Source organism: Nuphar pumila, chromosome 2, assembly GCF_984573655.1.
Source record: "Nuphar pumila chromosome 2, dmNupPumi1.hap1.1, whole genome shotgun sequence".
In the NCBI taxonomy this organism is placed as follows: Eukaryota; Viridiplantae; Streptophyta; class Magnoliopsida; order Nymphaeales; family Nymphaeaceae; genus Nuphar; species Nuphar pumila.
In genome coordinates this window covers 106,663,770-106,724,717 of record NC_143250.1, presented here as the reverse complement: position 1 = coordinate 106,724,717, position 60,948 = coordinate 106,663,770, and the positions used below count along the sequence as shown (strand labels likewise).

The 60,948-nt window shown below is 36.4% G+C and overlaps 2 protein-coding genes across 4 annotated transcripts; one reads left to right on the top strand and one right to left on the bottom strand.

Moving 5' to 3' along the window:
- Positions 1-681: 681 nt before the first annotated feature.
- Positions 682-11,845, bottom strand: LOC149846592 (transmembrane 9 superfamily member 3-like). 3 transcript variants are annotated; one of them, XM_089996437.1, is made up of 7 exons: positions 11,615-11,845; positions 11,178-11,218; positions 10,488-11,073; positions 10,254-10,391; positions 10,008-10,164; positions 9,438-9,922; positions 682-1,304 (listed from the first exon to the last, which is right to left on the bottom strand). In XM_089996437.1, the coding sequence occupies exons 1-7, from the start codon at positions 11,776-11,778 to the stop codon at positions 1,085-1,087; spliced, it is 1,791 nt and encodes a 596-aa protein (XP_089852563.1). In that variant the 5' UTR covers positions 11,779-11,845; the 3' UTR covers positions 682-1,084. The 3 variants fall into 3 exon arrangements, with proteins under 3 accessions (XP_089852563.1, XP_089852564.1, XP_089852565.1); XM_089996438.1 differs by having other exon boundaries at positions 1,194-1,278; XM_089996439.1 differs by lacking the exon at positions 682-1,304 and adding an exon at positions 2,576-2,694.
- A 10,396-nt stretch (positions 11,846-22,241) lies between these two features.
- LOC149846591 (fasciclin-like arabinogalactan protein 21) lies at positions 22,242-23,420 on the top strand. The gene has a single exon (XM_089991725.1). The coding sequence runs from the start codon at positions 22,242-22,244 to the stop codon at positions 23,418-23,420; it is 1,179 nt and encodes a 392-aa protein (XP_089847851.1).
- Positions 23,421-60,948: the final 37,528 nt, after the last annotated feature.

The window sequence follows — 60,948 nt, the reverse complement described above, 5'->3', positions numbered from 1 at the left end:
GTCAAAGACGAACACAACCTCTCTCTCTCTCTCTCTCTCTCTCTCTCTCTCTCTCTCTCTCTCTCATTTCAATCTTTCGGATCACCGTGCATGTACAACGAACGAGCACTTCAGATACATTTCGTGGGACGAGCGCAAGAAAATAAATTCCTAGTTCTGCGATTTTCTCAGGGAGATCAAATTACAGGCCAGTCCCAACCGTTGGAATCACAAGAGGATGCAAAGACAAGACTTGGCTCATTGTTAACAAAGGGCCGCAACGGCCACATTCGTTTAGAAAAATCAGCGACTTGACATCATCGACAACTTAAAAAGGTATTGAATCATTCCACGAGGCGATTGGCCAAAAAAAAAAAGCTGAAAGAGTTTATCAGTTTTACCCGTTCAACCGAATTGAAAAACATGCCCAATCGTGGGTTTCTTTGGTGGTAAAAATTGGCTTTTCTGATCATATGATGATCCTAGTTAGCTTGACGATAAAGAATGGCTTTTCTGATCATATGATGATCCTAGTTCGGCTTGACGATAAAGAATGGCTTTTCTCACCTCATAGTCATGGTCATTCACCGCAACTTATACGGTCATTATTCTGAAGGACTTCCAGGAAAAAATAGCCCATTATCATACATTAAGTTACATTTGGATCACACTACGCCATCCTCAATCATGTTAGCATAGATCTTTTTGAGGGCCATATGGCAAGCCATCTTGGTTTCAATTCTTGAGAAATGTAGTCCAGAAAAGGCAACAATGAGAATGAAAGTTGGTTTCCAGAAAATACAGGTACATGTAATGGTACAATCTACTCCTATACCTTTGATGTTCTCTCAAACACCGACTTGGGGATAATAAAAGATACCCAACCATCCCCAGAAAAACAACGATTGGTATGAGCCCAAAGTAAATTTCAAAGTAACCTTCTCTTTTCTGGAAAACATGTCTTCAACTTAGACCTTGTTTTTTTGAGTTAAAAGTTATTCCCGCCTATTACCTAATTTAACAAAACATATTGACACTATTTCTCTACATCGAAGCTTGAAAGAAGGGGAAGCAAAGTATCTGACTTAGCTTTGAAGCACCTTCATTACTCACACTTAATTGACCGGTATATGTGGCGAACAAAGAGTAACGATGCACGGAAGCCAACAGTTCCCAGCATGAGGAAGAATCCATAGCAGATGCAAGCCATATAACCGAAGAAGAAGGATGTTTGCATGAAACCAGACATGTCAGACCGTGCATAATAGTAATACAAGCAGTATCCATAGACAAATATTCCTGTAGATCCTCCACAGAGAACAGACCTACATCAAGCCCAGCAGAAATATCACCTAACACCAATAGTTGTTGCACCAACACACAAGTATATTCTTTCAAAACCCAAATCATCAGTTAAACTAACAAGCAAAAAAATACTTCTAACACTGCAGGCTTCTAGACTCACAAGTATACCCTCACTAGCCACAGATATGAACTGGAGAACCATGGTTCTATGGTAAACTTTTATTGCAATTCAATTCACCCATAAGTTTGGCAGAAAGTAAAATTACCAACAGAATTAGTAATGCTTATGAAAATGCAGTGCCAATTTAAATACAAAATTACCACAGATTTGCAAGAACATCCATGTATCAATACACACAAGTGACTTGTAACATAAAAAAGCAAATGGAACATAAGACACCCATCTACTGGGACAAGGCAAAACGTATCTACAATATCCACTAAATTCACAATTGATGAGAAAAACCGAAGATTATTGCAGCAAAGGAACAAAAGCCATAAGATAAGTGTTAATTGATTTTATTCAATTATATGATTTCCAAAATAAAAAACATAATCACAGAAGACATTGCTTTTATTTATGAATTGCACCACTTTGTGTTATCTCAACCAAAGGAAAAAGAGGAATGAAAAAATAACCGTTAGATCTCATCCAACAAGGATGGAATTTGGTAGCTAATTTTAATTTTTCAGAAAGTAATTGCTACCAAAGGTATTTGATACAAAAAAAATCTAACAGTTCAGCCTATAGGAGTGATGAATGAGATCTATGATACCTGGACACTCCATTTTGCCCTCCGTACACGTGTGTCCCATGTCAACAAGAGTCTACACCTGGACACGCCATTTTACCCTCCATACATAAAAGTTTGTATTCAATTTATAATTTATAATTATATTTTCAGTTTATAACTTTATATTTTCAGTATATAATATATACTTTAGATATAGCATATATATTTAGATTATATTAAGTTTATTTTGAATTTATGTGATACTGTGTCCCCGTACCCACATTTTTGGAATTGTCGTGTCGTACCCTGTGACCCAGCTGCGAGATAGATTAGCCACATTAAAATTTTGATGAAGTCATCAACTTGAGAAGATAATTAAAAAATACCATCACATCTTCAAGGATATTGTCTTGGCATGTACACCAAAAAAAGACAACAATTAATCCACCAGCCAGACCAGATTACAATAAAATGGGCATTTGAAAATTTTCCTTTCTATATTTGAATAACCAGTACTAGACATCTACATAAGAGCTAATAAACATTAATTTACAATTTCAGTGCTTGTTAGATTTCAGAAATATTTTTATAAAAGGATATTGAATTCTTGATTGGATAGAGTTAAAAATATCAAAAAAACACAAAATTTCCTCCGAGAGCAAATGCCAATATGCACCTACATGTTAAGCAGACACATTTCTCCAAGAATATTTAGAATCAACATTGTAAGATTTGAATCAGATCAGAAATCGGATAAGATCTTATTCTTATCACACACACTCGCAAAGTGCAGAGGAATAAATATAATGAAAAACATGTAAACAATATACAAAACGCATTTCTTATGACTTTTAAAGCAAAATTTAAATGAAAATATTACAAAGGTTTAGCTCCCCTAATGAAGAGGTCAATGTGGGGGAGTGAGACCCAACAACAAGTAGCAGTCTGTTCATGATTGATCTCATGGGAGAGTGTTTCAACTCAAGTAAACATGATAAATGGTATGGCATTGGCCAGCAGTTGTTATCTATGCAAGACTGCTCATGTGTCCGCTTTCCACTTGTTTTGGAAGGTCCCATTTCCAGAAACTTAGTAGAGTTGGCTCTTGGGGCGGCGGAGTCGAAACGTGATAAATTATCATAGCACCATGTGTAAGGGGCAAAGGAAAAAAAATGTTATATATTTGGAAGTGGTAGCAAACTTTAGCATGGCGGTATACTTGGTTAGAAAGAAGAAGAAAAGGAAAGTTTGGTATTTCACTCAGGAATACAATTTGCCATTTGGACCTGTGCACAAGAAACATGGAAGGGACATAATTTGGATTTGATCGGTCACAGCTGTATGGGCCAGCTGGGCTCATAATTTTGTTTTACCATCTTTTTTTAAGGGAATAACTTCTTACTTGAAATCGTTTTGGCTGTGTTTTTGTTGCTTTACAAAATTTTTCTTTCTTCTCATTAAAAAAACGGCTTATAATAATAACTAGTCCAAAGATAATTTACTTCAATGCCAAAAAGTATTATGAAGTTCAGAGAATAAAAATTAAAGCCAAATGATGTTGTTACATGAATATATCTTCTAATTTGTTCACAAGTTTTGTCCACCATTACCTGAAATACCTTGGTTCGGCCCTTATGTGTAGCCTATGCATTTGATCCCATAATGCGTCTGTAAACACCCCAAATTTTCCACTTTTGCTCACAATCCCCTTCTTTTACCACTGGGACCCACTCTCTGAAGTCTTTAGAAGACTGGTTGTCAGCTGAACCAGGGCTATTCGGAGCCCAAATTTAGCACCAAATTTCAATATTTCATCTTGCAATCAAGATTCAATCTCTATTTTGGCTCATATTCAATCATCAATTTTTACCTTCGGACAGAAATGTTTAAATCTTTATCTATGCCAGGGGTCCGGGACTTCAAATCCCTTATCCAGGGTTTGCCTTTTGCAATCATTTCATAACATTCCATATCATTTTATGTCATTTCATGGCATTGCATGGCATTTTCGAGATCCAGCACTCTAGTTTTTTCAAAATCTTTCAATCCAGATTCGAGTTTAAAAACCCTATTTTGAAATTAATTTCAAAAACCTGGGTTTTCAGATCAATATTTGCCTTTTGTCAACCCACAGGATCTTATATTTCACAATATTTTCCTTAGAAAGCGATATAGATTCGTTTTAAATTCAATTTTTAATTGATCTCAATTCTCAGATGAAACTCATTTAGGTGGTGTTGCTTCTGGATTCCTTCATTTCTCAAATTTCAGAGTTCTAGTCAGATTAAGACTGTCTTTTCACCTTTTTAAGCCTTTTTCAAAATCCATTTTTTTTAACTAAAAGTAGTCTTACCCCTAGTCCTTTCAAAATCTTTCATTTTAGCCAAAATTTTAGAGTTTTAGTTGAACTAAGACTCTGTCCCAGAGTTTTAGTCGGATTAGGACTCAGTCTCAATTTCATCATTTATTCTTGTTTTTCACTTGTTTTCAAAAACCTTCTCATCTGACTTTGAAAAAGACAAAAATCTTAGAGTTTCAGTCAGACTAGGACTCTATCACACAACTTCAGTCGGACTAAGATTCTGTCTTTCATCTCTATTTTCACTTATTTTCAACAAAATCTGTCAAAATCTTTCATTTTGGTCAAAATTTTAGAGTTTCAGTCGAATCAAAGACTCTATCTTTCATTGTTATTTTCACCTGTTTTCGAGAAAATCCTTCAAAATCTTTCAAAAGAAGTCAAAATTTTAGAGTTTTAGTTGGATCAGGACTCTGTTCCAGAGTCCTAGTTGGATTAGGACTCTAACCCTGACTTCATTTTTTAGAGAATCTTTCAAAAACCTCTTCATTTATCTTTCAAAATGTCTAATTTCAAAATTTCAGGACTTCATTGGAAAGTTTCAAATTTTTAGGACTCTACCCCAGAGTTTCAATCGGTCCAGAACTCTAATCTGATTTTATCCTTACTTTTATCTCACTTGTTTTTCGAAAACAGATTTAGTTCTAAGAGTTTCAAAATTCTGGGACTCTATCCTAGAGTCCCAGTTGATTAGGACTCTGACCCTGGTCTCGTATTTTATTCATTTTCACTAATCTCTGAGAAGATCTTTCAAAATCTCTTTGTTTGTCTTTCAAAAACTCAAATTTAAGAGTTTCAAAATTTCAGTACTATGTTCCAGAGTTTCAGTTAGTTTAGGACTCTGTTTTTTTTTAACTTCTGATTCTCATCTGGTGCTTTCAACTCCGTCTCAAAACCCTTTTCAGTCTTTATTTTAACTTTTTCAAAACCCTTGTGTGGGGCCCACACAGTTGACGCCACATCTAGAAGAGTTTTAATTCATTTAGGACTCTAGTTGATTTAGAACTTCGATTTTATTTTCAAACTTTTTTTAAAAAACTTTTCTTCTTAAAACCCTTTATTTCAAAACTTGATTTTCAAACCAGTTTTCAACTTTCTCCAAGCAGAGCCTACCCTGCAGGGGTGCAAAACCCTAATTTTCAATTTCATTTCATTTTACATCTTTGATATTTCAAAAATACAAAAAAAAAATTATTAGTTAGGTGTCCTTTTGAAGTTTCTGAAAAAAATCATTTTTAACCCCTTTATTTTCAAAGTTTCAATATCATTTTCTGAAGAAAAAAAACAAGTGGGGCCCACATTAGGTGGCACCACATTCGAAAGTGTTTTGGTTAGTTTAGGATTAACTAGTGTCCTAATTAGGTTAGAATCAAAATCGATTTTAAAACCTCACTTTCATTTTAAATTTTGTTTTTATTTAAAGCTTTAAAAAACAAATGTGGGCCCACAATAGATGGCGCCACATTTGGATTTGTTTTAATTCAATTAGGCTAATTAGAGTCTAATTAGAAAGGTTGAAAAGTCAAAACTCAACTGAAAAACCATCCCCCTTAATTAACTCAATTAAGAAAGTTTTAAACTAATTGAAACTCCTCCTTAATTAATGTTTTGAAAACTATAAATAGGGGACTCTAGGGGAGTCAACCTATGCTTTTTATCTCTTCTCTCTCCCAAATTCGTGGCTCTCTCCTCCAAGCTCCAGCCTTCTCCGTTGAAGCTCCAAGGTAAGGTATTCTCCCCTTTTCTTAATTTTTGTTTATTTTTCATTAAAATCACCATTGTCGCCTCTTTTAGCATGCCTTTCTTTTTTTTATTTAAAAAAAAATCATGTGAAGACCTCAAGATGATGATAAGCTGATGTTTGATGGTCCCTTATACGTTTGTTATCCATTAATAATATTTATTTATTTTTATTATGTTAAACGCCCGAAAAAGATTGAGATTCGACCGTTCAATGGTTGAATCCATCTTTTAATAGCTACATTAAATCCCAACCGTGCTTTCCCTTATTTTTTTTTATTCATCATGTTCAAGCATCAAAAATTGATTTGTTGCATTATTTATATTTTCTTATGGTTTTTGCATGCTTAAATTAGGTTTATTCACGTGCTTTAATGATAATACGCATTTTTTATTCCGGGCACACGGGAACCATGTTATTTTATGTTTGATTTTCTGTCAAAAAAATACAATTTTTTTAGGGTAGAACCGTGCATGTGTCAGTGATTTCTTATAAAAATCGAATTATTTTGGTTTTTGTAACTCTGTCAAAAAATTTAGAAACCAAACCTTGTTTCTTAAACCGTAAAAACGCTACGTAGATTCGAAAATGACTTGCTGAGACGATATCTCTCTCGTCGGAGATCCGATCGACGATCCGTATGTTACAGTGTGTTCATTGTCCTGTCTAGTATTCTTTGTAAAAAATTTAGATTTGTATATATCTGTTTGTTATTTTTCCTCCGTTATAAATCAGAATCGGTTTTACAGAGCCCGTTATACATTATCTCAACCCTAAATTGACTTGTGTGGATCGTTCGATCGATGATCCGTAAAAAGGAGTATCTTCATTTGTGTGTTTGCTGTCATCTGCTAAAATTTTATAATTTTTTAACACAGTTTGATATATTTCCCTGTACCCGAAACCGGATGTGTTTATTTCAACTTGTTACATATAAGCCGTAATCAAACATATATTGTCGGAACGATATCTTCCTAACCGGAGATGATTTTTCTGATCTGTAAAAAGAGAAATTTTTGTTTATCTGTCTAGTATCTCTCTGTAATTTTTATAAATTTCTATGGTGGTTTGATACCCAATTCGGGTCTGACACTGTGACAAGTACGTGCCCGCGGGCAAAATTGCGTATTTTAGGGTTTTATTTATTTTTCATATCAAAATAATGTCAAAATTTCTATTTTTCAATCCTATTTTAATTTTAGGGTTATTAGAAGTGTCCATGTCGATTTTTGTTAATTTTTAAATTTATTTGATATATTATTTAGTTAAATCATGAAAACAGGATGCCCGTAGAGTCCTGATTCAACTGAAATACGGGCAAAATTTGATATTTTTGTGATATTTTGATTTTTTTTATAAAAAGTTTTATATTTTTAGGGTTTAATCATGTTTATAATCATGCTATGGTGCTTCATACCCGATTTGGTGTTGATTTGAATTTGTTTGATCCTTAAATCAAAAGTTTAAAAAAAAAAATCTGAATACCCTAATTTCAAGGCCATAGTCTTGTTTTTAAGGGCATTTTTGTCATTTTTCTCAAAAATTCGAATTTCAAAGTTGTTTATTTTTATTATTTATTGATATTTATATCATCTTTTATTATGTTTATCTCAGGGAAACATGGAAAAAGGCTTATATCCGAACAAATCTAGCAATTTTCATATATTACTGGATAAATCCCGAAAAATCGACATTTGTCCACTAATGAGTTTGTTAGTTTTGCAGGGACATTCAAGAGTGCATTTTGTTTTATTTATTTTTCTTTTTCTTTTTTTATATAAATTATAATTGTAAACAATTTAGAATAAGAATTTATTTTTCCTGCTTAGAAAATGACTCCATTGCATATAGTTTATTTTTTATATATAAATGTCAATGTGTGATGGATGGTGATTCATACATATTTCAAATCCACTATGGTCTACACGAATGGCACGTGCACTAGCTTCTAAGGATTTGATAAACTCGGTGGGTTTTGTATTTGTGGTCATAGTCAAAATACGAACAAAAATCTGATTTATCATCTTTTTCTAAGCCACAACAAGCATACACTCTTAGGTTGTCTCCAAAAATTATTGCATATTTCAAAGTTTTTTCAAATATTTTTCCCCTTTTTAGAATCAAATGAACTATATTTCATACGTATTCGGAGTCATAGTCAAGGATATGTAAAGAATTTATTTCATCTAAGTTCTATAAGGCACAAAAATTCTTTTATCAATGATTTTCCTCAAAAATTCTTCAGAAAATATTTTCTCAAATTGCATTAATGCATAATCTAGGTCAGATTGCATCATGAATAGTTTTTCACAGGGCCACACGCCCATCCTTTTGATCAATTTAAGAGTTTAAAACTCAGAAAAATCGATTTTCTCAAAAATCATTCAAGTTTTCTTCAGAAATCGATTTTTCTCAAAACATCATAATTTCTTCATAAATCGATTTTCCTTTTCTTCAGAAATGTTTTCCAATGTGATTCACGATTTTTAAAGTGTTCCCTTTTCTAAGAATTCGCAAACATTTAAAACATACATCATGTTTTCAATCTGTATTTTTTCAAAATTTCATAGCACATGCCTGATTCTTTATGCATTTAGGAATAGAATATCGATTTAGACAAAGTTGAGCAAAGCAAAGCACATGATTGATCCTTAGTTCGATTACTCCTGGTTACAGCGCTAAGAACGGTTGAACCTCGTACCGACAGGCAGAGTACTATTCCTCGAAATTTTCTCGCATTTTAAAATAGAGGCGAATTATCTTAAAAAACTTTTTCAAAGGTCAGTTTGACTTGTAAAAGTAAAATTTTGCAATGATAACAGCGTCACAATTGGACTCAGATAAACCAAATAACAGGTCTAAAGTGTACATTACTAATTCAAGCACAAACATTGACAGAACCGATCGTTAAAATAATTGACCATAGATTGCAGAGGAAAACTAAATTTTCACTGTATTCTCTATAGGTCTAAGACATTAGGAAAAACTAGATTAAAAGAAAATTAACAATATTTAAAGATAAAGAACCATTCTTAGTGCAGATAGAATGAACCTGAACATAAACTACATGAAGTTAGATTCTATGAAGGTCATATTCAAATACTATGTGATGTTGCAACAAGAAATTAATAACAGAAAAGGAAAACCACACCTCAAAAGAACACAAGGAAAAAAAAAAAGAAACGGAGATGCGTGAGTATACTAACAAAAAACTAGAATAGAAACATAAACAGAAGAAATAAGAAAAATCAACAAAGGTATGGATGTTAAATAGATCAGAAGTAAATGCACATGACAAAATCCAATTATGTTCACTCACCTCCACCACCATTCATGATCTTCAGCAGCAAGCTGAAAATATGTCAGTGCCACAGTAATGAATGCAGTGACAATGATGAGAATGATGAAGACAATGAATAGAATGCTATAGATTGTGTAGATTCTATGACCCCATACACTCGCAAAGATGTAGTAAAGTTCAATATAGATAGCACTGAAGGGCAAGAATCCAGCCATGGCCATCTGGGGAACAGTTCCTCTGTACCAAGGCAATGATGGAATTTCCCTGGGATACTTTGTGGTCCGAACTGGAGCTTGGAACTCGGCTTTACTGTTCTTACCAGCTATTCCACCCAAAACAAGCAAAGGCGATGTAACTAGCATCCATATGAGAAGAATAACCAGGATGGTGCCAAATGGCAATGCTGCAGTAGCGCTATACACTATAGCAACAGTGTTCAGGAAACAAAACGTAAGGAACAGAGGCCCACAGAAAAGCCATCCAGTCAACAACAAATTCCTCACCTGTAAAACCAGATTGTGTGTCAAACAGAGTGCTCTCAGTACAACATCTAGGAAAGCATGCTTCCTGGAGGACAAAAACACATACCCAGTTTGTTCCCTCAAGCTGACGATAGAAAGAAGTTGCAGTGTAACCAGCAATACCAGATGTAAACGCATATATAAGAACCAGTGCAGTGAATAGAGCTCCTCTGTTATATGGATAGAAGACCCCAACTAATGCAAGGATGAAAATGAAGATTGTTCTGGAATTGCATAGATGAGAATCAATTTTTCATACAATTGCAAAAAGATTCGTGAACGTTGCAAATCCGAGTGGAAATATGACACTTACAGAGTCAGCAGCTGTGCCCCGGACCCAAGAACAGCAGCAAATAAGGACTTGTATTTTGGGTACCTAAAAACATCACCATGAATATACTTCCATCCAGTCTCCTCTTGGTCCTCGGCCGACTCCTCATCATGAGAGTACCTAGATAAACCACGAGTAGAGCAATCATCAAACAAGAGTCCCAACAATTTGAGTAACAGGTGAGAAAACAAACAGTACAGCAAGAATCAAGTTTACTTGACAAAATCATTCTTTAGCACCCGCATCAGAATTGTAGCAAGAAATCCAGTGAGAAGAAGAACAGTAACACAGGAATTTATGATCGAGAACCAATGGATCTCCAAGTGATGAGGCAACGAGGAAGACTTCGAGTATCTCTCCATCCTCCTCTCAAAAGGCATCGTTGTCTCCGCCCACGTTGCTGAATATGTGAACTCCACCTCGACCTCCTTATCCTCGGTGATATCGACCGCGGTCTCTGGGGCAGCCTGGATGCTGATCTCAATGACCCGATCATTGTTGTACAATATCTGAAACCGGACTTCCTTGAAGAGCAAGTATTTGACCTGGCTAGGATCGTTCTTGCTGTCCTTCTCAACCTTCCCAATGAATCCCCAGACAGGCAGATCGTCATAGTACATCTGGAAATAGTAATCCGTGATAACAGCCTGCCTGAACGTCGCAACATCTTCCTTGGATAATTTTTTCTTGCACACAGGTTCCGACGCCTTATCGACCGCGAAATCGAGCCTGTATGGCGCAACCACCAAACGATCGCCATTCAAAACCTCCCCCAGAGCTTCCCTCTTCTCGGTCACGTGACCTACATTAGCGTCACCACGATAATTGAAACCAGGAACAAAAGAAACAAAGGGGAAACCCGAAACGGGAGAAACCCAGCGCCAGTACACAGAAGACACTACTAACCTGGCGAACAATACGGCAGATCGAAATACCGATACGTCTCGCTGCGATCAGAAACAAAACCACACAGCTTAGCACACAATCGACATAGACGACATCAGAAACAAAGACGCAACTTCAGAAGCGATCAAAGTTTCAGATCGATCCAAAACAAACCAATACAGCGCGAAAGCTTCACGCATTACTGATTTTTTACGTAAAATCCACAATCAATGCCCAATCTTCCCTAACCGTTTCCTCATAACACTGCATTCGCACAAGCATTGAAGAAGACGAGAAGGAGATCTGAAACGATAGAAACTGAACACGGTAGCGCCATTCCGACGCATCGACAAAACAGAAAAACCGCAGAAATCCTCAGATCTGGATCGATTTCGCAAGGGAAAGAAAGGAAACCACTCGAAAACCCTTGAAATCCACAAAATTTCAAGAAAACGCACCTAGGGTTGTGAAACGGGCCGACTTTGTTGGCGTAGAGAGGGACGGCGTCTCCGCGCTTGTATCTGTGATCCGACGCGTCCGATCGGACTCTCCAGCCGGAACTCAAGAGAAGAAGGCCGAGAAAGAGGGCGACGACCGGCAGATCCACCGTCCTCACCGCCATTTTCAGAGAGAGAGAGAGAAAGAGAACCTCGCTTAAAGAGGGTGAGTTGGAGTCAATGGGGAAGAGTGTGTTCTTGGTTTGTTGTTGTTTTTTAATTTAATGGAGCCTCCGCCCAACTCCTCTTGCGCCCACTTGCAGAACTTTGCCTACAGTTGACATTGGATCTTGACTCCCAGCCAAAATTCTGGTTTTGCTGATCATGAAAGGACGATTGACACGACTGCTCGTGAGTCATCGGTTCGGAATGAGAATCCAGGGGGGTCCAAAATGGATCGGATCTAGACTGGAACACGGTTAATCCATATCCAAATTGAAATATAGTTGACCGGGAGGGATCGGTATTCAACCTTTTGGAGATCCACCATAATCCGGTTCGGGTTTCTCCTAAAGAGAAGATGGGTCACAAACCTGACCTATATACAATTTAAAGAGGTTTAAACCATTGTTGCCTGTATCGGTATCGGCCCAGAATCGTTTGGGGCCAGTACCCGATTGTCAAGTGAATCGTTCTGAATCGTCTAACAAATAATAAAAAATATTTGTGTCAATCAGACCTTGACAAGTGTTAAAACCATTAAAATAATATAAAAATATCAATTTGAGCATTTATTTTAATTTATTAAAAATAGGCATCGTATCAATTTTCTGCCGAAACGTATAGGCTGATATGCACCGGATAACATTGGTTTAACTATGTACTTATAATTAAGAATATATATGAAATATTGGGTATGGTCGGGTCGGGTTGGATGTCTTACAAAATCGTAGCTCAAACACGACTTGAATATCTTTCGAGTTTTTGAGGTAGGGTCGACATGAATGATATTTGGTTTTGTACTGTCACAGGCTTAGAAGCGAAGGCCCCCGCAACGTAGCTTTGGGTAATCGCAAACATTGAAAACAGGCCTTTTAAGCGCACAATCAACTTATAACATGCACGCATGAGCGAAAGCAAGAGTACGGTCATACACAATCACAAAGAGAGCAAAGAGGCTAGAATACAAAAAGTTTTTTTATAAATACTTAAAGCAAAGTACATCAAGAGGAGGAGAGAGAGTCCAAATACATGGGGTTATTAAGTCGTAAGGCCTTTTAGGTCGCTCCCCCGCCTAAGTTGGCGTTGTCCTCAATGCCAATTGTTTATGATAGTTCTCTACAAGTTGTTGATGCTGAAACATGTTGGTGGCCTTCTCCCAGGTGGTTTCACATTCTGTCAATCTCTTCCACTGTACTAAGTACTTTTTGACTTCCCCAAGGTAGTTGTTGGAATGGTTGATGATGACTTCAGGTTCTTTTCTTAGGGTGCTGACCGTTAAGGGTGCACGTTTCAGAATAAAAACACGTTGAGGGTCTCCTTCATCTTCATGGAACGACTTCAAGTTGTATATGTAGAATATCGGATGTACTTTAAAGTTTGTTGGTAAGTCCAGTCGGTACGCCAAGTTTTTCACGCGCTTGATAATGGTGAAGGGGTTGCAAATAAGGCTTCGGTGGTGGCGCCGAAAGATAGTTGTATGATCTGGAAAGAGCTTCACCAACACCTTGTCCCTAATATGAAATTCTGCTAGTCGACGTTTCTCATCTACCCATTTCTTCATGCGCTTGGTCGCCTTGTTCAAATACGCCTTTGCTAACTTTGTCTGATCTTGTTAGTAGCCTGATCTTAGGTCCAACTTAGAGAAGACCTTCGCCTTTCTGAGCTGATCAAATAAGTCTGCGATCAAGGAAAGTGGATACTTATTCTTCACAGTCATTTTGTTTAGGGCCTTTTAGTCAACACACAGACGCTTCAACTCATTGTGTTTTGCCTGAAACAGCACGAACGCTCCAAAGGAAGCTTTGGATGGTTGGATGATTCTTCCTTCGAGCATGTCATTCAATTACTTGCATAATTCATGCAGCTTAGGAATTGCCATACAATAGGGAGTCATTGCGGGTGGTCATGAACCTGATACTGGCTTCATTTGATGGTTTACCTCACACCTCAGATGCAGATTCTTCATCAGTTCAGTGGGCATAACATCACCAAACTCTTTCAATACTGACACTAAAGCCTCTGGGACATCAGTGGCTTCTTATGCCTCACCTGTAGTGTGAATTGTGATAAAAAAAGTCACATCACCGTTTTTCATGCCTCTCTTCAACTAGAGCGCAGACACCAGGTGCTCGTAAGGCTGTATCGATATCGCAGTAACCATGCAGGACTGATTCTCACTCTCAAAGTTGACAGCGTTAAGGTGAGGCATCAACACTGTCTTGTTGCTTCTCAAGAATTCCATCATGAGGATGACTTTGAAATCATCTATAGGTGTGACTGATAACGTGATCCTTCCTGGCCAGTTATGGATTCACACTGACACATCATGAATAACACCGTAGATGGCTCTGGCTTCTGAGCTAACCACTTTCATGTGGCTCTCCTTATTTTTCTACTGCAGTCTCAATTGTTCTGATGCTTCACACGAGATAAAATTATGCATGGCACCTGTGTCTACCAATGCCTTGGTGAGTCTTCTGTTCAGTAGAAGTTCTATGTACATCAGTTCTTTGTATACGATCGATTTTATAGTAGTTGTCACCTTTATTGCATTCATCATCTGCATTTCACCAACCGTTGGTACCTTTGCAGGTTGATGAGCTTTCTCACCCTGAACGGCATTCGCAGCTCGATGTGCGCGGTTATCTCCATTCTTGTTGTGACATGTATCGGCACAGTGATCACCGTGGTAGATACGACAATCACGACGATGATAGTTGTCGCCCTGAAAGTTATTACTGTCCTTATTATTATTTTGGCCATCCTGTCGGCCTTGATTTTGCTGGTTCCCATGACCAGCATTCTACGTATGATCGTTCCTTCGATTGTTCATTCGATTGTTATGGTCATTTCTCTATTGTCTGCTTTGAAATGTCATGTTGTTCCTATCAAGTTCGACAAGCTTCTATGCAACCATTAATGCTTCAGCTAGCATTGAAGGATCATGCCGAATGAGTTCTGTGTTTGCCCATCCTTGCAACCTGTTATTAAAATATAACAATCGATCTTGATCATCCATTCCCTCGACTTCCAGCATTATCAAAGAGAATGCCTTGACATAGTCATGCACTAACCCTATTTGTTTCAATGTCAACAACCTTTTGCGGGTCATTTTCTCTTGACTTTTAGGCAAAAAGTATGTTCGTAATTTCCTTTTGAGGTCCTCCCACCAGACTATAGCAACCAACCCACATCGAACATCACCCAAGCGACGTCTCCACCAAAGAGTCGCTTTATCCGCAAAGTACATTATTATGGTCTGCAACCTATTTGCGTCTTCCTCTATTCTTGTAGCTTCCAAAAACGGATCCATCTTGTAGATAAAGTTCTTGAGATCCTTTAAGTCTCTCGTGCCCTTATACTTTGCAGGCTCAAGTAGCCTGTAACGTGGCCTATCCACATGCACCGCAGCACCACCAGTTGGGGTAGTCCTCAATTGCCGCTTCAACTAATCATTCTTCCATCAGACAACATCTAATTCTGCAGCCATGATGTTGAACCAACCCAACAGATCATCAAATTTGGTGGCAAGGTCCTCCACCGAATAACTAAATCTAGTGGCAAGACTTTCCACAGAGTCTTTCACCCCCTCAACCATCGTCTTGATCGTTGTGTTGAGATCCTTAAAAGTAACACAAGTCCCATTGACCAACTTCTCCATATTGGTCATTGTTCTAGTCAACTTGGCAACATCATACGAGATGACTGACACCCGATCATTGGCTATAAAGTCTTCTTTAGGAGGAACCATACTCCCTGAAGGAGTCATGACATTCTGTTTCGACGTCATTATCAATCCCAATATCGATAAGGCTCTAGTACCAACTTGTCATAGGCTTAGAAGCGAAGGCCCCGCAACGTAATTTTGGGTAATCCCAAACACTGAAAGCACGCCTTTTAAATGCACAAGCAACTCACAACACACGTGTATGAGCGAAAGCAAGAGTACTCTCATGCACAATCACAAAGAGAGTAAAGAGGCAAGGACTCAAAAAGCTTCTTTATAGACACTTGAAAGCAAAGTACATCAAGAGGAGGAGAGAGAGTTCAAAAATACGGGGTTCTTAAGCTATAAGGCCTTTTGGGGCACTCGAGAGTGCCACAAAAGTATATACATTATAAACAAAAAGGTGAAAAACATGGCGATCTAGAACAGGTACAATGGTAGTTTTAAATAAGCATATTCGAAGAGACACATTAGTTTCATGCCCAATGCCCAAATCCAACCCGATGGCTGCAAGAAGGTGATGTATATGGACTGGATCTATATTATATTCAAATCCATAAGTAGTCAGATATGGGTTAGGAGTTGGATGCTAAAAGTGGAACAAAAAAAAAAGGCAGGTACGAGTAGGATTAGGGAATAAGTGAATAGTGAGTTCAACATGGAAAGGTGGAATGCAATTGATTTCGAACTCAGAAACCAAGTTACAAATCCAGAACCCGTTTTGGATCCATTATCCGATAGTGAGAGCTCTCTTTCTCTCGTTTGGGTCGCATCACATTTCTTGGACTGGAAGATGATTGTCCAAATCTAATTTCGATTAGTCGGTTTCAATAGTCAAATATGAATCTGATTAAAAATTAGATTCAGATTCAGTATTAATTTTTCGTTAAAATATGAATATGATTAAGTGTAAATGTTGGGTATTGGATCAGTCGAATTTAGATTTAGTTTTATCTTTTTTCCAGCAGACTCCAATTACAATTAGGTCAGATCCGATTAAGTTGGATTCAGTCATACCTAGATCCAACCCGTTGACATCCCTAGCCTTTGGAGAGGAGTCATCAGTGTAATATCATGCTTTGTGGCTCCCTTAATACATGGATGTGAGATAACCATCAACAACAAAGCAAGAAGTTGGTTGCTTAGATGTTGCTAATATCCATTTTACTATAAACAATACTCCATATCCATTAATCTGCATTCAACGGTATTCAAGGTAGCTAGGGCTGGTAAATGAGTTAAATGAATCAATCATAAGGCATTCAAACACAACTCATTTTGGGGATTGAACGAGCCAAGCTCAAGCCCATGATGATATAGCTAAGTTTGCCAAGTTCCAGACGGCTTGTTTATAAAATACAATATTCTAAAGCTGAAAATAATAGGATTTGAACTCTAGTCCTACTGAGCCAAGCTAAAGCTAACTCGATTATAGGAAAATACATTGAAACTATGTCACAACAAGGCAGAGACTGACAGCGACCCACCAACCAATTTTCCCATAAATGGTCAATGCTCACCCTAAAAATCTAGACATGTAAAGACCTTGTATTATGGTCAAGAAAGGATGCCATCATGTTGTATCCTCTACATCATCTTAACCACTTGATCACCAAACTTTGTTGCCAACATGGTGACCAATTCAAGGATCCAAATCACCCTATATTGAATCTGGATTTGGTTTGACACCAAAGGGTCCAAAAGTTGTTCAAAATTACGCAAAGACTGCCTTCCATATTGGTCAGTCAATATACACTAATTTTACTTATTATATATTTTATACATGTATTTTGCATATATTTTATATTTTATCAAGCTTAAAAAACACTTAAAACATAATTAAAAAAATGCACCAACTCATGATCGGATCACAAAGCTCGGCTCGTAACAGGCTAAGGCTCGGATCGGCTCGAGCCTGAGCAGAGGTGTATCCTCGACTAGTCAGCGTAAACAACCCAAGCTCGACTCATTTGGCTCATTTATCAGCCCTAGTGATAGCTCATGAGACCGTTGGTGAAGCTCACCACTATAGAGGAGCCAATATTATAGTACTATGCTTTGTCGGCCAAACTTTATCAACATATAGATACAATATAACTATTAACAGGGAAGGAAGACGTTGTCACTTTAGCTATTGATGTATTGTTGTTGTCCTAGACCGAGCATTTGGAATGAGGCAAGTGCAATGTTGGACTCTATTTAGTAGAGAATGCATCGGATGTGGTAACGCAGGATATGTGTTGAGCTATCGATGAAGTGCAGTGGTAGCATGGCATGTGATGGGTAATGTTATCGTCATTAAGGCGATGGTGTTTGGTGGCACAGACGTGGAGTGTTATTTGGTTAAGCAATATGTCAGTGTATCAGATGATGTTGCCTTTGGAGATTTAGTTAAGTACCTCTCAACTTTGATGTGTTTGTCACACGTAGCATTTGGTGCACACAGGGATGTATGTGGGTTAGGGCTAATTCTCCTAGGGATCACTTAAGTAGTTTCAATCGAGTATGGTAACTCGGGGTTAGGTGAGTGAATGCCTAGACATCTGTGAGCAATTTGGATAGTGTTGCTTGCTATGACGTATCAGCTATCAACTGGCTGCAAGGCTGAGGGTCTTGGGAATAACCTTCTCCCGTCTGTTGACATATATGGAAGGCCTTCCTGCTGACGTTGTTCGAAGGTCGCATCCCAGGCCAAGAGGTGTGACATTATTGTTGGATATCGGTTGTGTTCAGATAGGCGTGAGCGTCGCCCCTTTCTGAAACTTGGATGACGACCCCATTGTTCCTTTATTGACACATGATGACTATGCGCTTAAGAGAATATGCGTAGAGCCAGTGGCTTGGGCCAGGCAGTTATACATGGAGTGATGTGTTTGATCAACTTCCACTAAGGTAGCTATGCATGAGGTCATTTGCAGTGCCAATAAAATGATTCAGTTGTGCAAGGGATTTGGTCGTTAGGCTGGTGAGACTAAGCAGTTTGGCACCACATGGTCTCATAAAAAAATTTATGCCCATGACAATGGTATCAGAGCAGAAAGATTCATGATAACCATGCCTTTGGATCAGTGTAACACTGTATGAGGGCTGTGTTCATTGGATGAGTCCAAGAAGATGGTTTGTTTCATGTATGTGTATTTGTGCAGTTGAAGTGTGGTTAACCAAACATAGGAGCAAGTTGTTGTCAATGTAGTATGGGTCATCTTGCCAACGTTCAACAGAAGCACATGATTGTTGCTCTAAGGTCTAAAGGAACAAGGGTAAGCCATAATTCCTACCAGTTTTAGGTGGAGTGTGGCGTTTGCCTTGTGCATGCAGAGAGTGCACGTTGGATTTGGCTAGAAGGATTTGCACCTTTGAGTATGGAAGACACTGAACTTGGAGGTTCTCTCCCAAGCATCTGAGGACACTAAAGTTGTGGGTTAGTAGAGTACTCACCTTTTGAGCAAAGATGCTCTTTTTATTGGTTCCTTGTGATTGGTTGTTCCTTTTTATATTGTATGTGTGAAAGAAATTATTGTTCTTGACTCGTCAGTTTGGTTCTTGCAAGAACATGTTTGCTGATTACATAAGTGAGTTGCAACATTGGGCCCAAAGTTGCTTTTGTTTGGATGAGTGACCAAGAAACCCGCTTTGAATAACCACTATAGGGTGATATGTGAGTAGTTATCCCCCATTTAAGGACTAGTTTGGATTATTGAAAATTGCAAAGTTTAATGTCTTAAGGAAATAGATATCCCTACGACATGAACAAGTGATTACTGTTTTCTACGAGGATTATGAAGGGCTTGAAATTGGCCTTGTTATAGCCGAAGGTGCCCCAGCCATGAGCACAAAGACGACAAAATTATTGTGCAGGCGAGAATGACCCACTTGGGTATTAGACTACACTGGCGTCCCATAAGCAAAGAATGCTCGATTGTTGAGGGAATGAATGATTGTTGTCTAAGTGACTTAAGACATGTTGAAGAATGAGACTCGCCTTGTTGAAGGTTGCAACAACGACGGGTTAAAACTAGAATGTGTTAAGAAGAATGAAAAAGATAAGCCAAAGAAAAGTGAAAAAAGAAACTAACAACTTTAAGTGAAGATTGTTCTTACCTGTACCACCTTTGTCGAGGACGACAATGACTTGGGTGGGGGAGAATGTTCCTGACCGAGCCTTTAGAATAGGGCAAGTGCAATGTTGATCTTTACTGAGTGAAAAAATGCATATGATGCAGTAACATGCGATATGAGTTGAGCTATTGGTGACATGTAGTGGTAGCATGGCATGTGATGGGCAACAATATTGCCATTGAGGCGATGGTGTGTAGTGACACAGGCGTGGAGCATTGTTTAGTTAAGTAGTATCTAGTGGATGCCTTTGGAGATTTGGTTAAGTACTTCTTAACTTGGATAAGTTTTTCATGTATAGCATTTGGTGCGTACAGGGTTGCTTGTTGGTTAGGGCTAATTCCCTTAGGGATCACCTTAGATGGTTTCAACAAAGTATGATGACTCGGGGATAGGTGAGTGAATGCCTAGGTGTCAATGAGCAATTTGGGTAGCGTCGTTTGCTATGATGTATCAACTATCAACTGGCCACAAGGCTAAGCAATCTTGAGAATAACCTTCCTCGTCCGTTGACATATCTGCAAGGTCTTCCTGGTGATACTGTCAGGAGGTCAAATCGCGGCCTGAGAGGTGCGACATTGTTGTTGAATATCAGTTGCATTCAAAGAGGCATAAGCATCACCCCCTTATGAAACTTGAATGATGACCAAGGCTGACTTACATCTTTAAGATTTGAGATCACTGCCTAGGGCCTCGTATTTTGGAGGGTTCTTCAAATTTTGGAGTCCACATAGGATGGACACATGGCACATGCTGAGGGCCTAAAACATTTGGAGCCTAAATAGGGTGAATAGGAATTATTAAATTCTAATTTATTAATTATCCAAAACCTGTAATTTATATAATTTTAATAAGTTAATTATCTAAACCTAGTAATAAATTTTCTCAATCCTCAAAATTTCAAACCGTTAAAGTAATAGTAATGTTTTTTTACCTAAATCATTAAATTTTTATAGCTAATTAAACTCATTAAATATTCTAACCTAACAAAAATCTGTAACCTAAAGGGCCTAAATTAAATCATCTCTCTCTTTCTCAAAATGATCAATATCCCCAAATAATTATTCAAAATCTAATTCAAGCATCTTTCTCTCTCTCAACGATCAACATCTCTAACTTGAATCTTCTCCGTAAATTTTTTTATTTTATATTCATTGATATTATAGTATCATAGTAATTACTAATTAGTATATATATTTTTTATATTTTCAATATGATCACTCACATAACCTTCAATTGAATTATAATAATTTTGTCCTAAATACTCATCCAATAATCTTCTTACAATATATTCTTCTCTGGTTTTAGTTTTAGATGATTAATATTTAATAGTGTACAAAATTTGTGCTCATCACTTCATGTATATGGACCATAACATATATTTTTTTAAATTTGTTGCTCATATTAAAAATAAAAATTTTAATCTTATGTGCTCCATGTTTAGCTTTACTCGATCGCTCTGTGTATGGTGTGCCTAATAACTATGTATAATTATTTTTATTATGCAAAAAAAAAAAATCTAGGTCAAGGCCCCTACCGTAATGATATAAACGCACCACATCGGGTCCATCATCTCTTATTGGGGGCATGTTTGGTTCTGGTCTAAGTCCTGTTTTAAGGAGTTATGAAAAACATGACGAACCTGTTATGTATTGCAAGTTTCACATTTAAATAAATCGTTGTATGTGCTAACCAATTCCAGGATCCCAATCACAAAGCTCATATTGAAACTGGATCTGATTCTGATATAATCATATCCGAATCCATACCACGATTGGCAATCTTCCAGTAAAGGGCCCCAACCTGCCCAAAATCAGGCAAAGACTAACCATAAGTTAGTTTTTGAAAAATTTCCCGGTCAGATTTGCCTGATCACCTGAATTTGGTTTTCACGCGGTTGGATCCAGCCACATCTAATAAGAAAAGTAGTTACATATCCACTTGGACGTAGCATTAGAACCAGGGGCCGATCCTCGTCTAATATGATCCGTGGATAGTACTGCACAGCTCCAATAAGGCTCACAGAAAAAGGCTATGCAACACTAATGACAAGCTCCCATGCAAGAGGATCTGGATCCAGATCATATTAGGAGTCAATCAATGTGAAATTGCACCCAGATCCACCGTGACCGGGGCTGTTATCGCTGGTTTGCAGATTGTCACCTTACTTTCAAAGAATCAGATTAAGTTGGACCCCCCGATCCAGATCTGACATATTTTTTTTGGAATAGGATCTTAAATAAGAGTCTAAAGTGCAATGAGACCATAGTCGGCTTATTAAGTTGGACTTTATAAGATCCGAATTTGGATCTGGATTAGTTGTTTGGATTCAGCCAGCCCATCAAACCAAAAAAGAAAGAAAGAAAGAAAGAGCCAAATAAGAAATCAAGAATCAGAGAGGGAAAAACAAAATAAAAGAAAAAACTAACAAATCTATTACAACAAACTCTAGCCGCCCGCCTTCAACACTATTTAAGCTTCCAGCCTTCAACCCTTCGACCACACTCTCTCTCTCTCTCTCTCGTTGTGCAAGAAAAATTCAGATTCTTGGTTGCTTCTGATAGCGCTACAGCCATCCCCAAGATGGCGTCGTTCCACCGCGCCTTCATCTTCATTCTCCTCTTCTTCCCGTTGCTCTTCACACCGTCCCTTTGTTACCGCCACCACCACCATCACGCCTCAACACCGCTTCCCAGTCCCCACCAGCAACTCGCCTCCATCCTCGTTTCCCTCGGCTACCAGCAGCTCGCCTCATTCGTTCCTTCCCTCTCCAATTCACTCTTCTCCGGCTGGAACCTCCCAGCCACCGTCTTCGCCCCCGCCGCCGACTCCATCAACGCCTCCTCCATCGTCCTCAAGGAGCACATCGTCCCCGGCATCTTCACCCTCAGCCTCCTCTCCAAGCTCAAATCGGGCACCGTCCTCGAGACCATGAGCCCAGGCCGATGCCTCGCCGTCACGATCCAGGACAACGCCACCACCATTCTGGTGAACTCCGTCCCCATCGTCAAACCCGACTTGTACAACGACGGCCTCCTGGTTGTCCATGGGATCCAATCCCCAATCGCTCCGCTCTCTCACTCTGCTTGCAGCATGCCTCCTGCCGCCTTCAACCCCAACACCACTACCACCACCCTGACCGGAAGACGCCACAACCACCCTTCCCCCACTACGGACGCGCCGGTAACCGTCGACCCCTACCTCCACCCGTCGGCGGCGTCCGTCATGAGTCTGATGCTGCGCGACGCGATGCTCCGACTCAGAGAGAGCGGCTACAGCATCGTGGCTCTCGCCATGCATATCAAGCACGCGGAGCTCGTGAGGCTCCACAACATGACGGTCTTCGCCCTCAACGACTCGGCCATCGTCTCGGGTGGCCACGCCTACGTCAACAACGTCCGGTTCCACGTTGTGCCCAACCAGTTCCTCACCCACGACTCTCTCGCGAGCCTGCCCCTGGGCTCGGTCTTGCCGACACTGGTGAAGGGGGAGAGTCTCGTCGTGACTAGCCCTGGCGTGGGCGTCAGGATCAACTACGAGCCCATTCGATCGCCGGACGTGGTCTACAACCTCAACATCGTGGTGCACGGCATCTTCCTTCCCTTCCCCCACCTATTCCAAGCGCCCTCCCTCGATAACAATCGGCTCGGCGATGCGGTCGTCCAGGCATCCGAGCATGGTCCGCACACTCATGAGCCACCACGAGGGAGTCCGATCTTCGCTCCGAGCCCGGTCAAGGAGCTACATGATGACAATCTTTGACGCGAAAGAGGGAGCCCCACTCTTCTTTCTAGTCTTTCTTTCTTTCTTTTTCTTTGTCCTTGCTTTTTTGGTGTTGGTTTTCTTGTTTACTTGACGACTGTAAGTTTGGGTGTGGGGTTTGAAGCCGTGTATACATGAGTGCTTAATTTGATTCTGATCTCTCTCTCTCAAAAAAAAAAATTAAAATAAAAAATAAAATAAAACCCCCTCTTTTTTTTTCATGAAAATTGTGATATCCGTAGAAGTTCGCATTAAAAAAAAAGAATCTAGGAAGAAACAAGAATACCTGTAGCAGAGTTATCGAAAAAATACAGAAAATGAAAAACATTTAAAAATCCATAAATTTCTGATAAGGGCTACCCATAAAATAGAAAATCAACATAAATAATCAATGCTTTCAAAAAATACCATGAAGTTCAGTGCTAGGAAATTCTTGAAATAAATAAAAAAAAAACAAATGAAGGAGGATCAATTCTTTTGAAATCTAACAACCATACACGTCAAAATTGTCCAAGGAGCAGACCAAAATAAACCCAAACCAAAAAAGGAAACCTGAAAAGAATACTGTGATCACAAATATCCTGAACAAGCACTACAAGATCAGCCTTCCTAGGCTTATAAAATGAAAATAAACTGAAGCCCTAATTAAGAAAAATAAATAAATTATGTAAAGAATATCTAACAAAATCCATCAAATTTATAAAAGAAAACTTAAAGAAAAAATAGATAAATGCAATCAATTTCCATCAAAATTTTGCTAAATGATTCATCAAAAAAATATAATATCAGACTACAAGAACACCTAAGTCTCTAACTCGTCCTCCACTTATAACCATGAACCGAAGCTCGTAACTGCATGCAATTAACTCGTAACTGCGTTGGGCAACAGGCCGACAAGGGCAGGTCAAAGCTCGACCCATCAATTAATGTGCCGGTTTAGCCCAGTTCAAGCTGACCTATTGGAAAAACCTTGGCTCACGGCCGGCCCATAGGCTGGGCTGCACATATATATATATATATACATATATATAATCACTGGAATATGAGAACTTAAAATATAAAAACTACTGTGTGAACAACAATTTTCATGATTTTTTGGTTCTTTTCTCTTGAATCTAACCGTATGGATGTGATCTAAATGCTTGGTTTTATAAGGACTAACTCCTGAGTCATCTGATTATGAGGCGTAATTAAGATTTTTTTTAAGGTTTTAAAATCAACCGCGCATAATCTTCATAAATCTTCAAGTGCTCAAGAATCACATTTTTTTCATCAAAAATACAAGATCCAACAGCTGATTATTAGAAAATTCATCATGCTGAACACATCTACGTGGTTGGATTTTCAAAAAAAATGTTGAAAATGCTGGAAAATGCCGAGTTCACACGACAATTCTTGATATATATATTATTTATTTATTTATATACACATGTAACAACTCACACATATATATTCGGGGCGGCCCATGGCCCGCGAGCTGTGTTGCACTTGCGATGTCCTTCAGCAAATCGCTACGAGGTGTCCTTCAACAAATCGCTACTCGATTTGCTGCTCGCTATGCGATTTGCGGTGTCCTTCAGCAAATTGCTACATGATTTTGAGGTGTTCGTCAACAAATGTTGTTATGGTATGTATTCAATTTCTAAAAATTGTGGAGCCCGAATAGGCAACTGCATCATGCAAGATTATCGTGTTGTGGGCTGTTTCCTGTTTTCTCTAGATAGAGATATCGTCTATCTCGAGCAATTGCTATTGTTGTTGTTGTTGCTAGTTTTCTATATATCGTGTAACCAATATTGGGTAAGGTGAATAGAGATAGAGTCACTGCTTTTTCTCGTAGATGTAGGCTGCACAGTCGAACCACGTTAACATGTGTTGTTCATGTGTATGGTTACATTTTCTAACATGGTATCAAAGCATGATACGTTGAAGTGATTGGCAATCTAGTAGTATTCGTATTGAGCGGAGGATCAGTGGCCGACAATGCTGTCAATACCATTGGAGGTTCCGCTGCAAAGAATAGTGGGAGTTCCTCCAATCAAGTTATCGATAATAAGGTTGGTTACTCTGAGCCGAATCATCTTCTTAAAATCACTAATACTCAATTTTACAAAATGGGTCAGGAAATGGACATGTAACCCCTCCCTGGAAATCAATTGTTAGGGTGTATAAACTACGATTCCATGTAGAATATTTGACATCATCCAATTTTGATAAACCATATCTAAGAACAACTATGTCACAAGAAAGATTATGTTGATTAGCTATGCTATCTATTAAAAGAGATATAATGACAAAGCTTGACTATAAAGGTTTAATCAATACATTTGCATCATTAAAAGAAAAAAAATGATGAATTCGGATAATATTTTTAAACTATTTTATATTTTTTGGTGTAGTATGATGAATATATATATATATGAACCCAATTAGTAAATATGGAGGATATTAAGAATTTAAGAAAAAAAGGTGCAACCCCTTTAATAAATAATAGAATTTTTATGTATAATGAAAAAAATTTAAGTTCTCATTTGGAGGCTTCACCTTGGGCCTCAACTTCACTTGGGTCGTCCCTTACAATGACCCCTTTGTTCCTTTATTAACGCACGATGGCTATGCACTTAAAAAAACAGGAGTAGAGCTAGTGGCTTGGTCCAAACAATTATGCTTGAAGTGATGTGTTTGATCAACTTTTGTTTAGGCAGTTGTGCACGGAGGTGGTGCACAATGCCAATGAAAGGATTCGACATGTGAAAATGAGTTTGTGCAAGGCCTTTGGCCATTATGCTGGCCAAACTAGGCTGCCTGTAAAAAAACAATGACGCACAAACATTCCAACAAGTGCCATTAAGGCGTCGTGAGTATCTTTTCATGTCATCATGATATCGTTGAAGAATGTATGTGTGAACACCCCTAATTTTTCAAAAAAAAAATCCAAAAATTTTCTTTTTGCCTCTGGCTCCCAACTTCTGAAGAATTTGGGTCAATTTCTGATCAAATTTCAGTCATTTTTTGGATTCACTGGTTGAAGATCCGAAATCCAAATCAAATTTCACATCAGACCCAATTTCGGATGCAAATATGATATCCAAATCCAATTCTGAGCCCTGTTATCCGATTTTTAGTTCAAAATTATAAAAATACAAAAAAAGTTTCTGAATGGCCTAGACAGTTCATCCGGTATCCATTTGGATCCACTGCTCTGTATTTCTCGATTCGAGATCCAAAACTCGAATATTTTCTCAAAATCTGGATCCAGATCCGTTTTCTGAAAAAAATTCCGAAGTTTAACGGTGTATTCTGAGAAAACCCTTCTTTTGTAAAAATTTTAAATCTTACAAAATGTTTCAAAAAACCCTTTATCTTTCCCACAGTTTTAGAAAATCTTATTTCAAAAACACAAAAAAATACAGAAAACACAAAGAAAAGAACAAAAAAATAGAAAAAGAAAAAGAAATTAAAAAAAATGGCTTAAAACCCTCCTTTTGAAAATACTTTCGTAGTTAAAAACCTCTTTTTGAGAAAACTTTTTGAAAAGAACCACTATTGTGAAAAAAATTCAGAAAATTGGGTACCCAATTTGTAAGACTCCCCAACGGTCTCTCGTTATAAAAGAGACCGCAGGGGAGTCGATGAAAGCATTGCCTTCACCCCAGCACCCTTCTCCTTCTTTCTGATATGTCTTCTACCTCTCCATCTCGACGATCGCCTTCACCCCGCCATCACTTCTTCACCCCAACACCCTTTTCCTTCTTTCTGATCCGTTTCCACCCCTCCATTGGCACATTCTCGATTTCTCCTCCTCTTGATCCGCCATTCACCTCCCCATTTACTCAGATCGCCTTCACCCCTCCATCTCGACGCTTCTTCCCCTCGAGCTATCCTTCCTCTCAGTCTCCTTCCTCTTCTGCAAACCGATCTCCTCTCTGTGGTTCTTTTCTCCATCAACTGAAGGAAGTCGATCGTGCAAACATAAGGCTACGGTAAGTAACCATTTCTCTTTCCTCTTTTCTGTAAAATTTCTTCATCTACACCTCTTTGTTATAATTTGGCATCAGTTATATCTCTGCTTCTTTCACGTTTGCCTTTTACTGTTTACCAAGAAGCATCATCCGTAGTGTCAATTTGCCTCTAGCAATATCGACCTACACATTGCGACATTGATGGAATCTTTGTATTCTTATATTTGGTTTTTGTTTTTTTTCTTTTTTTTTCTAAAATTTTCCCAATTTTCATATATTGTGAATATTTTCTTTGATACTATTTATATTTCTTTGTCGCATCTGTACATTTTCATTTTCTGTTTTAGCTTCATCATTATATCATTCTGATTTCTGTTCCTTTTATTTTGTTTCCTCTTTTGCATCAAATTTTCTGTTATATCGTGATAATCAGTTTATATTTTGAATGCTTTTGATGCTCCTCAATGCTCTCCTCACTCACTGTATTCCATCGCATGACATTGGTCCCCAACATGAATACCTATATGAGAGGGGAATGTTGGAATCAGTGTGTTGTTGCTCAGATTTACACAGGCACAATGATGTGTTGTTGTGCGCTGTTCATTTAGGCAAGGAAACCGTGGTGTGCTCTTACCAAGTCACGCAGAAGCCTTCTTAAGCTGAAATCGGCAGATCCGAATTCAGCACCATATGCATAATCAAATTTCCATCCATATTTATTGATTAATTGTGATTAGCACCATTCGCTCACTTGATTCTCTCTGTTTCACATCACTTGGTTTCTTTTTCTTGCATTGTCATTGCAATTTCATTATGCTCATACATCATCCTTTTGCTCTCAATCATCATGTGCGCATCCTGCATAATGGACCAATACATTCATGTCATATTGTCATGTGGCTCATCTGTATCTCAAATTCTCGCATAGTATTCACAAATCCCCTTGCATTACTACTCATCGGATTTTATCGACATTAGTAGTTTCACCTTTTAAACTTGCAAAACTCCATTTCCTGCTAACCTTTCTAACTTTGGATGCAAGATTGAAAGTTTTGTAGTGTTAATTCAAGATTTCAAATGCAAACATACTATATCATAGGTCTGTTTGTGGACTGTAGTCGGTTGCAAATAATTGCCAATTTTCTGAAAGATAAGAAGTACTTGTTGTAAATTGCTTCGCAAAATGCACTTTGTGGGTACTTATTGTAAATCATTCTTCAAAATATATGTTGTTAGCAAATTCGATTATAAATCATTGGTTTACCGTGCAAGCCTTGGCATCATTAGGTTTTGTTTTGATCAACTTCGTACCTCAGTCTGTACGACCTCTGTTGTTGTGTCTTGTTTCCTCCCTTGTTGGCTTCTGCGAAATTCAACATTTACATCTTGTTTGATGGGAACTATTTATGTAATTTACTTCCTGTGTTGACTCATTACAAAATTCTGTTCCAGTTACTGCAAAATTTACTATGAGTTATTATGAAAATGTCAGAGATATTTTATCTACTTGCTAATATGTAATGAGGATTTTTGAACACGGAGTGGAGTTGTGCTTTTGATATCAGTTTTCAGGAATGTACTTGTTGAAAATTTGGAAGATGCATTTGGTGCCTTTGTGACATTGACAAAGGCATTCACCTCATGTATTGCACAACCCCACCTGCTTCACACTGGCCACCAATACCTACCCTTCTCACCGCACCACTGTATATGCACGCCACCACTATCTCACTAACACTTCACTGTCTTCACAATACATGCCAACACTCACTTCACATTCATCCATTGTAGTTGTAACTTACTGCAAAACTGTCATTCCTGCACTTCATTATACCTGTCATGCATACACTAGAACAATACATGTGCATTGTGCATTTACAGGTCAGTATCTGTATTTCAAATTTACGCGGTTCAATTCAAGTCTCTAGTGCCCTGCACTATTGCAACCTGCGATGTAACCATGATACTGCTCGTGGTTTGCAAAATTCCTGTGAGTGCTGGTTCTCCATAACCGTGTACCATGTTATTGCGGTTAATTATTGCTGACAAGTGTGAATATGAAGAAAATCTTGGGGTTGTCCCAATAAATCAATAATGACTTGCAAGGAAGATTGATAGGCTGCAAACATGATCGAATTGGAAGCTTCACTGTCGATAGTAATTCTCTTTTTCTTCGAGTGCTCTTGCAGGTCAATGATAGAGTTATGGTTTTCCTACATCTCATATATACACTTCCATATATACTTCATCATGAACATCTTACACCTTCAATTCAATAACTATACCCGCTAGCAAATGCAGTCCCATTACAGTCGGTTACCATCATCCACCCTTACCAGCACCACACCTGTTGCACTGCTAACAACATCTTCACTTCTAGTATCCACCCACTTCATCAGCACCATACTGATTGCCACAGCTCCAACACCACTATCATTAGCTGCTACAAACCAGTCCCCTACGCCTATCATCTATTGCATACATACTCACCAATATTGCTATCTCCACACAACAGCTACTTGCTGCATGCAGCATCCCCTGCACTCTTTAATTTCTAACCTCATACTTACCCTGCTGCACCCATTTACTTATCATATCCAACTTCTACCTCATTTGTGGCATTAGGTAACACAATAATTTCACATCCAGCCACGCTACCGGCATGCTGTTATCTCTCACAACAACATCATTGCCCCCATATAACACTTCCAGCTCCATGCATTCACTGTTACATAACTCACATCACTTGCACTTCTATGCTCCCAACATTACCTTGCTTCCTACACTCCTATATCTAGCATTTTCATATTGTACATATCTATAAGTGCATTTTTCTTTCAGTATAAGGTATTGCTTCTGTGAACACCCCAAATTTTTCAAAGTTTTTTTAAAAATGACCCTTTTGCCCCTAACCCCATTTTCTGAGAAAATCAAAGCAATTTCAAAGCTCATTCTTCAGATTTCCTGAATTAAATTCCATATTGATATATTCAAAGTTAGTTTCGGATCCGAATCCAGGACCTTAAATCCATATTTCCTCAAAAACCGGATCCAAACCCATTTCTGAAGAAATTCTCTCAAAATAGCTTTAAAATTCTCAAAAAAATTCTCTTTTGTAAATATTTTACAAAAACATCAAAAAAATTAGTTTCAATCTTTGATTTCTTGTAAAGCTTTAGGATTTTATTCTAAAAATAAAAAAATAGAAAAATAACATAAAAACCAAAAAAATCGAGAAAAGTTACAAAGAAAACAGATGATTCTCAAGCTTTTTGAGACATTTTTACCAAGAACCTCATTCCTTAACCAGTTTTTAGAAAATTCTTAAAAGGGAAACCACCTTTTTGAAATTTTGGGAAAAATTTTAACGAACTCTTCCCGCGCCTCTTTCCTTCTCTCTCTATCGTCGATCTCAAAACCGACTCCCCCATTCTTCACCCCACATCCGCAACGAACCTCCGCTAGAAACATCCATTAGCCCTTTAAGAAGAGGCTCCCAGCGACTCTCAAAGGGTCGAGAATCAATACCCACCATTGTTGATCACCCAGTTTCTTTTGATATCCATTATCTACATCTTTTCACCCCAATCATCGATCTTCTCGGCAAAAATCCACTGCAACCCATCTTCACGCATCGGGTCTTCAATCGACATCTCTTCTCATCAAGCATCCATCAGTTGTCCTTCCTGGAGGCATCCATTGCAATCGACCTTCACCAAATTTCCTCCTTCGGAGCTGTTGTCGACATACATTAAACTCCTCATCAAGCAACATCTGCAAGTGGAATCAAAAGGATCAACCGAGCATTCGTTAATCCTCTCCATCGATCATCTATACCCAAAGGAGGATGGCTATCTCTACGAAGCTACATGCAAGTAACCCTGTTATCCTTTCTTTTGATTCTCTATTTCATATGATATCCTTTTCTTTTACGCCAGGTTTCTGGTCTTCATCATCGCTTTATTCTGATCATTCGTATTTGTTACCTTAAATCATTTTCATTATTCCGTTTTAATCTCCCTTTTACGCATCATAGACGGTGTCAGATTGCTTACAGCAACTCTGGTCCATCTCATGCAATAGCAACGGGACCTCATGAATCCCCACACTCATTTTCGTGATTCTTTTCACTCTACACATGAGTAAGGTCTTGTTTATGTTGTTCCCTGATCGATTTCTGATTCACCCTTTTTAATTTCCCTTCGTCGTTTCCTGTTTGCAATATTTTACAGTCCATTATCTGCTATGTATTTCAGCGATGTATGTTTGAAAATAATGAAAATCGCTTTGGCATCATACCTAAGACTGCACTTTCATAAGGGATGATTTGGGATCCTGCTGGGTCACTCAGCAACCCAATTGCCTAGGAATGACATTTCCCATTTAGTGGCTGGTTTCATTCTAGAAAATCTTCGCCAGCATTTCATTTCTGGTTCATTTCATAATGTCAACTACGTTTTATTTGAACACCTGATTTAATTTTCTGTATATATTTTGGTTTATCGATTTGTATCTCTATTGTTGAGCTTACGATAAATTCTCCATGATGATTTTGTTGTTTGATTAGTATAACCAAATTCTGGTCATAACTCTGCAAGCATATTTCTGTTGTTTTCCTCTTTCTTCCTCTTTTGATAATTCTAATGCTGTGTTCTTTTTTTTTATCTCCCTTTTTGTATATCACAATCAGTTCTACATCTACCTCAGTGGTCCATTTGTAACAGAAATTGCAGTTATGAAACACCTTTTAACATCTCTATTGGTTTTGAGGCCAGAAAGAGAATGTGTTCTGGAGCCATCCAAGTCGATGGGATTTATTGAAATATTTCCTGTTGTTGGAGTTGGCTGAACCATTGGCGGTCTAAAAAAAATCTGTTGGTTAATAATTTACGTTGTTCTGAATTGCCTTTCCTTAAAACTTGATGTATTAAGTTTTAAAATAGAAGTTTCTTCTCTTAGGGGGTAGGTGTGCTTCCTATTGATGAAAACTGGAACTTTCTATCATGATACCAGCCTGAGTATTAGGAACAGGTTTGTTTCATTCTATACAAATTCTGTTCCTCTGTTCCTATGCCAAATTTTGGGTTTAGGTCCCGAATCTTTATCTGAGCAAACACATGCTCATGACTGCCCTGTTGCATCTGCAAAATCCCCAAGTAATCCATGTGCTGATTTGTCTGCGTTCTTGAAGGTCTGAAGTTTGGTAACTATGGCTGTGTTCCAATAGATTTCTAAGAGTCGTGAAGGACCCATATATAAGGTCTGTTGTAGGCCTTCCAGCCAATACTGCCATGGCCCAATGGTAGTGATGGTTAAAGTGTTGAAATCCTAAACATTGGGACCACAGAGGATGATCTTGTCGATCAAGTAAATGTCCTGAAACTGCAAGGCTTCAGGAGATCGTTGGAATGATGTTTCTGGATAACCCCTTCCAATCTATCATTGGTCTTTCAACTATGAGCCTGGAGGTCTTTTCATTTTTGGAGCCTCTTGGATCAACAGAAATCAAGGATTCGCATCACCCGAGCCGATACCCTCCAAGACTAGCAAGATGGAAGATGTTTAGATAGGAATTTAGTTAGAGTTCTCATAAAAAATAGAGCAGGAAAATCGCGAGTTCTGTGTGATCTTCATACTGAATAAATGAGTATATTTCATATATCCTTCCCTTCAACTCCTGGATGGTTGTTTTTGATTAAATGCATGCCTCCAGCTTGGATAGCCTGTTCAGCAATATTGGACTCACCCAATGAACCCCAGGTTTGTATACCTATGTCTGTCATTTGATTGTTTATCTCATTTATTAACCCATTTGTTATATTTCATCCTCTTATCTATTATGTGTTCATTGCATTATCAATAATGATGTTTCCTGCAAAATCATTAGCCTTGGTAGTTTATGTTGCAAATGTGGACCATAAGCTTCATTTAGTTTAAAAACTAAAAAAAAAATGGCACCAAGATCTAATGTATCTTTTTTTGTTTACATTACTACCATTCTTGTTCTCTTTCACCATGGTTTTGATTAGCATTAGTCTCTATAGTGGTTTTCAAAAGGTATTGTCACCATTGGTTTCCTACCACCCCAACAAGCAACTATATGCTGTAAATCATGACCATAAAGGTGCAGAAACACCGCCATTGGTACTTAACAGTATTGCTTCACCTGAAACATATGTTTACTTTGTTTGTCCTCATTTCCAAGAAAATATTCAGCTCATCTTCTTCATCTCCACCTATAGGTTACATGGCTATCCACGTTCACCATGCTTCATCTCTCATATACAATACCACCTGCATTTACACAGTCTATTGCATCTTGCATTATATCCATTTTTTATTTATTTTATATATCACCTGCAATTCTCCCCAACATTTACCCGCCCAAACTATTTCCTACAACCTTCAGCATTCACTTTTCTGTGATCCTTCACTAACTCCCTGCACACTATCCCATCTACATTGAATACCCCATGGTGTGCACACCCATTATATGCATATTCCATCCACAAATTTTAGCACATCACCCCTGCACTTCATTATACTCAGCATATTTAGCATATGCAGTCACATCCCACTACATCCTACTTCACTATGTAACAGTCACACTTTAAAAAAAAAAAAAGTATCTTTACAGCTCCATCTCCCTTATGGCTGCAACCACATCATTGCTATACCAACCTATCCAATATGTCGCCTAAGTCCATGCCACTTGCTATATCGTCTCAACATGCCACTTCCTCATTCTCATCATCCATTTGCTGTTACATATGCACCATTACCCTCTGCATTACCTCACAACCTTTAGACTTCCAGCTCAGATGGTTACCATTCACCTTAAATGTCATTATAGCCCATTTCCAGTTATCTCATTTTCCAAAGTTCGACATGTCATAACACATGCAGGGGATATCATAATTATATGTTTTGGGTCTTGATTGGTAATGTAACCTTATATTATTTCTAGATAGTAGGTTCATGGGCATTGTAATCTCCTCCTCATTTATAAATGTCTTCCATAAACATGATTAACACTTGTACTTCTTTTATCATCTTTGTCAAATGCTAACCCTATTTTTCAGGAAATATGTGGATAAAGTTATCATTTGAAGTTGTAAAATTAATTTCACATGTTGTAATAGCTAGATTTGAATGAGAATATTTACATTTCCAGTTCTAGATTAGAATAAATGAGCATTGTAAATATCATTGAATTACTTATTTTTCATGCATTTTCCATTTATTTTCCAAATTCTCACAAATGGGAACACGAATGGCACGCGCACCATTTCGTAAGAGATAATAAATACTAAGTTGATGATCAACATCAATGGCCATAGTCAGGGTGTGGACAAAACTTAGCATTTTTATCTTTTACAAAATAACACTAGATCTGCACTGGATCCATTTTCAAAATCCATCATATTTTCATAAAATATTTTCTTCTTTTATCAGAATTTAACTTAAGATTAACTCAAAACATATACCAATGGCCATAGTCAGGGTATATTGAGGGTTAATTTCATTTTAAATTCTATAAAAGCACAAAAAAAAGTATTTCATTCTCCATTTGAATTTAGATATGATTACTATATAATACATTCAATGACCATAGTCAGGAGTGTATTATATCACTAATCTTATTTAAATTCATTTGAAGAATGAAATATTATTTTTCAAATCCAATTTCAAACTTATTCAAATTCATTCATCATATATGATAGAATTGCATCATATTTTCAAAATTTCCTTTTCAAAAATTCCAAATGATTCTTCTTCTTCATTTCCCAAATCAAATCTTATTCAAATCTAATTCTATCTTATTTCAAGATTCAAAAATTCAATTTCAAAGTCCAATTTGACTTTGAAAATCCAAAATCATTTTATATTCAAACTTCAAATTTCCAACTCAATTCAAAAATCAATTTCAAAGTTCAATTAAACTTTGAAGCTTCTGATTCATCTTCTGATTCAAAATCAATTTTTTTTTTCAAGTTTTAAATCAAAGTTGAGATTGACTCTAAACCTTCCTAAGTTCAATCTGGGTTTTCAAAACCCAGATCCATCTTTAAAAGTCCTATTTGGACTTTTAAAAACCCAAATCCAAAGTTAAATCATAGTCTCAACTTGGATCCAGATTTCCAAATATAAACTTCATTCCACTTTGGATCTCCAATCACAGATCCAAATTCCATTTAGGATCCAGACCCTCTTTCCACTTTGGATCTCCAATTACAGATCCAAATTTCATTTAGGATCCAGACCTTCATTCCACTTTGGATCTCCAATTACAGATCCAAATTCTATTTAGGATCCAGACCCTCTTTCCACTTTGGATCTCCAATTACAGATCCAAATTCCATTTATGATCCAGACCCTCTTTCCACTTTGGATCTCCAATTACAGATCCAAATTCCATTTAGGATCCAGACCCTCTTTCCACTTTGGATCTCCAATTACAGATCCAAATTCCATTTAGGATCCAGACCCCATTCTACTCTGGATCTCAGACTTCAGATCCAATTCCCTTTAAGATCCAAATCCATTCTAAGATCCAGAACCCAATTCTACTTTGGATCTTAGACTTCAGGTCCAAATCTATTCTAGGATCCAGAATCCAATTATACTTTGGATCTCAGACTTCGGATCCAAAATCCATTGTAGGAACCAAAACCCAAATCCACCTTTGGATCTCAGATTACAGATCCAATTCTATTCTAGGATCCAGAACTCAATCCCCCTTTGGATCTCAGACTTCAGATTCAAATCTATTCTAGGATCCAGAACCCAATTCTACTTTGGATCTCAGATTTCAGATCCAATTCCATTTTAGGATCCAAAAATCCAACTTCATCTTGGATTTCAAATTGAAGATCCGAAATCCATTTAGGATCCAGAATCCAACTTTACTTTGGATCTCCGACTTCAGATCCCAATTCCATCTTGGATTCCAAATCTTGAATCCGATTCCATTCAAAATTCCAAATCCAAATTCCACTTTAATTCCAATTCTTAAAGCCAATTCCATTTCATTCCAGATTTCAAACCAAATTCTCATTTCAAATCCTAAATTCAAAATTCAACTTTGAACTCTATTCAGAATCTAGATATTGGATTCGGATTTCATCTTGAAAATCCAACTTTTAAATCAATTCCATTTCTCAATTTTGTTCAAATTTCTCAATTCTATCTTTCCTTCTGATTCAATTTCATTTTTATTTCTATTCTAATTCAAAATCCATTTATGACTTTGAAAATTCCTTTTTCTCAAAACTTCAAAATCATTTTCCAAAATCCAGATTTATTTTCCCAAGCTCATGATTATTCTAAAGACTTAGAACTTTAATCTTAAGTTCTAAGTTAGAAATCGTTTCTTCACTTTATCAGATTCACTTGGAAATTCTTCAAAACATTTTCAAAAGAGCATACATCTTTGCATTTGCACAAGCATGATTCTTTGTGCATTTAGACTTAGAATAAATTCTTAGACAGTTTCTTAGCAAAGCAAAAAACATAAATTCGACCCTTGGTTCGATTACCCCTGGTAAAGGCGCCAGGAACGGTCGAACCTCGTACCGACGAGCGGATCCCGTCTCCCAATTTTCCCGCAAATATTTCAAAAACGGAGGTGAGTTATTTCAAAAATTTTCTAAATTAAGGTCAAGTGAGACCCGCAAAAGAGTTCCTCTCCTTCTTTTCTCTTCTCTTCTTTTTCTCTTCTCTCTTTCTTTCTATCTTTTATCTTTTTCCCTTCAAAAAGGAGGAAAATAAGAGGTTAGAAAGGAAAAAAGAAGGAAGAGAGAAAATATTACAAGAGGAAAAATTTTGCGATGATCACAACTTCATTTCTGCATTTTTGCATATAGATAAATACCCTTCATTGTAATGTGATATTGCCTCATTATCTATAAATGCATTCTCTCATTAACATTGTGCATTGAATTTTCATAATTACAAGGCATATGTACGGACATTTCATCATCTTGCATCTCAAATACAATGTGATATTTCCTTTCTATATGCATCTTTTACCTTGTGCTAACTTGAATTTTGCAGGAATTATATAGAAAAGGTTGTTTCCATTCTTAGTTTAGGGATTTTAATTTCAATTCAATTTAAAGTTGTAATAATTAGATATTAATGAAAATTTTATATTTCCAGTATTAAAATAGAATGTATGAGCATGTAAATATCATGAATTATTTGTTTAATCTCATTCTTGCTTTTTATTTCAAAAATTCACGAATGGTGAAACACGAATGACACATGCACCTTTATAATAAGAGGTAATTAATCCTAAGTAAATGATTCACATTTATGACCATAGTCAAAATGTGAACAATACTTAGGATTTTTATCTTTTATGGAATAACATTTGACCCTCACTTAGGTGTCTTTTGAAAATTATCATATTTTCTGAAATTTTCTTCCTTTATCAGAATTTGATATGTGGATTAACTTAAAATATATTCATGGCCATAGTCAGGATATATTGAGGGTTAATTTCATTTTAAATCCTATAAAGGCACCAAAAAATCTATTTCATTCTTTATCGAAATTCAAATATAGATTATATTATAATACATCTGTGACCATAGTCATGAATGTATTATAGTTTTGATCTTATTTCAATTCTTTTAAAGAATAAAATATGTTTTTTAATTACAATTTTCAAATTCTTTCAAACCATTCATCATTTAGGATAGAATTGCATTTCTTTTCAAATCATTTTTCAAACTATTTTTCAATTTCCAAGTGATTTTTGAGATAAATTTTCAAATGTATTTTCCATTTCTAAAATCATTTTCAACTTTTATTCACAAATTCAAATTCATCTTTTATTCTCAAATCTTATTTCAAAATTTTTATTCCAATTATGAATTCGACTTCAATTCCCAAGCTCAATTATAATTCTATTTCAAAGTCTAAATTCAATTTCAAATTCCAAATTCCAAATTCCAAATTCCAAATTTGTTTTCAATTTCAAATTCCAAATTTGTTTTCAATTTCAAATCTTTCTTCTTTAATTCAAAATTCTAATATATTTCAATCTCTGATTATTTCAAACTTGGAATTTCAAAATCTCCTTTTTCAAATCCCAAATTTCAAATTTAAATCCAAAATTCAACTTTTCCAAATCAAGTTTAACTTTTTGAACCATTTCTTTAAAGATGTTTTCAAACTTATTTCAAAATCACTTGGAAAATCCTAAAATTTCTGAAGCACTTTCTCAAAAAGCATACATCTTTGCATTCTCATTGCACAAGTATGATTCTTTGTGCATTTTTAGGATTTCAGAATAAGCATTTAGACAAATTTAGGCAAAGCAAAAAGCTTTTATTCGATCCTTGGTTCAATTACCCCTGGTAAAGGCGCAAGAAATGGTTGAACCTTGTACCGACGAGCGAATGCCGTCTCTCCACCATTTTTTCCCCACAAATTTTCAAAAATGGAGGCGAGTAATTTCAAAATCTTTTCAAATAAAGGTCAAGTGAGACCTTGCAAAAGGGTGCCATTCATGTTTCATCGTGAGTGCCATTAAATCGTTGTTTTGTTATTGTAGGTGGATCTTGTCCTTTCGATGGTTGGAAACTTAAGGATATTTGTAAGATGCTTGGACCTGTTGACAAGAATGCTTGTTTACAGATGCGAGGAAGGGCCTCTACCCCATTCGATATCCTCCATTCACTCAGTATATGCAATGTATCACAAATCGCGATTGTAGTAACATACTATCGATTTGTGAGATATTGTTTTGTTTGTTAATATCGATTTGTAAATAACAACTCGATACATAGTATAAGCAAATAAGACACATATACGACAAATCATTTCTTTTATTGGCATGGTAAATAACAATTTGATGCATAATATAAGCAAATAACAAATCGCTGTTGCTTTTATAATGTGATTCATTTAATCATTTCTTTGACTTGCTTAAGCTTATCGATATCTATTGTTATTTGCATCTTGAATAAATCATAATAAACGTACGCGTTGTCTAATGTAAATTGATATCTTGCTTATAACAGTGGTGAGATAATCATTTGGTTGTAATGAAGATGATCTATCCTAATCCTTTGAAAGTTATGGAGAAGCGAACATCTGTACTAATGACGCACCTGAAGAAGTGAACATGTGCACTAATGGTGCACATGATAAGAACGGTACAGGCATTGGATTCACCCTTGACTTGAATATTCCAGCAGAAGAAATGCAAATCGATAATGAGGTAGATGATCGTGACAGTACACTTGATAAAGGTACAAGCACCGAGAATGTACATGATAGTACACCTGACTCTATTCCCGTAGAAGGAATGCGGTTTAATAATGAGAATGCTGCATATAAATTTTATAATGATTATGCCTTAAAATTTGGCTTCAGTGTTAGAAGGTATTCTTGGTCAAAAAATGCACAGGGTGTTATGGTGAGAAAGACATATGTTTGTTCTAAGGAAGGTTGAAAGAAGTCTAGTGAAAATTTAACAAAAAGCAAGCCAGAATCAAGATGTGGATGTCCAGCGAGAATGGTGTTAAGAAGACTTTCGAATAAGAAATATGTAATTCATACTTTAATCAGTGATCATAACCATGATTTATCTGCTTCATTTATGACTCCTATGTTAAGGTCACAACGTAAAGTAACTGAAGCGCATGCTGCAATTGCTGAAATAGTTGATAGCACCAGTATTGCACCAAGGAAGATATACAATTTGTGCTTGCACATACATGGTGGTTGCGAGAATGTGCCATTCACACCTATGGATCTAAGAAACCACTTAAGAAAGAAGATGACGAATTACATAAAGAATGAAGAAATATATTCTCTGGTTGATTACTTACAGAAGAAATCAAGCATTGACCCTGGTTTCTTTAGTGCAATTTAACTGCATGAAGATGAATATGTTGTGAATATATTTTGGGTAGATTCAAAGTCAAGAGTAGATTATGAATACTTCAATGATGCGCTTATTTTTGATACGACAATGAAGATTAATACTGAACAATGGCCATTTGCACAGTTTGTCAGAGTGAACCATCACTCACAGAGTTGTATATTAGGCGGCGCTTTTTTGTATGACAAGACCAAGGAAAGCGTTGAGTGGTTGTTAAGAGAATTTACACAGGCAATGAATGGAAAGCAACCTGAAGCTGTACTTACAGATGGTGGTCACGCAATTATGGCTGCAGTGTCTCATGTGTGGCTAGATGCACATCATCGCCTATGTTTTTGACATATCTTTCAAAATGCAGCAAAGAACATATGACACATATTTAATCAAAAGACAGGGTTTGGCAAAAAGTTTACAAGGTGTGTACTTGAGAGTGTAGACAAGGTCACCTTTATGTCAGATTGGGAGGAAATGATTTAGATGTACGAGCTTGAAGATTGTCTATGGTTACAGTATTTATATGCAGAAAAAGAGAAGTGGGCATTGGCATATGAAAGACAATACTTTTGTGCAGGTATGATAGGCACACAAAGAGCTGAATCTATGCATGCCACATTGAAGAAAACCTTGTATTCATGTTTAACAATATTTTGCTTCATGGAATAATATGAATTATTTGTAGATGGTCTTAGACAGAATGAGCTTAAACAAGATATGAAATGCTTCAATACACGCTCTGTAACTTTGGACATGAAAATATTGATGTGACCTGCAAATCTATATACACTAACTGTATTTGAATGGATTAAGAAGGAGGTTATGTAGGTCATGAATTGCAACATAGAAGGATGCATGCAAACCGAGAATATACACAAATACCATATTTTATGGGAGAGCGAAGAGCATTAGAAAATGCAAGAAACACATGTCACGTACAATGTTGACAACAAAACAGTTAAATGTACGTGCAAAAGGTATTAATTCAAAGGTATTTTATGTTGTCATGCATTAAAGGCACTTAATCAAGAGAAGATACAAGAAATACCTGAGTCATATTTAATGTAAAGATGGAGGAGACAAGCAAAGATTAAACTGCTGGATACAGATAATGTCAGTCAATCTGGTGTTGATGAGAAGTGCCACATAACCTCCCGTTACAAACAACTGTGTAGGTCATTTATGCATGTTGCAGATTTGACATCGAAAAATGAAGAAGCCTATGTATGTATGAGAATAGCGTCAATGGAGTTACTTGAAAATGTGCAATTAATTCACCATCAGTTCATTGCAGCTCATGAAGACGAGTCCAAGAAAACTGGAGTGAACAACAAAGGTAAAAATCATGCTTTCCCTGACACTCATGAGAAGTTACATCGAAGCATAAACATCATCTTCAATAAATCAAGAGAACGTTGTAGATTATGATAAAAAAATTCACCTAGCGAAGGGTTTCAAAAGAAAACCTGCCTCTGATCGCAGTCGTCGAAGGATAAAGGGTGCACTAGAATTTGTTGGCAAGAAAAAGTCTAAGAAACAACCAACCTCTAAGCAAAAGCAACTAAGCCCTTCACATGAATAGGTACATAAGACGTTATATTGCTTGACATATAAATTACATTATGTGCAACTTATCAATATCTAACTTGTGTAATTTTCAACATGCAATAATACCCTACAGATGTAATTTCCAACATTGTAACCTTCAATCTTCTCGACCAGTTTTTCTGGAATGATGGCTTTAATTTTACAAGTCTTTTGGTATGTAATCAATGTTGGGAGGATGCTTGCATTTGTTGTGAAACTTAATGTAGTGTCTTATATTGTTCTGTTTCATGACAGGCTTAGATCAATTCGAAAGTGAGTTATGGAACACAAGAATCATGTGTGAATTCTGTTTAAGTCTTACTATAAAGTTAGTTGTCATGCCTCTTTTCATGACCCAATTTCCACATTGTCGGATTTGTTAAGAGTTTAACAAAACAGGAGGTGAATATGCTTATACATTGGAATCGCGTGTGAACTCTGTTTAATAATGTATCTTTCACTTGTATAAATTATTGTAATATGTATCATTCACATATATAAATCGTTGTCTCATCTAGCGTATAGAGCTACAATTTTGATACTGTAAGTAAATCATCGTTGCTCAGTACATATACAAATCGTTATACATATACTGTATCGTCCATTTCATTCACAAAGACATATCGTTGTTGCGGTAACTTCATAAATACAAATCTATTTCATTCATAACGACTAACAAAGACATATCATTGTCGCGGTAACTTTATAACTATAAATCGCTGTGATTTACAATCACAATCATTTACGAAAAAACCTAGTCTTTTTTACCTGACCACAATGGTTTGGCTTTGATAAAACACATGACCATCATCATAAAAAAACAATAGATATCATCACCAGTAGGTAATTAACTGGACGTCTAATTGTATTTATGAAGTAACTACGACAATGATATGTCTTTGTTTGTCTATGTGAACGATATCGATATGTAATATAGTGATTTACTCATAACGTTTTGCAACTGTTACTTAAATCGATTTATATTTTACTAAGTGTAAACATCATGTCGATTGTTGTACATGTGCGTAAAGCCCTGCAAAATGTAAAACCCTAATATAGATCTATATATAAAACCCTACCCTACCCGACCCGTTGTCTAGGTCTAAAACCCTAATCTACTTAACCTCTCTTCCTCTTTCTTTTCTGCAGTAGCACAATTTCTTCTTCTTCTTTTCTCCTCCGCCTTCTTCTTCTTCTTCTTCCTTGTATTTTTCTTTCTTCTTTGTTATTTTGTGTTCCTTTCTACCTGTGCTTGATAGATGGGGTTTGATGCAGATAACATAGTTGTTTCACGCTGTGAGGAAAGATTTGTATAATCTTCGATGATGATTATGGTGGTTATCTACATGATAGACAGGCGGTGATGCAAATGTCCATCTATTTGATCTATTCCTACTGTCGGACCCTCCATTATTTGCAAACCATACTTCACAGTTAAAAAAATATCTGCCTAAACTTCGATATACTTCATGACAAATACGTAAAAGTGATTTATCATGTATCCCCTAAGCTCCTTTAAGGGGACGGTGCCTCAACTTAAGTTGTGAAGCTTATTGTCAAGAGCGCACCAATGCTAGAGTCTCTAAGAATCGGCCTCAGTCCGAGGAAAATGGTACAATGTGCTGCCATTACAAATGAGCTTGTTTTCTTGGAGTGGATGTATCCTCAGCTGCACATAGAATCGCTTTGCAACATTGAAGGACACAACGATGAACGATACATATGTTCTGGTTATCTCTTCTGTAAAAAATGAGTCTCTAAAAGATAGATATGCGTTCAACAAAAATGTCCTCCCATAGATATTATAACTAAATACTAATTATTTTTGCTATATGAATATGGTTGCAAATCATGTAAATCATATGGATTTGTAGGTACAAAGTTACAGTGAGAATGATATGTCTTTGTTTGTATTTGGGAACAAAATTGATTTGTATTTAAGAATTTAACTTGTTTTGTATCATTGAAGTAAAACCCAAAATTCGTAAAACCCTCAACCCCAATCACCCGTAAAAGCAATTAGGAAATACTGTTGACATAGACATAGCCCGTAAAAGCAAATCATGATTGCACGTAGTCTTCATACATCATTATGTAAATCGCGATGGTACATATCGTTCACTTAGACAAAGCTCATTGTCTAAAAGACAAACGTCATTGTATAAATCACATTGGTATAATGATTTACATAAAGATGTCTATGTTGGCCACAACTGGATGAAAATTACACTGTGCATGAGTACAAATCATGGTAAAAGTGCACTGTCAATGCTTGTGTAAATCGTGATCACCATTTATGAATGTTTGTGCAAATCATTTCAGCCTTATATAAATGCTTGTTTGATTTTTATTTATGAAGGCCGATCATTACAACGATTTGTTCAGTGACATTTGTGTGCTACACTTATTAAAATAGATTTATACACTTAATAGAAAGTCACCTTAAAGAAAACAACTCCTTTCCACTTTACACAACGCTAATCGCTTTTACGATTTTCAATTATGAAGAGCGAACATAACACCTATTTGCTTTTACTATATAACAGAACTTATTGGCATATTTAGTAAAACTAAAATTTTATTTATTTCAACCTAGTAATATTTACATAATTTGTATACATAGTCTTGCAAAATTTTTTATACAAAATTTGATTGTACAGTCTACAAAATCTGTTAGAAGTCAATATACCTCTTATTACTTCTGTGGTGGTGGGGGGGGAGGGGGTCGCGTCGTTAGTTGCCTTCTAGCTATTCTTGGTGGATGAGTTTTTTCTTCTTCTGCAATTAGAAACTTCATCAATTTTTCACATAGTTCTGTGCGGAATCCAGGCATGTCATCCTGCAACAAAAATGTAATGTGAAACCAATATATACATTGAGTCCCCAATAATAGAGGGTAATAAAGATCACACAACGTCGAAATCAGGTTCTCGTCCATTGCATATTACTTCAATATACTTTATTACAAATATGCCATAATTGATGCCATTATTTTGTAAAGGAGCATCGTGTGCTGAGCGAAAGATCCACTCCCCAATGTCGACACCCAAAATGTCTTTGACGAATCCCACCTGTGGCTAATGCAAAAGAAAGTAAATTCTTGGCCACTGTACATGATACGATACCCTTATAGATGAAAAATTACGGAATGCAAAATGTCATAATGTACACCACTATGTAAGTCCAATGAATTGTAGTACCATAATTGTTGATGATGTATGAAATACACATCATTCTTATTCAATATTCATGCATTTTTACATGTTTTTAATGGTTTAGAAACCATGGATGAATGTATTTAGATGCAAAGAGGTCTTGGTTTGAATTTTGCTCGAATTGAAGTTAAAATGAGAAAAATATAACATTTTTAGGGTTTCAAATCGATTTTCAATGCAGAGCGAATCCAGATCCAACCCAGAAGCTCAATTTCGAATCTTGGACTAGATCCAAACCTTATTTTTACCCAAACCCACGCATTTAAAAGTGTTTTCAAGAATATTTTCTGAAAACCACCTCTTTCAAACTCGTTTTGATAGTTAGATGCAAATAACAAATAGTTTAGGTGTTTAATTAAAATTAACTTTAGAATTAGGTAGTTTTTAAAAATAGTAATAGATTAGAATATAAACAGTCTGATTTTTAGGGCTGAACTATTTTTGGAGGTCTGGAAAAATGTCACCCCTTGAGACTATTTCTCTCTCCCCCTTCCATCTTCTCACCTCTCCACCTTTTTCTTTTTCTTTTTCTTTTCTTCTTATTTCCCTTCTCCCTCCTCCTTTTCTTTCCTCCATTTTTGTATTGTGTTATTCTTTAATGGTTGTTGTATTTTCTGTAGGTACTGCATACTGGAAAGGAGCTTGGCCTTGTGGTGTGCGGTCTACATCAACTTGGCCGGTCGTGCTCTTCCCCCTTGCGGCTTCCCTCTTCTTCTTCGTCAACCCTCTATACCAATCGGTTCCCGGATGGGTGCAACAGTGAAGGACTGGACAACAGCCATTGAAGGATGTGCTGGGTGTGTTCTATAGACTCCACTAACCGCTCTATCTCACCCCCTCACTCATCGGATCTACTTGAGGTAGATCTTCCCTTCCTCCATTCTTTTAGCATAGATCGAGTCTCCTTTGTCATATCAAGTCATTCACATTTTATTATTTTCATTTTCTGATTTGTTTTGATAGTAAATCACTGTCTCAATTCTGTATTTTTTGTATTTGTAAGGTCGAGTCTGGTCTTAAATCAAATGTCAACCCAGTTTAATTCTCGTTTTTAGCTAATAGTGAAAATCTGGTGGAACAAGTATAATTTTTTTTTATGTCTAGCCGATTTTGTTGATGAATGTTTTGATATTCTGTAAATTCTTTTTAGAGTTGATCCCGACTTGTATTGTGGTGTTTTATCAGTAGTTAGGTCTGGTCTTAATATGAGATTAGCGTAGATTAAATCACGATTTGCACAATTCACAAAACAACTAAGAAAGTCTAATTTGCACAAAAATCGACTATTGTAAGAGTACCTACAAGCACTACTAAATCACGATTTAACCTAATACATAATTAAACCTATACCACTACAACCTAATTACTCACTAATTAACAATTAAAATACTACAAAATTGCAGTTAACACAGAAAGTACAAAGACCTATGCTAGTTACACGAAACACAAACACAAAAATTGGATAGAATCACTCTACCCGATTTCAGTCATTGGCATGTACCTAAAAATGAAATTGAATCTAATCAAGAGGCAGCCCACTTAAAGAATTAAAATAAGTTTCTACATGCTCATAAATCTACACTAATCATGCACATTAACTATATTAAAAAGCCTAAAACAAATTGACTTCAAACTGCTAACATAATCCTAGCCGATTTTGGTGCAATTAGGCAATTCAACCACACAGATTTTGAAACGTAATTTCACACAAAGCTAACACAAAATAGTACCTAAACTCAACTTAGGTGCTGACTGATGCACCACAAATTACGCTAAGGCTGGAACAAAATAAAACACATACCAACAAGAACACAAAAAATAAATCACACGCATAGGTTTTTACACTATAAGAAAAGAAGGGAGGAAGACACACCTAATTCCGGACGTTCGACGAATGGAGGGGTAGATGGGGAGCAGATTAAGCCTGGAATTCACGTCCTAGTGCCTTTATTGATGCTGTATCTACGTTTCCTTTGTTGCAAGATGCTAGAATACGCAGGGTGAAGATGCTCAGAAGGTGGAATGCGAGCCGATGTGCAATCGGATGGGAAGAGAACCGGAGGGATAGGGCCGATTTACCTTGGAGGGGCAGACAACACCCCAACCAAGATAGGCGCACTCCACAAGCTGCTATACCTGCAACGCATAGCAAAGAAGCATCAGCAAACACCAAGGATGAGAAGAAGTGGAAGAAGGAGATGCAAAATGGGGAGGAAAGAGGGGCGATAACAAGGAAGATGCAAGAAAATTCATGCAAAACCCAAGAGGAGAGGAAGATGGAGCATGGTGGCTGATGAGGGAGACGTGAAGGAGTGAGAATTAGACACAAGAGGCACAAATCCCTAGGCAAAACCAAATTGCCTAGGCTTGTGCATTGTTTTTATAGTTAAATCCTCATTTTTTGGAATTTTCAGAAAGAGGATTAAAATAAAAAGTATTGCTGGGCACCCTTTTTGAATTGGGTACGTTTTGGCCCAGATTCGAGGCACAAATGGCCATTTTGGATTTGAAATGTCCCGGTTTGCCCCGAGGTCCGACCCGCTTCACTAAAAATGCAATATCTCTCTCGTTTTAAATCCGAATCGAACGAAATTCAAACCGTAGCTCAATGACATCTACATGCATCTAAGTGTAGATTCTAAACCTATAAATAATGCATTTATGCAATAAAAATATATTATGATTATGAGTAATATATGCATCATCAAATACTACCTGAACCCTAAACCCTAAACCCCACTACCCAAACCCTAAACCCTAAACCCTACTACCTAAACGCTAAAACCTAAACCATAAACCCCACTACCTAAACCCTAAACCCTAAACCTTAAATCCTAAAACCTAAACCCTAACCATAAACCCTAAATCCTAAACCCTAAACCACTTATGAATGTTTATGCATGAGTACAAAATGATGTAAAAGTGCACGATCAATGTTTATGCAAATCGTTTCATCCGTTTATGAATGTTTGTGCAAATCTTTTCAGACTTATATAAATGCATGTTCGATTTAAATTTATGAAGGCTAATCATTACAATGATTTGTTCAGTGACATTTATGTGCTACACATATAGAATGTCACATTACATAAAATAGCTCGTTTCCACTGTACACAATGTTAATGGCTTATAGGATTTTCATTTACGAAGGGAGAACATTACAAGACTTTGTTCACTGTACACAACGGTAATCACTTTACGATTTTCATTTACGGAGGGTGAGCATTACAACGATTTCTTAACATTATACAATGATATTCGCTTTTACGATTTTCATTAATGAATGGCGAACATTACACGGATTTGTTCACCATACACATCGCTAATCCCTTTTGCAATTTTCATTTACAAAGGGAGAACATTACAACAATTTGTTCACACATTTCAGAAGTTGTGTGACATGCCATTCATATACAAAGGAAATGACTTTTCACAGACCGCCAGTTTTAACAAAAAAACTGTCAATTTTCATATAGCGTGGCCAAAAAAATTGCATTGCGTATTAATTAAATTAAAAAATGTCATTTCATCGACCTTTTACAAAACTAATCAACAAGATAGTACGTATCAGTTAAATCGCAATAGCATATCTCGTGTGGATTTGTTTTTCAACCTCTTTTTCATCCTTTATATGTCATTTTATAAATCATGATAGGAAAATCGTTAACTTAGACAAAGCTCATCAAAACATATCACGATAGGACAAATCGTTGCAGCGAAATCGATTTGCAACTATGACTTAAATCAATATCAAGTTATAAATTATGATAGGATATATCATTCACATAGACAAAGCTCGTCACCCTAAACCCTAAACCAAAATCCCTAAACCAAAAACCCATAAACCTAAAATACAAAGCTCGTTAATCACAATATTATATATCGATGTCGTTCACAAAGACAAACAAAAATATATCATTGTCGCGGTAGCTTCTTAAATCCTAAAACCCTAAACCCTAAACCCTAAACCCTAAACCCTAAACCCTTCACCCTAAACGCTAAAACCTACACCCTAACCCAAAACCCTAATCCTAAAAACCTTAAACCCTAAACCCTAAACCCTAAACCCTAAACCCTAAACCCTAATCCCCAAAATCCTAAACCCCATAACCTAAACCCTAAACTTCGCACGATCAATATTTGTGCAAATCGTTTCAACCGTTAATGAATGTTTGTGAAAATATTTTGAGACTTATATAAATGCTTGTTCGATTTAAATTTACGAAGGACGATCATTACAACGATTTGGTCAGTGACATTTGTATGCTACACTTATAGAATGTCACGTTACAGAAAACAACTCGTTTCCACTGTACACAACGCTAATCACTTATAGGATTTTCATTTACGAAGGGCGAATATTACAAGGCTTGGTTCACTGTACACAATGGTAATCGCTTTACGATTTTCATTTACGGAGGGTGAGCATTACAACGATTTGTTAACAATACACAATGTTATTCGCTTTTATGATTTTCATTAACGAATGGCGAACATTACACTGATTTGTTCACCGAACACATCGCTAATCCCTTTCGTGATATTCATTTATAAAGGGAGAACCCTACAACGATTTGTTCACATAGACAAACATCATAAAAAGCGAATCGAGATAGGACAAATTCTATTTACAAAATGACATCTATGTAGGAGCCAACCTACGCATGGTATACTGAGGCATAATGCCTTCTTCTTTTAGAAACTACACTAATGGCCCTTATTTTGTCCCATCTCAGTAAAATCATATAGTATTCTCTACCTTTATCAGGCCTGACTACTTTTATAACTTTACCAGTATGTTTCTATAGTTTTCTATCAAAGTCCTTAAAAACCTGAAAGACTTCAGATTTCTCAAATTGTAAGTAGAGATACATGTATAGAGAGTAGTCGTCTATAGAGCTGAAAAATAAGAGTCCAACTTATTCGCATGTTTAGTAAAATTAAAATTTTATTTTAACCCAGAGAGATTTACATAATTTGTATATAATCTTACAAAATTTGGTATACAGTCTATAAAATCTGTTAGAAATCTCTATACATCATATTAATCCTGGGTGGGGTCGCGTCGTTCATTACCTTGTAAGTATTATTGCCGGTTGAGTTTTTCTCTTTCGCAATTAGAAACTTCATTAATTTTTGGCATAGTTTTGTGCAGAATCCAGGTATATCATCCTGCAACAAAAATGTAATGTGAATCCAATATAAATATTGAGTCCACAATAATAGAGGATAATAAATAGCATACAACATTGAAATCAGGTTCTCATCCATTGTATATTGCTTCAATATACTTCATTATAAATACACCACAATCAATGCCATTATTTTGTAAAGGAGCATGGTTTGCACAGAGCAAGCTCCACTCACCAATGTCGATACCCAAAACAACTTTTAGGAATCCCTCTTGTGGTTAATGCAAAATAAAGTAAAATCTGGGCCATCGTAAAAGATACGATACAATTATAGAGACAAACTTACCAAATTCACAATGTCACATTGTACACCAGTGTGAAAGTCTAATGAGTTGTAGCACCATAGTTGTTTTTCCCATAAATCCATCACGTATAAGACCCAATGCTCAGCAATTTTCCAGAGTGTAGGAATCATTATCTGCAAATTGATACAATTTCTAACAAATCGATAGTACAAATCGTGTTAGGAATGTTTGGCCTAAACCTTGGACAACACGTTTCTTCAGTTACCTTTTCACTTGACCAAAAGACTCCGCAGTGATCATCGTTACCCCAACATGGTAGTGCATCTTGAAATCCAATGGGAAGTGATATACCATGAAATAAGAGGTGACGATGCGTCTAGTATTGCTTGTTGCGTTGCTTTTAATATACATAATGAAATCAGATATAGTTTGTTTGCAACAAATATGAACTTGTTAACATACATACCCATGGGATACGTAAATATATAACTGATAGTGGTTTCATACGTATAAAATTACTAATAGTGTTTCCTTCTGCAAATTCATCTTGCAGCCAATTGACATTCTCTTGGAGCTCTTTGCAGAGTTTTCATCCACATTTGTTTGTGGATGTTCCATTGATATGAGCAGAATATTCAGTACACTACAATGAAATTGCTTTCTACAATATACAACATAAATCGAATATACGCCATAAAAGAGGTAAATATCGAAGAAACTAGACCCGAGGTTTAGACAATATATGCCTGAATTGCCATCGTTGGTCGTGTAGCCGTGGTCATCTCCTTAGTCGCCATCGCTGGTTGTGTAGCTGTCGTCATCTCCTTTCTCAATATCGTTGGCCATGTAACTGTCATCGTCTCCTTCCTCGACATCGATACCCCCTTTACACTGAAGCAGGTTATATATTCGTTTCACGAACATGTCGTTTCACGAACATGTCGTTTCTAAAAGAAATATTGGTTCGTCTGTTCCTTAATCACGAACCAAAGTGAAGCGACACCCTCCAGAACTTGTGCAACGTGTCATTCATATATAAAGGAAACATCGCTTCACCTACCACTCATTTTCAAAAACTGCACACAAATTAATTGCATTGCGCATTAATTAAATGAAAAAACATTGTTTCATCTGCCTTTTATGAAACTAGTCAACACGATATGACATATCAAGCAAATCGCGATAGCACTTATGAAGTTACCTCGATTTTACTTTATCTACTCTGAACATCGTCTTGATTTGTTTATTATTTTTCTTTTCCATCATTTATGAATCAATCATTGTGTAAATCACGATATACCCTATCGTTCACATTGACAAAGCTTGTAACAACAAATTGACCCAACCAGACCCTTTTTGTGGTGGGTTTAGGCGGGGGATTGACCCAATCTGACCTGTTGTCCAGGTCTAAAACCCTAATCTATTTAACCTTTATTCCTCTTTCTTTTTTGTGGCAGAGCAACTTTTTTTTCTTCTTCTTCTTTTTTCACCTCTACCTTCATCTTCTTCTTCTTTTTTTTCTTCTTCTTCCTTATATTTTTCTTTCTTCTTTGTTCTTCTATGTTCCTTTTAGTTGTGCTTGATGGATGAGGTTTGATGCTGATACCATAGTTGTTTCATGCAGTGAGGACAAATCTGTATAATCTTTGATGATTATTATAGTGGTTATCTTCTGTGGATACATCGATATATTCACGATAGATACAACTGTGGCATATTTGTCGTGAAGTATATCGAAGCTTACGCAAAATATAATGACCATAATCATCCTCAATTTTGCCGCCATACCGGAGCAAACACAAATATTTTGCATGATAGATAGAGGGATGCTGATGACCATCTATTTGATGTATTCCTATTGTCGGACCCTCAATTATTCACAAACTATACTTTTTAGTTGGAATAATATCTGCCTAATCTTGGATATACTTCATGACAAATATGCTAGTCGTGCGGGCTGCATCTTCTCTGCCAGTTGGAATCCATACCTTTATCTGCTGCCAATATACTTCATGAAAAAAAACTTGCAAACAGATAAGGACCTCCATTGGTAGATAAATTTGCTTTCTATCGTTCTCAGTGACTAGCAAAGGCCACTCAGTAAACTAAAGGTGCTGATGTTGATAATATCTGTTTTAAAGCACATCACTATTTGGACGTGGAGTTGATGCCGATGATGATGGTCATGTATTGTATCTAAGCCAAACCATTGGTCATGATGTATTGTAACTAAATACTCATGTAAATGAATGCGGTTATAATGTTTTATTGAAGTTAACTCGATTTGTATTTATCAAGTTATCAATCATTGTGTAAATCACGATAAGATAAATTGTTGTACATGTATTGTACCTGAATCATTATACCAGATATTATTCCAGAGCGATAGATACAATGTCGTTTGTATTGGTGAAGGTAACTTGATTTGTTATTTACTAAGTCTAAAGATTGTGTCAATTTTTTTATTTTTTATTTTCTGCCATTTTTTAATATCATTATGTAAATCACGATGAAACGTATCGTTCCCTAGGACAAGCTCGTGAAGTAAAATCGCATTAGAATATTCAAACAGATTTGGTTTGATTATTTGATGGGTTTAGGTGGGATGACTATACAGATCATGATAGAACACCTTTTATAAAAAACAAATCACAATCTCTTATATACAACTGGTTGCAAGCCAACCACGATCTCTTATAGAAACCAAATGCGATCACTCTTATTCATGAAGGCCGAACATTACAATGATATATTGAGTAGAACTTGTGTGTTACACTTATTAAAAAAAGAATTAAACAATTAAAGAATGTCACGTTACAAAAAATAATTATAGAATTACAACAAAGAATTATCAGGATAAAAATAATCGCTGTCGTTTATTCAGTGGCACTGGATGACTCAGATGGACTATGACGACATACAAATCATCTCTTTCTTTTTATTGGTGGACACATTTGTCTCCCCAAATTCCTCACCTCCTTCCGTAAGTCCTTATTTTTCCTCTCCAACATCTCGAACCTTATGTCGGAAACTTTCTTCTCTTTTGTGAGCTGTGTTCGCTCCTTATCGTGTACTGTTAGTGAGGTAATTGTTGTTGTAGCCAGAGGAAGATGATGGATGTGTTTCGTAAGTTGGGATGCGACGTGATGGGGGACAGGAGGGAGGCATGGGTTCCCAATATTCTCAATCTCCAGATTTCGACACATGGGTTCCCAATATTTTTGGAAATAGTTGGGATCATATTGTCATTCTTTATAATCATACGCTATGGCACAAACACCTCCTTTGTTCCAGCAATCCAATTGTTCCCTGTAGCATTCGTGCCAATTCACATTCTTGGCACCACCACTATTCATCTTCCTTCTCACTTCCATAGGCATCTTTGGGATAGACTATCCCAAGCAAGATTGTGAGAAAACTTAACTACCATGCTGCAACTCAGCTTCATAATAGCTAAACAACCAAATATCGCGGTCAGACAGACTCGCACCCTCAGCAACAAGCTCTTGGTCCTCATCCTCCCCAACTCCATACGATCTTCACACAACTTGTACATTGGAGTTTATGGTTTAGGTATAGACAATTATTCATGCTAATGAATGTTAAACATTAAAATTATTTATAATAACAAGTGCTAAATATATTACAACAACTATTACTAAGAATGCTAACGATTATAATGACTTACACTAACGAAAGTTAAATGCTCAAGGGATAACGATTTGTACTAAGGAATACAAAATTTTGCAACGATCATTACTTAAGAATGCAAACAATCACAATGATTTTTCAGTACTGAAAGATAAATGCTAAAGCGATAACGATTTGTACTAACAAAGACAAAATCCTACAATGATGATTACTTAAGAATGCTAAACATTTCAACAATTTATACTAATGAATGATAAATCATTTAATTGTAGACCATCTAAATAAACTTAGCATTATCCTCCTTGACATTTATTCTAACTCACCGACCGATCTTTGGAAAACCATAAATCACAGGGCTACACTGAGGACGCAACGAGACAATATGCTCTCACGCCCAGACCTACAAAAATAATATATTAGTATCACTACAACCTTCAACGAACTTAGTCTACAAGTACTAAATATGTAATAAAGAAATACCTGAACAAATGGCCAAAACTGAAAGTGCACTAGGATCGAGGCAACGAGCACTAGAGGGGGGGTGAATAGTGCTTTTAAAACTTTCTGCGGAATATTGAAGGATTTTGCAAATCTTAAAGCAAACACACAAAGAACACAAGATTTTATCCTGGTTCGGTCAAACCCGACCTACATCCAGTCCCCAAGCAAAACCCGCTTGAGATTTTCCACTATCAACCTTGTAAACTACAAGATCACACAGACCATAACCGGTCCTACTTTCAGTAACAATCCTACTGAAAGCAAACAACTCCTTTACACCAAGGAGTCCTTCTTTTTACACAAAAGAAATAACAACTTACAATACAACCTATGAGCCTTCCTTTTGAATACAAATGAGATGCAATTGGCTTTTGAGGTTGTTGAAACACTCTACTCACGAATTCACTATCTCTCAAAGTGATTTGAGAGAAAAACTGAAGTGAAAATATCACGTGAGTGAGAAAATCAATACTTGACTAAATAAGAGTGAAAAGCAAGATTCAAATCGATTGAATTGTTGTTTTTGAGTGTAAAATGCACTCATATTTATAGTTAAAAGATTCCATACGTTGAGAGTATGAAAGGGTGTCAAAACGGTCCATTTCGAACAATCAAAACGTTTGAAAAATGAAAAGACACGCCTTTTTGAAGTTTCAGGAAAACGATAAAATTAGTCGACTGAAACATCAGTTAGTCGACTAATAGTTAGTTATTAGTAGACTGACAGTTATCGTCGGTTGACTGATCTGTTAATCGAGCCGTTTGAAAATCTAAACTTTTGAAACTTAGTCGACTTGAGAAAAGTTAGTCAACTGATAATATCATCAGTAGACTGAAAAAACCTTTTAGTCGACTGCTGCTAAAAACTTCTGAAAAACAAACATTCTGTTCGGTCGACTGATAAAAAGCATTAGTCGACTGCTGCTAAATTTTTCAGAATACACATATTCTGTTCAGTCGACTGAAAAACCATTAGTCGACTGATGCTAATTTTCCAGAAAACACATGTTCTGTTCAGTCGACTGAAAAACCATTAGTCGACTGCTGCTAATTTTCCAGAAAACAGACATTCTGTCCAGTCGACTGAAAAACCTTCGGTCAACTAATTTGACAAGAATGACTTTTTAGAAAATATGGCGCGAAAGGATTAGTCGACTGATAAGTCTATTGACCGACTAATAAACATGAAAATTTAAGAAAAGAGTTTTCTAAAAAGATTTTCAAAAGAGTTTCTTTTAGAAAAGTTTTTCTAAAGACTTTTAAGGTGAAATGCAACCTAAATATGCACTCTAAGTAAGGCTCTTACAAGAATCTAAGACTTTTAATTAATTAAACATTTGCACACTGATCTTCAAGGATTCTTCACTGAATTCTTCAATTTCTTCATAGCCTTAGCTGAAATGTAGTTGATTCTACTTGCTCATCATCAAAACCTTGTACTTGAAGTATCATGTATGGCTTCATTGTCGTAACAATCTCCCCCTTTTTGATGATGACAAACTTAATCAAAGATGAAGCATTTAGATGCATAGATGGAGATTTTACTCCCCCTATCAATATGCTGCAAAACATTAAAAGTTAGCACATTTAAAGCACATATATCACATATTGATTGGTTTGCATTTCCATTCATCATTTCTTCATGTATTTAGAAATACATTCATTCAAAGCTTTCTTTTTCTCTTAATTTTGCATTTCTCATGCAAGATCTCCTGTAATGTAATTGCTATCATCTTTTTCTCATGATCTCCTGCAATTTCAATGTAATGCTATCTTTATCTTTTTCTCCCCCTTTGTCAGAATAAAAAAGAGTAAGGGCAAAAATAGCATAAGCAGAAATAGAGATAAGTTTAAAATATTACAACCCATAAAGTAAGTTTTTCAAAGATCAAAGACCAGAAAAGAGAGTTTAGCAAATCCTTAATGGCAGTTACATCCTTCTGAATTGAAGCAAGTTGTTGAGTCACATCTTCACGAAAGGTGTGTTGATGCAGCTCCAAAGCTTCCAGTCTCTGCATAACTTCATCATGGTCTTGATTTGTCAAAAATTTCTTTCTTTTTGCATGAGATGAAGGTGTCGCAGAAGGTGAAGGTTCAGAAATAGATGGTTCATTAGGATCAGATGCTTCAGTTTGATCAACATTTAAGGGAGGCAGATATTTAATTTTCATTCTTTTAAAAATTGTTTGATCAAAGAACTCTTTTTGCTCAATGTACTTTTCATTTGTTAAAGGAACTTTAAAATGTCTAAAAATACGGGTTAAAAGACAACCATAAGGAAGAAATGGTTTTTGTTTCCAGAAGTTTGTAAAATACACATTGGCCCAGTTGACAGAAATATTTCCAAATAAAACATAAAGAGCCGTAGATAGATCTGTGGAATAATAATCAAAGGAACCAGTTTTGGGTAGAACATTGTGGGTGAGGATTCGTCCAGCAATGCGTGCACGAGTTTGAAGATTAGTATTTTTGAAAGGAGGGCAGTGAGGTGCTTCTGGAAGAAGAATTTGTTCAAAAACTCTTTCATCATTCAATTCAATAGTGTTGAAAAGAGTGTCTGAAGGTGGAATTTCAAGAATTTCTCCAAGCAATTTTGAATCAAACTCGATTTCAACATCACGAACAAGAGAAGACAAAACTCCAGTTTCATGATTCATTTGTAAATTTGTGTAAAACAAGTGAATAAGAAAAGGATAGTGAAGGGTATCTGCACAAGCATAAAAAAGATGTGAAATACCAGGAAATAATTCTCTTATTTTGTAACGAGAAAACAAGTGAAATAGAACATTTCGGCCTGGTAAAATAGGTAGTGCAGAAATTGATCCAAAAGTGTCATAGAGAAGAGGGTTGCGAAGTAATCTTAGTGAAAAACCATGTCTTGAAGTAGGTGTAGGAGGAGGAGAACCTAAACCTTTTGCAGATGCAGACTTCGTGCGCGGCATGGTTACCAAAATGTCGGCTTCCAAATAACGTCCGGCAAGGGGAAAGAGTTTTTCGACGTTCAAAAACAAAGGACGATGCGGTGGCTGACGGCGAGGAGAGGTCGGCCAAAAGGGGATTCCGGCAAAGTACTGTCACGACAAGAGAGTTCCGGCGTGTTTTTGAAGATGGCCCAGTCACTACAAGAGGATTCCGGCGTTTGAAGATTACGGCCACAAGTTTCCGGCGTCTCCCTGTTACGGTAAGAAAATCCCGGCGATGATGGAGTCGAACGGTACTCCGAGGGTTTTTCGGAAGAGAGAGAGAGAGGCAAAAGAGAAAGAGGGGTTTTTGGTTTAAAGGGTTTCGTTTTTAAGAAAAACGAAAAAATACGAAGTGAAACGATGCCTCTTTTAAAAAACGGGTTTTAAAAAACAAATCCAAGGGGTGTCGAGTCCCTTCACTTAATTTTTTTTTTTTAAAAAAATTTAGTCGACTAAAACTTTATCGGTCGACTTAAAAAAAAAGTGTGACTTATTTTAAAAAAAAATATCATCAGTCGACTAGAACTATATCGGTCGACTAATATGATGCGATACATTCCAAAATATAAAAACACCAGTCGACTATAATTTTATCGGTCGACTAATATAGTGCGATTTTGAGATTTTGTTCAAAAAACAGCATTTTTATAAATCCAAAAACGAGCAAATACCTAGTTCTCTCCTAATTCTCATAAAATCTTTATTTTTAAGAGGTTTAGTGAAGATATCGGCATGTTGTTCTTTAGTGGAAATAAAATTTATCGAAATATCTCCTTTTAACATATGATCTCTTAAAAAATGATGTCTAACTTCAATATGCTTAGTTCTTGAGTGTTGAATAGGATTTTTCGAAAGATTTATAGCACTAGTGTTATCACAATAAATAGTTGTTGTGGAGTAGTTTAAACCAAAATCTTTTAATGTCTGTTTCTTCCAAAGTACTTGTGAACATGCTAAACTAGCCGCTATATATTCAGCTTCAGTTGTTGAGAGTGATACTGAATTTTGCTTTTTACTAAACCAAGAGACTAAGGAATTTCCCAAGAAATGACAAGTTCCACTAGTACTCTTGCGATCAGATTTACTTCCTGCAAAATCTGCATCACTATATGAAACTAAATCAAAGGAAGATGATTTTGGGTAAAACAAACCGAAATCTGAAGTATCTTTCAAATAACGAAGAATTTGTTTTACTGCAGTTAAATGAGATTCCTTTGGATTAGCTTGAAATCTTGCACACATACAAACACTAAACATATTATCAGGTCGACTAGCGGTTAAGTATAATAGAGATCCGATCATACCTCTGTAGAGCTTAGTATCTACACTTTTACCATTTTCATCTTTATCAAGAGAAGTAGTTGTACTCATAGGATTCCTTCTTGATTTCGATGAGTCCATCCCAAATCTCTTGAGAAGTTCTTTTGTATACTTACCCTGATTGATGAAGATTCCTTCTTCAGTTTGCTTTATTTGAAGTCCAAGGAAGTAGTTTAATTCGCCCATCAAGCTCATTTCAAACTCTTCCTGCATAGCCTTGGCAAATTCTTTACAAAGAGAATCATTAGTAGAACCAAATATTATGTTATCAACATAAATTTGCACAATAAGAATATCTGAATTAAAATGTTTAATAAATAAAGTGGAGTCTACCCGACCAATGGAAAAACCCGATTGTTCTAGAAAATTTCGTAGTCTTTCATACCACGCTCTTGGTGCTTGTTTGAGTCCATACAGAGCTCTTTTCAATTTGTAGACCTTTTCTGGATATTTTTCATTTTCAAAGCCTGGGGGTTGCTCTACATAAACTTCTTCATTGATGTGTCTATTTAAAAATGCACTCTTAACATCAATTTGATATAACTTGAAGTTCATGTAACTAGCAAAAGCAAGCATCATACGAATTGACTCTAATCGAGCCACTGGTGCATAGGTTTCATCAAAATCTATGCCTTCTTCTTGATTATAGCCTTGTGCCACTAGCCTTGCTTTGTTACGAATGACTTCACCATTTTCATTCAGCTTATTTCGGAAGACCCATCTTGTTCCAATTACTGGATGATCCTTTGGTCTATCAACTAGATCCCAAACATCATTCCTAGTAAATTGGTTAAGTTCTTCAGACATGGCTAAAAGCCAAAATTCATCATTACATGCCTCATTGATATTCTTTGGTTCTAATTTAGATATGAAAGCAACATTTGCAATATATTTTTCTAACTGCCTTCTAGTTTGGACACCACTCTTTATTTCACCAATAACTTGTTCATGTGGATGATTAGGAACTTCTTTCCAAACCGGTTGAAGAGAAATATTTTCTTAAGAAGTACTCTCTATCAAGGGTTCTTCTTGAAGTATTGCTTCTTCTTCTTCGCTTAGAGGAATAACCTGCTCACAATTCTCATCAAATGCAACATGTAGAGATTCTTCAATAGAAGATGTTCTTTTATTGAAAATACGATATGCTTTACTTCTAGAAGAATATCCAAGAAATATTGATTCATCTGATTTTGAATCAAACTTATCAAGATTATCTTTGGTATTTAACAAGAAACATTTACTACCAAAAATTTTGAAATATGAGATCTTTGGTATACGATCATAATACAATTCAAAACATGTTTTATGTAAAATTGGTCGAATAAGAACACGATTTAAGACATAACATGCTCTATTAATTGCTTCAGCCCAAAAATATTTTGGTAAATTTTTATCTTGAAGCATGGTTCTAGCACATTCTTGCAAAGTTCTATTCTTTCTTTCAACAACTCCATTTTGTGGAGCCGCTCTAAGTAAAGCAAAGTTGTGAGATATACCATGTAAATCACAAAACTTTAGAAAAGATTCATTTTCAAATTCACCACCATGATCACTACGAATTTTAATAATAGATGTAGATTTTTCATTTGTAATTCTTCTACAAAGTTTAGAAAATTCTGAAAAAGCATCATTTTTGCTTTTTAGAAAAATCACCCATGTAAATCGAGAATAATCATCTACTATAACAAAAGCATACTTGCTACCATTCAAACTTTGAATTCTAGATGGTCCAAATAGATCTAAATGTAAAAGTTCAAGAGGACGTTTTGTTGAAACTATATCTTTTGCTTTAAAAGAACTCTTGATTTGTTTACCCCTTTGACAAGCATCACATAAGTGATCTTTTTTATATGGTATTCTAGGTAGGCCTCTTACAAGATCATTCTTGGATAATTTTGAAATAATTTTAAAATTAACATGTCCAAGTCTCTTGTGCCATAACCATTGAATTTCATTTGAAACAATAAGACATTTTTCATTAAAAGAGGGTAATTCATCTA

What these genes read in the sequence shown, in the direction of transcription:
- LOC149846592 (XM_089996437.1), bottom strand. Translation starts at nt 11,778, where the DNA reads ATGGCGGTGAGGACGGTGGATCTGCCGGTCGTCGCCCTCTTTCTCGGC. An exon ending in CTAAAGAATGATTTTGTCAA is followed by an intron (nt 10,392 to 10,487) that starts GTAAACTTGATT and finishes TGGTTTATCTAG; the next exon opens with GTACTCTCATGATGAGGAGT. An exon ending in AGCTTGAGGGAACAAACTGG is followed by an intron (nt 9,923 to 10,007) that starts GTATGTGTTTTT and finishes CTGGTTTTACAG; the next exon opens with GTGAGGAATTTGTTGTTGAC.
- LOC149846591 (XM_089991725.1), top strand. Translation starts at nt 22,242, where the DNA reads ATGGCGTCGTTCCACCGCGCCTTCATCTTCATTCTCCTCTTCTTCCCG.